Here is a 72,089-nt window from a genome sequence, read left to right as displayed (position 1 = left end):
ATTAGTAAGATACATCACAGAACAGGGTGGGCAGTCCCATCCTCCTGCCAGGAGTCCAGGCCTTTGGGCTACAAAACATGGGAGCTGGAGGACAAGGGACGCTGTACCTCCATGGGCGTTGTGGCCTTGCTGTCCATTCAAGGAGAGCTGCAGGTGGCCTGGTCTCACGATGGCCCTAAGACTGAAAACTGAGCCCCATGAATCCAGGGAGCCCCTTCCCTTCCTGAGCATCGGAAAGGTCTGGCTTTTTACCACACTGCAGACCCTTCGGCCCGTTTGAAATGGGGATTGTTCAGCCACTAGCCACCAAGTCACAGGCTGGCGGTCGAGTGCACACGGACACGAGACCTTGAGAGGGCCTAGGCCAGCATCCTCCTTTGCTTTCCCAGACAGCCTGAGACCTAGCCTGCTCCCCAGTGATAAGTGGGGGCTTCATCCTACTGGAAAAGGCTAGTCACCATGGGCCCATGAGGAGTGTCTACCCATTGGGGCCAACTCCAGCTCAAGCAGAACCAGAGATGGGAAGTACTATTGGAAACCAGCAGGCCTACGACAAGAGCTGAGTCCGGAGTGAGCAGGAGGCCACTCTCCTGAGCCGACAAGCTTCTGCCTCAGCCTCCACCCCCTGGACCTCTGGACCTCCTTGTCCTCACTATGTGGACTCTGCAGGTGTTAGGGACAATTTTTTTCCTTCCTTCCTTCCTTCCTTCCTTCCTTCCTTCCTTCCTTCCTTTCTTTTTTTGAGGCAGGGTCTCGCTATGTAGCCCTGGCTGTCCTTGAAGTTTTTGTTCTCTAAACCAGGCTGGCCTCGAACTCAGGAATCCTCCTGCTTCTGCCTCCTGAGTGCTGGGATTAAAGGTGTACACCACCACCACGACCACCCAGTTATCAGGGACTAATCTAAGGGCCCTGTTCATTTTCTTCTGCCTGGACTCCAGCCCCTTGAACCTTAGCTTTTCCTTGCCACCCCATTTCTCCTGGCCTACCATCAGGAGCTGACAACCAGGGGCCCTAGCCAGGGCCCCAAGTGAAAAAGGCCAACCTGCTCCCGCCCTCCTTGCACAGAAACCTCCTTTGGAACCCTGCCTAGAACTGGTGTCTGCTCTCTGTGTGTCCTCACAAGAGTACACACATAGTGAGCCCTTACCGTGTGCATGGCTAGCCTGGGTGTTTTAAGGCCACAGGCCATTACCTGTGTGGGCTGAGGCTCAGTGGGATCTGATGCTTTGGCGAAGTGCAAGGATTTGGTGCAAAGCTGGAGTTGGAGCCCGGTGTCCACCGCCAGAGCACACAAGCACGGCCACGGTGGAAAACGCCTTCCGACCACCCTCCACCTGTTACTCTGCGCGCTCGGCCATCCATCCGCCCTCTTTCTCTACTACCCTCCCTCCTTCTTTCCCCCCATTCCTTTGTCCACCCTTCTGTCCACAGTTCCACCCGTGAAGCTGCCATTCTCCATCTCTCCTGCTCCCTTCCTCCCCATCGCTCCTCCAACTTCCCCACCATTCTCTCCTCTCTCCTTCATTTATCCTTCCTTCCTTCCATAGCCCAGTCAACAGTCTCCGCTCCCCCTCCCATCCATTCCCTGTGCCATCCTCCTGCCCCCTCCTCCTAGAGTCTGCCAGCATCCAAGCTTTATTGAGCAGTTCCCTCCTCAGGCTGCCTCTCCTGTTTTGGCCTGGGGACCACACTTAGGAGACTTATCCTGACCTAGATCCACCTATGGGGGACCATGCTATACTGCCCCTTGCCAGGCACCAGTGTGGCTGCTGACAGGTGTCTTGCTGGGGCCCTGAGTTCGCCAGAGCAAGCTCTGCAGGGAGGAAACAGAGCCACCTCAGGGGCACACACACGGGATGCGCCTTAGGAGGCACAACTAATTTTAACAACAGCCTTAGGAAAAAGACAAATCTGTCCCTTTTTTCTCTCTTTGGGGGAAAACATGCCGTGTGTGTTTTAGGTAGGATGGAGAATCTCGGGAACCTGAAAGCCATGCTTTTGCCGTCACTGCCACAATACAAGGTCAGAAAGTGCCACCACAAGGCAGTGGCCCACACATATGCCTTGTAGCCGGGACCCCTGGTAGATCCAGAAGCCCAAAGCCCTGTGAGCCCTCACCTGTCTGCTGATGTGTGCCAGGGCTCTGTGAACTTCGACCCTACATTCTGCAGTGAGAGGAGGAAGCAAGCAGTCTTGCCCATCCTGACCAGGGCACTTGTGAACCAACGAACAACCTCAGCTGTGTGGGGTGGCTGCGGCAGGAGGCCATGATGGGGACACAGACTCTGCCTGCTCTCCAGGGATGGACTGAACCAATCCCAGTGGATGGCTAGGAGACAGATGAGGGCATGTGGCCATCACTCTCCATGGACATATCACAGAGTTGCAGTCCTGGGGGACCAGGAAGCCCTTGACACTTGTCTCTGTTCCCCCCTCCCCATCCCCAGCTCTCTTCCTTTCCAAGACAGAATTTGGCCTCCTGAAATTCTGTACACTAATAAAATTGTAACTAATTTACATAGGAGATGGGGAATGAGTGGCAGTGGTTGCCATGGAGACCATCTCCCAGGCCCTGCTGTCTCCGCCTCTCCTGAGCAGCTCAGACATCAAGAGATCCTCCCTGTAAGTGCAGCTGGGGCCAGGCCTCCTGCCTTGCAGCCACCCCGCTCTCCTCGAGCCAAGCCAGACCTGTGGGGAGGACGGCACAGGTTCCCCCATCGTGCTCCCACTGTGGACCGTACTGTTCTCCCTCACACCAGGTGGTGTTCCCTTCCCTCGGGTGCAGCCACTGATGCCTACATGGGAGACAGTTTCCAGGGGCAAGGCTCAGCAACAGAGCCCAGGGCTACCCCCATGCTGGTCCTCCTTGGAGAAGCCCCACCCTGGCTCCGAGGGCTCTGAGGTTGGAGAAGTGATCAGGCCAGCGGGCAGCCAGAGAGCCCTTCACAAGGGCTGCCTTATTTCAACCCCAAGGCTGCCCGCCCCACAAAGAAGGCAAGGTCAGTCCTCGTGTGTCCACAGTGAAAAGGTCCTAGGCTTCGTTATGAGGTACTGGAGGCAGAGCCAAGTCTCCAGCCCCTGATGCTGAACTGCCTCAGAAAAGCAGAACAAGCTATCCCAGCAAGGCAGAGGCAGTGAGCCAGTCAGTGAACATGGGGGTGGGCTAGGGTGCGGGGCAGGAGCTGTGCTCCTGGATTTTTTTTTTTTGACAAATTCTCACCATATAGCTTTGGCTGACCTGGAGCTCCCAGAAATCTACTTGCCCTCTACCTCCAGAGTGTTGGAATTAAAGGTGTGCACCACCATGCCCCACCCCTAAATTGGGTTTTGAGGGATGAACAAGAGTTCCTACCCAGAGATCAATTGAGGAAAGACTGTTCTGGGCAGAGGGCACAGACACTGAGTCACAGATGTGAGGCTCCTCCTACAAAGGTCTGAACCTACAGCCAGTGGCAAGGGCAGGAGCTCTCGGACAACTCCTGTTCAGAGCAGAGGAGGTATGTCCAGGGCTGAGACTGAGCAGGCCCATCCGTGTTTGTGGGTTCTGGGGCCTAGTCCCTTGCTCTGAGGAGGGAAGTGTGGAATGCAGATTCCTGGGCCCCAAGGTGGATCCAGGAAACCACTCTTTCTGGGTGGATTCTGTTCTAACCAAGCAGAGAAAGTTGCAGATTGCCCTGTGGGTGGTGGCCAGAGGCCAGGGCAGGACTCGGGAGGGGCACAGACACATGGGTTTTCTAGCCAGAATGGGCAGTAAGAAGGCCTGAGGTGCAGGCATGGCAGCGTGTCAGCCAGGACAGCAGAGGCCTCTGAATTCCCTAGAAGAAAGGGTTCACTCCCCACAGCCGCTTCAGCCAAGAACACACGACCAACCGCAGCAGAGCAGGGTCAGCTGTGGCCTGTCTCGACCCTCTCTATCTGGGTGGCTGACCTGAGCTTGGTGCCTTGTTTGTTCTTTACTACGTGACCTAAGCATGTAATTTTTATTTCTGTTTTTTTTTTGTTTTTTCAGTTTCTTTTCTCTTTCTTTCTTTCTTTCTTTCTTTCTTTCTTTCTTTCTTTCTTTCTTTCTTTCTTTCTTCATTTTTCAAGACAGGGCTTCTCTGTGTAGCCCTGGCTGTTCTGGAACTAGCTCTTGTAGACCAGGCTGGCCTCTGACTCACAGAGATCCGCCTGCCTCTGCCTCCCAAGTGCTGGAGTTAAAGGTGTGGGCCACCACCACCGGGCAGTATTTGTTTCTAAGCTTTTATTGTCTTACTGTCAACTGGTGTGTGTGTGTGTGTGTGTACGTGCCTCTGTGTGCCTGTGTGTGTGTGTACGTGCCTCTGTGTGCCTGTGTGTGTGTGTGCCTCTGTGTGCCCGTGTGTGTGTGTACGTGCCTCTGTGTGCCCGTGTGTGTGTGTACGTGCCTCTGTGTGCCCGTGTGTGTGTACGGGCCTCTGTGTGCCTGTGTGTGTGTGTACGGGCCTCTGTGTGCCTGTGTGTGTGTGTACGTGCCTCTGTGTGCCTGTGTGTGTGTGTACATGCCTCTGTGTGCCCGTGTGTGTGTGTGTACATGCCTCTGTGTGCCTGTGTGTGTGTGTGTACGTGCCTCTGTGTGCCCGTGTGTGTGTGTACTTGGGCTCCCGAGGCTGTGTATGTGTAGCGCATTCTATGGTGGCCAGAGGCTGATGCTGGATCCTCCTCACTCAGTCATGCCCTGACGGGCTGTTCCGTGAGTGCTGGGATTAAATTCAGGGCCTCGTGCTTAGGCAGCTAGCATTTTACAGACTTAACCGCCTCCCAGCCCCACTGTTCTTTCTTCTTTCCTCCTCCTCTTTGCCCCTCCTCCTTCTGAGACAAGGTCTCACTGTGCAGCCCTGGTTGTCCTGGAACTCACTATGTGGACCAGGCTGGCCTGCCTCTGCCTCTCTAGTGCTAGAATCAAAGGTGTGCACCACAATGTTTCACCTCAAGCCCTGACATTCTTGACCATTCTTAGCTAATGCCCTCCCCAGAGTCAAAAAGAAAACTCCTCCCTCCAGGAACGTATTGATCTATTTTAGGGTTTACGAGGTGAGGGTGGAGCACAACGTGGCTCTCAAACGCCCCTCGCAGCAGACTCTGGGAAGCTGAGGGGCAACTGCAGGAGAGTATTCCCTGCTGTACTCTCTCGTGTTTGACTCACCAGGCTCCTCCACGAGGGCGGAGCTGACTCACTGAGGACAGTCTGCTGTTTGTCTGCCTAAGGAAGCAGGCTACATTCAGAGAGTCATTTTTACACACAACCTGAGGCGGCTCAGGTGGAGGCGACTGGCTTTTTAAAAAATGCAATTTTCAAAAAAGATAACAGAGCTTGGGAGAAAGTTCGTCACGTAGAAAGGTGCAGCAGAAGACCTCTGGGGTTCACCGGCCAGCAGCCTACTGCAAGTCTACTGCAGTCAACTGCAAGCTCCAAGAGCACTGAGAGACGCTGTCTCAAAAGATAAGGTCTGGAGAGTGATGCGGAATTCGTGTGTGTCAATCCTGGCCTCCACATGCACACACGGACACGAGAACGCCACCGTCTTTCCTCTATAACACTGGACTCTGAGCTTCTGGAGTCCTTCCAGTCACCCAGGCAGTCTTTGCCCCTCCAGTGCCTTTATGCTTGTGACAAAGAGGTGCCATCTCCCACATGGAACGCAGCCCTTAAGGGCAGAGGCCAGTTGACTGACTTACAGCTCGGACTACCCAAGTGCGTCCTTGGAGCCCCCAGGTTCCATTCTTACAGCACGTGGGTGGGGCTTTGGCCAGCAGTCTCCAGGGAGTGGGGGGAGGGGGGCTGTGCATTGGCTCCGGCTAGCCAGTCCCGGCTGCTTACTAATGGGTGCAAATGCACTTAGTGCTGAGGCTGCAGCCGGTGCAGCCGGTGCTTGGGGGGTCTGCAGCTTAATGGCTTTCCTGCCAAAGAGGAAGAAGGATGACTCAATAGCTAGACACACAGCCCAGATGAGATGGACAGACAAGGGTTTGCCTCGTCTGGGACACCTCCCTCCCACAGACAACCCCCCTCAGCAGAGTTGGAATGGAGACAAGCTGGTCCCGGGGCTGGAATGGAGATTGCGTACAGATTACGCTAGGCTCCACAGCAGTGGCCAGGCAGTAGATGACATGCACAGATCCTGGGCCCTGTGTGTGCATCGCCCCCTAAACTCCCACAGTTCACTGTGTTGACCTCTCCCATCCGCTCCATTCTCTACAGCCTGGGTCTTACGTGTCACTGGGACACTGCGAGGCCCTGATCCTCTCTCCAGACCATTCTTCTAGTTGGTTCTGGCTCTGCTGTGTGACAAAACCTCCTGTGGAGACACAACATACATTTTTACCTTGCCCAGAGAGGAAACCTATCACAGACCAAAGTACGGATATCACCAAAGTCAACTTGGTGATCCAATGTGCTCACGTGGGGTTACTTACAGGAACTTACAGGGGTAGAAATGACTTCCAGACAGCTTTGTCGCCAGTTCCCACCCCAGCATGAGTGACAGCTCACAAAGATGGGAACCTGGAGCACACTGCCTGCAGACAGCTCAACAGGCTGGAGAGGGTCCCTTCTGGGCAATTCAGTTGTTCTAAACCTCTTCCAGGCAGCTAGCGTGGCTGGCCTTGGCCTCTTCCAGGCAGCTGCTCTGGTCTCAGAGTCTCCTTGGCAGGTTGGCCTGCCAGAGAGTGACTCTTAACAGCTTGACTTGCTTATATCTTGGCAAGAAGGAACTTTGAGAATCTAGTCAGTTTCAGGGACTTCCTGAAGTCATTTTGAATTTACCTTCCAGCTTAAGCAGCTTCCCTGCAGGACCAAAGGGGTACACAACAGCCCCCTGCTGGGAGACTTCCCTGAGTCTCTGTACAGGATGCCCAAGGACCTTTGAGACACCACCCTTGTCTTCCCTGGGCTCCAAAGCTGCTCCTGTGTCCAGGATGGTGCTGTTGGAGGAGGGTGGAGACCCAGCAGCCATTGCTGCTACCCTGAGCCTGAGAGAAGCCAAGCCAGTGCTCCACTGTCATTAGCTTCTGGACCACACAGTGCCTGAAGCCCACGCCTACCACTGAATTCTTCTGTGACAGGTACCTGTACTTCCTTCCTTTGTTAGATTTTCTGCCTTTTGTAAGTGAGAGTTCAAACAAATACCAGATGTCACCAGACAGTGGGGAGTTGCTGCTTTGTGTGGACACACAAAGAGGGAACTTCCGTTGTCCGATGTACAAGTTTTGTAGAATTTGTTTCACAGTGAGCCTGCTACAGATGAGTTGGCTATGAGCTTGAAGAACTGTGTGAGCCATGTGGCAGCAACAGAGAAGGTTGAAGTTTAAAAAATGGGGGGGCATTTTTGCATTTAAAAATGTTCTGGGTGTTAGCAAGATAGCTCAGTGGGGTGCAGATACATTCTGCACAAGCCTGATGATCTGAGTTCAATCCCTTGAACCCTACAGTGGAAGGATGAACTCCAGAGGGTGGTGCTCTGACACCCACATGCGCACAGTGGCGTGCCCGCCCACCCATCCCCATTTTAATTAGTCTATAAAGAAATAGGGTTTATCACAGGCATGGTAATGCATGCCTTTAATTCCAGCACTGGGGAGGCAAAGGCAGGCGGATCTCTGTGAGTTTGAGGCCAGCCTGGTCTACAGAGTAGGTTCCAGGACAGCCAAAACTACATAGTAGAGACCCTGTCTCAGAAGGAGAAGGAAGAGAAGGAGGAGGAGGAGGAGAGTTACTGTGTTGTGTAACTTTTCTGGGGAGACATAAACCCAGATGTATCACCCCAAAAAGAGAGTACTGATGACTCTGAGGTCTAGCTCACTGAGCTGAATGGGTTATTGGGGTGACCTATAGGAGCATGGGAGTACTGGTCAGCTTTCTGTCAACTTGACATAAGCTGGGGTCATCTGGGAAGAGGAAACCTCATCTGAGAAAATGCCTTCATCAGACTATCCTCTAGGCAAGTCTGTAGGACATTTTCTTTTCTTAAAAAGAATTGTTTTCTTTTATGTGCATGAGTGCTTTGTCCCCGTGCAGGTATGCATGCCACTTGCATGTCTGGTGCTCGTGGAGTCTAGACGGGGGAGTAGGATCCCTTCGAACCGGAATTACAGATGGCCATGAACCACTATGTGGGTGCTGGGAATCGTGGGTGGTGACCCCATCTCCCACCCTCCCCCGACAGACAGGCTTGTGCTGTAGAGGAAAGCAAGCTGAGCAAAGCCGGTGGAGCCAGGAGTTAGCACCTCCATGTTCCCTGCTTCAGGTCCTGTTTGAGCTCCTGCCTTGGGGCTCCTCAACATGGGTTGTGAGGCATAAGGTGAAACGAACCCTTTCCTCCCAAGTGCTTTTGCTCACAGTGTTTTATCACAGCAGCAGAAACCAAACTAGGACCCAGGTGAGGGGCTATTTATAGACCCCTGGGTGACTCCGGGTGGCTCCTGCAAGGTGAGCTGTTCTACCCCAGCATCGTGGCTGACTCCCAAAGCTCTGTCTTTATCCTTCTCTGCCCAACTTGCAGGCAGCTCCACCCGCAAGGGCCCCCTTACCCAGAAACCTTTTCAACTGCTTGAGTGACCTTTGGGAGGGGGCTCGTGGAACTTGTGACGTTCTGAGTTCCCTTTTATGTATTTGTTTTTATTATTTACTTTTCCATTTTGTGATTCAAAATTTTTTATTTATGAGAAGTTTTATTTATGCCCACACGCACGCCGCGTGGTTGTAGTACCCTCAAAGCCCAGAGGAGGGCATCAGATCTCCCAGGAACTGGAGTTAAAAGGGGGTGCTGGAAACTGACTCAGGTCCTCTGCAAGAGCAGTCAGCATGCTTAACCACTGAGCAGTTTTTTTTGGTAGATCTTTCTGGGACTTACGGATTGTCCTTCCCCCACCCGCCAGGAGAAAATGTTTCAACACAGCACACCCACCCTCCCTCTGCCTCTTACATTCCTTTTGTCCTCCTCTTCCAAGAAGGTTGTTCCCCGAGCACTGAGTGTGGTAAAAGAGACGGCTGGGTTTCTCCCGTTTGTATCTGGGTGTCATGTCTACGGTCAGTTATTCTCATCCACTTTACTGGTTATAATCCCCCGTAGTAACCACCTCCGACTTTAAAAAAGACGCTTTCCTCGTGGCCGACACTAATAGAAGCGGTATCCCATGGGCAGAAGCACAAATGCTCAGAAGGCAAACGCTATAGTTCCACCAGATTCACTTAACAAAGAAGTTGTAGCGCCTCCCTGCTGGAGTCAGGGGTCTCAGTTCCCGTCTGTGGAGCAGCCATAGATCCGCAGAAGGAAACTGGTTGCACCTTAACCGGTACCAGTGCTGCACCAGTGGGCACCTCTGCTTGGTTTAGCATGCTGCTCCGTAACAGAGCAGGACCCTTGGCAACAACTCTCCCCCACCAGTCTGCAGCGCCTCCCAGCCCTGCAAGAGCCCAGCCAGTGGAGAGGATGCTTCCATCTCTGTCCCATTTCAATTTCCCCATGTCTTGCCACCAAAACATTGACCATCTTTAGCAATAGGGACTCAGCGCCTGTTCTGACATGCAACCAACAGCAGAGGCAACAGCCTGTATAGTTTGGGGTCCCCTGGGGACTCACTAAAAAAGACTTGGAGCGATAACTCACCCCTGACCCTGGGGTTTTCACCCAATAAAAATATGGCTCTTAGGAAGTGCCCCTCCCAACTCTCTCAGGGTCCTTTGTTCTGGCTCTTAGCTGCCTCATAAAGATGGCATCCCACCTCAACACAACCAGTTAGGAGGAGGTCCACGCCTTTCTTAACTCCCTGTAAACATCAAACGCTGACTCTCTTATGCCTGATTTCCTGAATAACCCATGTCCTTCCTCTAGGGTCCTCCAGTCCTTGGCATCAAAGGGGACCTTAGCCAGTGAAAATTAGGTGTCCCTGACAGGATTTCCCTCCTGTTGCTATGGTGGGTCCAGTGGCCACATTTCCACGGCCCTCTGTCAGTCTCTATTAGGGTACTACTAATTGTACTCTGTCACTTTCCTTAGGGTGGGGGCACATGAACAAATGTCTAAGAGACCAAAGAAATGACTCCACCTGAGTGTAGCCTGGTGAGTTTATTTGAGTCACTAACAGGAGCCTGGGTGGCACAAAAACAGCTGCATCATCGGGGATGGAGAGATGGCTCAGTGGTTAAGAGCCCTGACTGCTCTTCCAGAGGACCTGGGTTCAATTCCCAGTACCCGCATGGCAGCTCACAACTGCCTGAACATCCAGTTTCAGGGAATCTGACACTTCACACCAATGCACATAAAAAAATAAAAGTTAAATAAACCATTAAAAATTAAAAAAAAACAAACAGACAAAAAACAAACAAACAACTCAGCTGCATCACCCAAAGGGCTCCCCCGCCAGGGTGTCTGTGTCCTGGGCATGGCAGACCTCCATGAGGCACTACTGTGGGGACTTTTGGGGCTGGTGCTCACCTTCAGTGAGGGGCTTCAAAGGCCTTGTGGCAAGGCTAGGGAGAGAGCTAACATGTCTTTCTTCCGCCTCTGGGGTCTTTGGTTATGGGGCCTAAGGTGCCTGTTACTGGAGCCGAGACTCAAGGCCACCTGCCAGCAGCAGAGTCCGTATTCTGTCCAGCTTCTGAGAGTGGTCTTTCCACCCTCCATCACACTGCTGCTAGAGCCCCTGGGATCCAAGCAACAAGCCCTCTGCCAGGCCCAATCCCATGCTCTCCCACCAAAGCTTTTTGCTGCTTAGAATGACAGCCATCTGCTGTCCTCCAGAGTCCTGAGGCGCAGGCCAGGCTGGGTTCTTTCTCCATCACCAAGAACGTTCAGACTCAGAGAGACAAAGCAGCTCGTTCACAGCCACGCAGCTGTGAAGAATTCTCAGACTCTGAACCCAGTTCCTATCTCCAGATCTGGTCTGTCTGTCTATCTATATCTATCTATCTATCTATCTATCTATCTATCTATCTATCTATCTATCTATCCATTATCTGTCTGTCTATCTATCTATTATCTATCTATCAATCTATTATCTATCTATCTATCATCTATCTATCTATCTATCTATCTATCTATCTATCTATCTATCTATCTCTGTGTAATAGTCCCGACTGTCCTGGAACTCACTCTGTAGACCAGGCTGGCCTCAAATTCACAGAGATCCTCCTGCCTCTGTCTCCTGACTGCTGGGATTAAAGGCGTGTCACCACTGCTGCCTGACCCCTCCCCTTTTTTGTTGTTATTGTTTTGTTTTTTAAGACAGCGTTTTTTTTGTTTAGCCCTGGCTATCCTGTAATTGCTCTGTAAACCAGGCTAGCCTCAAACTACCAGATCCATCTGCCTCTGCCTCCTGAGGGCTGGGATTAGAGGTGTGCGCCACCACTGCCATCCGGCATGACCTGGTCCTTTTCTATTTCCATTGGTTGGTTCTTACAGTGGGGGTTGGGACAGAGAACTAACTGTCTGGAATGAAGGTCATAGCCATGTGGAGGAGTAAGTGGGGGGACCCTGCTCTGCTCTAAGTGTGTGCTCAGCATTCTCACTGTCTTGGACCCCTCAGGAATCCTATTAGGAACCCATTGCAGTCATGAAAACTGAAGCTCAGAGAAGTTAGGCAATTTATCCAAAGCCACACAGTGAGAAATAGAGCCAGAACCTGCACAGAAGCCCCGAGGGGCACAGTATGGTATCTGGGGTATCTGGGCATGTCAAGACTGCTGCATCAGATTTAATCCCTTAAGCCACATTTGGGGCATCTGCAGATATGGGTTACTGTTCATCCTGCAAGGCTTTGTGAGCCATGGAGGGAGCGGGGTACACAAAGATCTGAGGAGCTACGTCTTATGGTAAATCAAGTTGTTTTAAAGATCGACAAAGGGAGAGAAGTGGGGGGGCACTTCTCTGGGGAAAGAAGTGGGGGGCACTTCTCTGGGGAGAGAAGTGTGGGGGCACTTCTCTGGGGAGAGCTCCATACCTGCTTCTGGCTGAGAGGAGCTGCAGGGTGGTGAGAAGCCTCAGCACAACCCAGGGAAACAGGATGTGCAAACTAGCAGCCTGTAGTGAGGGAAAGTGACAGTCACAGGCAAGGAAAGGAGGAAGACAGACAGGGAGGTGGTGGGGAGGGGCAGAGAGGAGAGAGGAAGATCAGAGGGAAGAGGAAGGGTCCCCACAAATCCCTAAACCCCTGTCCCTGATGGCTTCAGAGGTCCTGGCCACCTCTGCTTTTCCAAGCAGGCAGAGGCTCACACTGTAAGGCCCTCCATTTCAGCCATTTGTTAGCTGCAAAGTTTGGCCAGGCCCCAGCATCTTACAGAGCAGAGAGCTTTGTCTTCCTTCCTACCTGTGTCAAGACTCTACAGGGGCTGTGACACAGGCGGTCTTGGCAAGAGCCAGTCTCCAAGAGCAAGAACTTCCAAAGAGCAGTACCCTGGGCTGGGGAAGTTCCCATCATGCTACCCCAATCTTTCTGCTTCCCTTTGTGGACCTGCTTTGCAAGACTGCAGCCCAGGTTTTCTGCCTTGGGACTGGGGAGGGAGGATAGTGACCTTGGGCTACCCAACAGCACCCAGCATTCCACATCCAGAAACTCAGTTTAGGGGCAGAAGGCACAGACCCCAGAGGCTCTGCCTCCAAGCCCTGCAGAGAGACCAACAGCCTAATTAAAGTTAAAAAGAGTGGTGTCTATTCTCAGACCTCCCTTCACCCCAAAGATCACCAGACTGGGGGTGTGGTGCCATCGGGGTCACCCAGATGCCTGGAGCTTGGGTAAAGATAAATATATCAAGAGCTTTGACTACATGGAGCCAAATGGAGCCTCAGTGCCCTGTCCTCCCTTCCTCCCACATACTCCCATCCCGCCCTTTCCCCAGGTTCTTGTGCTGGGCTAGTCTTCCCTCGACCATGGTGATGAGAGCGGGCTAACAGATGTGTCCAGCGGTGGAGTGAATGGCATCCTTCATCCTGAAGATGACAGGGAGTGGCTGGGCATAGTTGAGACAGCTCCTTAGCAAAGGAGGGGCCTCTGATCTGAAGGTCAACAGGGGTCAGCCATAAAAAGACTCAGGCAGGCAGAGAGCCCACTGCCCTCTCTGGACCCCAGGCCACATAGCTGCCTACTCTGTGTGTTCCCAGCACTGACAGAACCTAAAAGCCCCAGAACAGGATTCCAACACAAGCACACACAAATACACACAACACAGCACACCACACACACACGTACCCCACATTCATATCACATCACACACACCCACTATATACACACACCACACACACACATATCCCACATACACACATCACGCACACCACACACACACCCCATATACACACCACACACACCACACACACATCCCACAGACACACCACACACATCCCACATACACACCACACACACCACACACACACCACTCACACACACACACCACACACCACACACACACACATATCCCACATACACACACCACATACACACATCACGCACACCACACACACACCCCATATACACACCACACACACCACACACACATCCCACAGACACACCACACACATCCCACATACACACCACACACACCCCACACACACCCCACATACACACTACACACCACACACACACACCACTCACACACACACACCACTCACACACACACACCACTCACACACACACACCACTCACACACACACATCACACATCACACACACACATATCCCACATACACACCACACTCACATATACCCTGCATATATACCACACACACTCACCACATACACCACACACACCCCATATACACACCCCATACCACGCACACACACACATCACACACACACACATACACAACCCCCCACACACACCCTCAGTTTCCCCATTTGAGCTCTGTGACATAAGCTATGTTGCTTCATAGTGGAGGCCAGGCCAGCCTTGTACCTCAGGCAAAGACGAGACCCTGTGGAGAGCTATCCTCAGCATCTGGCAGCCATGTTCCTTCACACAGCCTGCCAGTTCCTCAGCACCTGCCTCCTGCCACAGACAAACGCAGTCTTCATAGATACCCTTCCACCAAGACCGCCGTGAAGGGCACACCGCACCTACAGGCTGTCCTCGACACCCCCGTGCCTGTCAATCAAACGTCCACTTGTCCACCTCTTAGAGCGCAGCCAGCCCAGCTCCACCTCTGGCTCCAAGCAGGGCAGGGACAAGCGGGCAGCAGCCACCACCCCACTGAGGGCCTCTGTGCATTGAGCAGGGATGTTCTTTCCTTCCCTCAGGCTCTGCTCTGAAGAGTGGGAAAATCGATGGACGCAGAAGAAAGGCTGTGGGGAGTAGACCTGATTGGGGGGGGGGGTTGAGAGGTAGGGGGAAAAAGGGGGTAAGAGAGTGGCTTGCAGATACCAGGTCTCCTTTGCACCTCCCAGGACCAGTCCAGGAGTGGGCGGGGCCTGGCTAGGCACTGACTGTTTTTGTCTTTTCCTATTTTTGTTCGGATTACAAAAGCCGCAAGTGCAGAAAGGGATGCAGACCTCCGGGCCCGCACCCACAGTGGCCTCCCTGTTAACTCAGACAGTAAATCCTTGCAGCCCCCTTTCTCTGCACAGCCACACACCTTGCTTTTACAAAATTAGGACATGCTGGATTGCTGTTTTTCTCCTATGGCTGTGTGGCCACGCCCTCTGTGTTTGACCTGTCAGCCCCAGGATGCTGTCCACTGGCTGTGCGGTAAGCTGTCCTGCTGGATGGAGAAGCACAGCACCCAGCCTGGGGTCAAGCCCTCCACTCCTCAGCTATGGTGCCTGGTGCTGGTCGCCTGCACTGAGATCTCTCAGACTTCCCTCTGTGCTCCGAGTTCCCAGGCTGCCTCTCCCTGTTTGTGACCAGGATTTCAAGGGAAGGGCCCACCCACAGCGGTGAGGGCCGCATCACAGACCCCTCCGTCAACCCTGGCCATCATTATTTTTTTGTCTCTATCATTACAGTAGTAGCTTAGTAATGGTCTTCTCTGGGTAAACTGTCTGCTCAGCTTTCCTTAAAGAAGGTGGCAGCAAGCACCCACGCCAAGCAATCTTTCACAAATCCTCAGTTGTTCATCTCGAGAAAGTTCTGGAAGGAAAAAATATACACGTGCAAGCCTGGACTGCCAAATTCCCCTCAGAAACGCTCTCACGACACTCGTCCTGGCTTCCTGCCTCATCCCATGAATGTCTGTGGTGGGGATGCTTAGGACAACCGGAGTTTGCTTTCATAGTGCTGAGGGCAGAGTCCCCAGGCCGAGCTGCCATCGGGGCTCCGGATCCCTCTAGCTCCTGGGCCCTGGTCCTTCTTTAATTTTTCATAATCTCTCAGCAGTTGGTGGTTCCTGACTTGTGGCCATTTTTATCTCAGCCTTAGTGGTCACATGGTCTCCTCTTCCGTCTGTCTGTCCTCTGCTGGTGCATCTCTCATAAGGACAGTTGGTGCTGGGTATGGTGGTGCACACCTTTAGTCCCAGCACTCGAGAGGTGGAGGCACACAGAGTTCTGTAAGTTTAAAGCCAAACTGGTCTATGTAGCAAGTTTCAGGACAGGCCCTGTCTTAAAAAAAAATAAGTAGTGATATAACAAATCAAGCTCCCTTTAATCCCAGCACCAGGGAGTTGGAGACAGGAAGGGATACGGCTGGGCGGAGAGAGGACCATAAGGCGGGAGGAGACAGGAGCTCAGATGCAGTCTGGAGATGCAGTGTGAGGAGACAGTCCGAGGACAGGATCGCCCCTTTGGTCTGAACATCAGTAGAGGTAGGTTTCTCCAGTGGCTGCGCTGCTTCTCTGATCTCTCAACTTTCACCCCCCAATGTCTGACTCTGGGTTCTTATTTATTAAGACCAATTAGAATTCGTTTAAATTCGATTAAAGGCATGGGACTCCCAAGTACTGGGATTAAAGGTATGAGCTACCACCGCCTGGCCTCCAGTGACTTAGTTCTGCACTCTGATCCTCAGGCAAGCTTTATTTGTAAAAACATGAACAAAACATCACTACACAAAACAAACAAACAATAAAAGGACAGTTGGCACCACATTTATGGTCTAGTTGTACAGTCACAAACGACTCTATTTCAGACCTTGGCAGAGCATGGTAACACGGGAGGCTGATGCAGGAGGCCATCCTGAGTAAACTAGTGAGACTCTGTTTCAAAATTAAAAACTAGAGTTGGGCGGTGGTGGCGCACGCCTTTAATACCAGCACTTGGGAGGCAGAGGCAGGTGGATCTCTGTGAGTTCGAGGCCAGGCTGGTCTACAAGAGCTAGTTCTAAGACAGCTAGGACTGTTTTACAGAGAAATCCTGTCTTGAAACTGCCCCTCCCCCCAAAAAACCTGAAGAGCACAAACTGGAAGATGCATAATCCCAGCACTTGGGAGACGGAGGCAGAAGGATCGAGATTGTTTGGTCTGGTCTGGACTATGTGAAACCGTTTTTAAAAACGAACAAACAAACAAACAAACCACAATAAAACTTTAGAGTGCTAGGTGCCTGCCTAGCTAAGGGTAAGTCCTGGGTATCCCACCCCTAAACTTCTCATTGTCATACTGGTAGACTCTCCTTTTCCCTATGTGAGGTCACACTCAGGGACTGTGCATGCCAGCTCGCAGCATCTCTCACCGCCTACTAGGACCAAGGCCACAGGACCCTGCAGGGGCTCCATTCCCTGACCAAGCATCTGTGTCTCTGTGTGTGTGTGTGTGTGTGTGTGTGTGTGTGTATGATGTATGTGTGTTCCTCAAGCAAGTGTGCTTTGCTGCATATATGGAGGTCACATGACAACTTATATGTTGACCAAGGTTTCCTATCCCACCAAGTCTCACATCTGCTTAGTCCCAAAGAAACACACAGAGGTCTACATTAATTATAAACTGATTGGCCTATTAGCTCAGGCTTCTTGTTAACTCATAACTTATATTAGACCATAAATCTTTTCTGTGTTAGCCATGTGGCTTGGTACCTTTTTCTGCAAGGCAGTCACATCTTGCTTGCTCTGCAACTGGGTGACGACTGCAGGCTGACTCTTTCTCTTCCCAGAATTGTCGTTGCCCCGCCTCTACTTCCTGCCTGGCTACTGGCCAATCAGCGTTTATTTAAAATACAAGTGTCAAGGTATAAACCATTGTCCCACAGCACTTACAAGTCAGTTCTCTCTTCCACTATGTGAGTTCCACAGATTAAACTGGATTAAACCAGAGTTGATGACAGGTACCTTTACTGGCTGAGTCATCTTGCCACCGTCTTGTTTTAGGCCCAGGGTCTTAGATTGTAGTTAGGGAAGTGACCCACATAGGTTTATTGGTCATCCCTATTTCCTATTTTGTGAATTATGGATTCATTTATTTTCTCCCATTTTTCTAAGAAGTATTAATTCCCTCTAGGACATTTGCAAACACTGTGTAGACTGAGGATGCTGATCCCGCATAGTCAGCACTGTGCAGATTGAGGACACTGAGCCTGTATCATCAGCACTGTGCAGACTGAGGATACTGAGCCTGTATCATCAGCACTGTGCTGACTGAGGACACTGAGCCTGTATCGTCAGCACTGTGCAGACTGAGGATACTGAGCCTGTATCATCAGCACTGTGCTGACTGAGGACACTGAGCCTGTATCGTCAGCACTGTGCAGACTGAGGATACTGAGCCTGTATCATCAGCACTGTGCAGACTAAGGATACTGAGCCTTTATCATCAGCACTGTGCTGAATGAGGATACTGAGCCTGTATCATCAGCACTGTGCAGACTGAGGATACTGAGCCTGTATCATCAGCACTGTGCTGACTGAGGCTGCTGAGCCTGTATCATCAGCACTGTGCAGACTGAGGATACTGAGCCTGTACGTCAACACTGTGTAGACTGAGGACACTGAGCCTTTATCGTCTGCACTGTGCTGAATGAGGATACTGAGCCTGTATCGTCAGCACTGTGCTGACTGAGGATACTGAGCCTGTTTCATCAGCACAGTGTAGACTGAGGATACTGAGCCTGTTTCATCAGCACAGTGTAGACTGAGGATACTGAGCCTGTATCATCAGCACTGTGTAGACTGAGGATACTGAGCCTGTATCATCTCTCACAAATATTATCCTAACCACTCTCTCACTCCACAGGTCCCTTAGTTCTCCAGTGTTTAACTTTTAGCATTTTGAAGTCATGACTTCAGGTTGGTTGCAGTTTCCTGATTAAAAAGGCTGCTCCTGTCTCATCAGTCTCTGGTGCTCTTATATAATTCTACTTTTATATTTACATTTTTGTCTGCAAAATTCTAGTTGCAGGGCTTGCTGGTGCCAACAACCTGCTCCCCCACACCCAGTTATTGAACTGTTGTCTGAATACCACTTGATAAACAGACTTCTTTCCCTTCTGGCTCAGATGATGCCTTTGTAGCTATCTGAGCTGACATTGGGCTAGAGGAAAGTGGGCAGAATCTAACAGCAATACCACGGCTATTCATTTCCAGAGAAAAGGGAGAAAAGGCAGGAAACGCCCAGAAACTGACCCAGACCGCAAGGCCCTTCTGTAACCCAGGGACAATGACCCAGGACAATGCAGGAGGTGAATAAACAAGGTGAGAGCCACACCCACAAGCTCCCAAGCCACAGCCCAAAGCAGGGGACTACTGAATGCAAATGCTTTTAAAACTGTCAGCCATTACTAGACCTGGATGGAGGTGGGGGTTCCTTGGACTTCCCACAGGACAGGGAACCCTGATTGCTTTTCGGGCTGGGGGGAGACTTAATTGGGGGAGGGGGAGGGAAATGGGAGGCGGTGGCGGGGAAGAGACAGAAATCTTTAATAAATAAATAAATTAAAAAAAAGAAGAAAAAAAATGAGCACAAGGGAAAAAAAATAAATGGATACAAATGGCTGAAAGCAAAAATATAAAAAAAAAAAAAACTGTCAGCCAGAGCTCAGGGGAATCGATGGCTTGGTGAATAAAGCACTTGCTGCACAAACAGGAGAACCTGAGTTCAAATCCCTGGAACCATGCAAAGCCAGGTGAGGCGGTATACATCTTTAATCCCGGCACTCTGGGGATTGGGGACAGGAGGATCCATAGAAGGCTGCAGGAAAGCTAGCCTGTTGTAGGCAGCAACAAACAACAAAAGCACCCTACACACACACACACACACACACACACACACACACACACACACACAATTAGACGAAAGCCAGGGAACACCCAGTGTTGGCCTCTGGCCTCCACGCATGTGCCATGCACCTGCCTCTCGCTCACATCACGCGCACATGTCACATACAGAATAAATAAACACTTCTCAGAGCTAGACTTGGCTACGTTATGTAACCCAGGCTAACCTTGAACTTGGATCTTCCTGCTTCTACTTCCTGAGTGTTTGGATGCCAAGCGTCCCTGATCACGCCTGCTTTGCTTTAAATTATAAAGGAACCATAAGAAAGGGGGGAAAAAAACAAGAAAGAGGAAGAGGCAGGTGTGAAGGAAAACACACACATTCTAAAAAGGAAAACATCGTCGCTGGGGTTAAAATTTCAGTCAGTGGATGAAATGGCAGATGAGCCACAGATGAAGAAATTACCAATCACCTGGAGGACAGAGTTAAGGAAATGGCCCCGGCCACTGCCTGCAGAGCTCGTGACACAGGAAGTACAGAGAGGAGCAGGCCCAACATCTGTCAGGAAGAAGTTCCAGAAGGAGAAAGGGAATGCAGTAATGAGACGTTGCCTGAGAATATTCCAGAATTGGCAAAAAAAAAAAATGCCGCTTCTCAGATCTGTCTGTCTGTCTGTCTGTCTGTCTGTCTATCTATCTATCTATCTATCTATCTATCTATCTATCTATCTGTTTTTTTTTCAAGACAGGGTCTCATTATGGGAACATACTAAGTAGACCAGGCTGGCCCTGAACACACAGAGCTTCACCTCCCTCTGCCTCCCGTGTGCTGGGATTAAATGCGTGCCTTTAATCTATGCCTGACTCACTTCTCAGATTTATGAAGTGTGCTGGGCCCAGGACTGTGACTCCCTGGTAGAACTCTTGTCTGGCATGCTGGAGGCCCTGGGCTTCAGTCCTTAGATCAAACTAGGAAGCGGCAACTCCTTCCAAAAGACAATCAACAGTGAGTCAGGACCTGGTCGCCCCTGCTCACACGCACCTCAGGAGGAGAGAGGTGCGCCTAGCATGCGCCAGGAGGGCATCAGAGCGGCTTTCTGGTCTCCTCACTTAGAAAAATTTCTGTGTGCTTGCACACACACAGGTACCCCCAGAGACCGGGAGCAAGCGGCAGATCCCCGGGGCTGGAGTTCTCGAGAGTTGCCAGTCCAAGAAGATCCAAACTCTGGTCCTCATCAGGAACAAGCCCTCTAAACATTCAGCCCCTTCTCCATCTTGAAGATGGAAAGTGGTTTTAGTGTCTGTGAGCCTGTGTGTTCAGGAGTCTGAGGCTGTGCACATGGAGACCGGAAGTGGGCCTCAGATGAGAGCCCTCGGGAGCTGGGCTCTCTGGACCTGAGACTTACTGATTAGGCTAGGCTGGCCTGCGGGGATCTGCCTGACTCCACTGCCCCTGCACTGGGATTACAAGGAGTCATCATAGAAGGCTTTTTACAGAAGTGCTGGACTCGAACTCAGGTCCTTAGGTTTGCGTAGCAAGCAGTTTACCAACTCAGCCATCTCCCCAGCCCTGAGTTGAAAACCACATTTTCCACTTAGGGTTGCTTGGATATGGCGCATGGACAGTCCCAGTCTGCCCTGGCCACACCCTGTGTGCTCAGATTTGCTCTCTCTTTTGGAGGACTCTCTTGCAGCAGCACGAAAAAGGGCATCTTCCTGCGCTCTGGACCCTGCACTGGTCTTGACCAATCCCACGAAGCAGATGCTGGGAACCTTCCAGGCCCGGCCTTCCGGTGGCTTCTGCCTGAGCTGCCTTAAGATGCATGGTCTTATGTCCAGGAGCTGGGTGCAGGCAGGAGGGGAGGGGTTGGGGTGCCCACAAGGTAGCCAGGCCACAAGGCAGATGGAAGAGAAGTCATAGGCTTGCCCTCAGCTACAATGGGGGTGGACTTTGTCCCCCAGTCAGAGCTGTTAGTATGGCTCACTGGTAGAGGGCCTACGTTAGCATGCACACAAAATCTTAGTTTCCATACCCAGCAAGACACATACACACACATACACACACTTACTACACACACACTCACTCACATATATACACATACATATACACTTACACACATACACACACTTACCACACACACATACTCACTTACATATATACACATACATATACACTTACACACATACACACATATACACACACATACACACATACACTCACACACATATACACACTTACTACACACACATACTCACTTACATATATACACATACATATACACTTACACACATATACACACACATACTCACACACATACACTCACACACACATATACACAATAGACTCACACATACACTCACACACATATATACACTCACACACATACACACATTCTCACATACACACACACTCACACACATATACACACATAGGCACAATAGACTCACACATACACACATACACTCACACACATATATACACATACATATACACATATGCACACACACATATACACACACTCACACACATACACACACATATACACATACACACTCACACACATACACACAATAGACTCACACATACACACATACACTCACACACATATATACACACACATACACACATATGCACACACACATATACACACACACATACACACATACTCACACACACACTCACACATTCCTCTGTTCCCAAATGACTATGCAGAACTCTCAGTACTGCAGTGGACTTTATTCAGATTCAGGGCCTTGAAAGGACTAATTAAGATAAAATAAATTAACCTTAAGGTGGCAGGGCTAGTGTCTTCATAGGGAGAGAGTAAAACAGAGGGAGCCAGTAAGATGGCTAAGCCATTAAAGTCACTTGCCACCAAGCCCAATGACCTGCATTCAGTGGCATCTGGAGAGAACCAAGTCCCACAACTTACCCTCTAACCTCCACACATGCACAGTGAGACACATACAAACACACTACACACACACAAACACACACATAATAAAAAATAAAAAGGGGGACGAACAGAGATGGGCGCCATGGGAATGCTGGGAGAAGGCGGCATTGATACGCCAAGGAGAAAGGGCTTAGAAGCCAGTTCTGCCAACATCTCCGCTTAGGTTTCTGTCCTCTGGAACTAAGAGAAGGTATTTCTGTTTTGTAAGCCAGCCAGCCTGTGGTTCTTCGTTACTGCAGTTCTAGCCAACCCCAGGTGAGGGTAACCATGGCAACCAGCCCAGGCAACAGCAGCAGCAGCAGAATGCCCTTGAAGCACAGCTAGCAAAACTGAGGACAGTGGACAAACTAGGCACAAGGTTGCACATAACCAGGAGCAGGGCCAAGGTGTGGGCCGGCATCTTGGAGGACAGAACGCTTCCTCTAGCCACCCGCTCGCTACACAGCCCAGAGAGACCGCAAACCCATCAGCTGCAGGAAAGACTGGAGAACAATGCCGTAATGGCATCATCAAGGCAATTAAAGCAAACATTCATCAGTCTGAGCCCTCTTTCAGCTAAATTGCCTTTCGAGGGTGAGAGCAAGGCTGTGGAGAGATGGCTCAGTCAGCAAAGTGCCTGCTGCACATGGGAGCCTAAGTTCAGATCCCCCAAACCCACATAAAAACCAGCCCAGGCTGTGCAAACGTGACAGGAGGATCCCCAGGCTCCCTGGGAGCCAGTGCAGCCAATCAATGAGCTCCAGGTTCAGCGAGAGTCCCTGTCTGAAAAGATCAGATGAAGGTGCTAGGGAAATGGCGGAGGGGGTAAGAGCACTTACCTGTGCACACAAAAGGACCTGATTTCAAATCCCTGGCACCCACATAAAAAGCCTGGCATGGTTGTGCATCCCTGAAACCCTAGAATTGGGTAGCAAAGAAAGGTGGACTCCAGGAGTTCAATGGCTAGCCAGGATAGGCAAACGGGCGAGCTTCCAGTTCACTGAGACACTGTCTCAAGGCAATAAGACGGAGAGAGGCAGAAGAAGACATCCAGTGTTGACCTCTGGCTGTCACACGTGCACATGTGTGAGCACACACACACAAACACACACACACTCCAGACGGAAGGCAACCCGACAGACTGATGAAGAACTTCACCATTTGCGCACGTTGGTAGATAGAATGGGTGAAAGATGACAAAGGAACCCGAGCCCAGCATTGTGTGACAAGAGGCCATGAACAACGACAGCAAAGCATGACTCACATCTGAATATGCGTGGCGGCAGGAGTGACAGATGCTGGCCTAGAGCCGGTGAAAAATACAGACAGCGCAACACAGTCATGGAAGATGATGGATCTGGACTCACTCTCTCCAGTTCTATAGACTGTCTGGAGAGAAAGCAGAGTGTACTGGCTTAGATTACATGAAGCCAATCACATACGGAAAGCACTAGGAAGCGGTACCTAGGGCCACAGACATAGCTCAACCTTGCTTGGCTTGAGTCTCAGTATCACAAAACCCGGCATAGTGGTACGTGCCTGTAATTCCCGGACTGTGGCAGATCAGAGATCCAAGGCCATCCTTGGCTACATAGGAAGTCTGAGGCCAACCTGGACTATATCTTGTCTCCAATGATCATAATGATTTTTCTTTAATTTTATTTTTTATTGTTTTTAATTGAACTATACATTTCCCCACTCCCCTTCTGATGATGATATTTTTTAAAGATTTATTTTAACTTTTAGCTATGTGTCTGTGTGTGTGCCCATGAGTGCAGATGCCCCAGGAGCTCAGAAGGTGGCATGAGATCCTCTGGAGCTGGGTACAAAACCTGCAAATAAATATATATAATTTTCAAAGCAAGTGAGAAAAACGGGGATGGGTAAAGAAAACAGAAATTGAAAGCAAGATGGGAAGGAAGGAAATTCCTCCATGTTTGTTGTAGGACTGTCCCCAGGACTCTGCAATGCTTCTGTTGTTCCTTTTCTGTTCCCAGGTAGACAACCACAGTATTCACAAGGAAGGATAATTTTGTCTCCTCTTTAGCTGTTGTCCTTTCGTTTACATTTCATGACTTATTGCATGGTCCAGAACTCTGCAATGGAAAACCACAAAGGTTTTATTTACTGAGCATCCGTGTCATGTTCTGGATATCATGAAGAGTGGTTCCAGAATTTTAATGCTAGGCATCACAGCTGCCTCTCAGCTCCAGATAGGTCTTCTTGGTCAGTGAATTCATCTGGATACACAGTTGCAGTAGTTTGAATGCCCCAACCTTAGATATTTGAATACTTTGTTTCTAGTTGGGAAAGATTAGAAAGTATGGCTTTATTCCAGGTCTGTCACTGGGGTGGTGGGGGCAGGCTCAGAGGCTTAAAAAAAAAACCATGCAATTTCTAGCACTCTCTGCCTTGTGGTTGTGGATCAAGATGTGAGCTCTCAGCTGTTTTTTCCACTCTGCCATCATGGATTTTAACCCTCTGAAACCATAAGCCAAATTAAACACTTAAAAAACAATAAGTTGCCTTGGTCTTGGTGCTTTATCTCAGCAACAGAAAAGTAACTAAGACAGTAGGTATGGAGGTTTGAATATTGAGTGCTCCCTATAGGCTCAGGCAGCTGAGTAGTTGGTCCACTGGTGGCTGTTTGGGGAGGTTTTGCCTTGTTGGAGAAAGTGCGTCACTGGGGAGAGGGCAAGAGTTCTACAGCCTCAGCCCACTTCCTGTTGGCTTTCTGCTCTTGGCTCCTGCTCCTGCCATTTGTTGCCATGCTTTCTGCCACAATGGACTCTTGTCCCTCTGGACTGCAAGCCAAAATAGACTCCTTCTTCCATAGGCAGCTTTTGGTCATGGTGTTTTATCATAGAATAGAGGAGCCGCTAGCACAGACATGGGCACCAGAGAGTGGGCCATTGCTGCGATGCACCAGACCCTGCTGTGTCGGGGGAGGAGACGGTTATGGAAGCTTTGGGTTAGAGAAACCATCGAGTGCTTTGAGCTTAATGGGTAGTCGTGTGTGAGCTCGGAAGACAAGTCAGTTCCTGCCTCCAGGTTCCTGTTTGAGTTCCTGACCTGGCTTTCCTCAGGGGCATGCTGTAACTTGTACGCCAAACAAACCCTTTCCTCCGCAGGCTGCTTTTGGTCGTGGTGCTTATCACACCAAATTAGAACTGGGAACTGTGCTTCTGCAATCCATAGGGTCAAAATCTCTCGGCGTAAGACAAGTATAGTGACTGTCTTGCTGGAAAGATGCTGTGATTGGCTTGGCCTTTCATGTTGTAGCTTCTTCTCAGGCTGTGGTCAATACTCGGACAAAAGTGACATAGGGAGGAAGGCCCTCTTCAGGCTCAGCTCTGGGTACAGTCCATCACTGGGCGGAAGTCACAGAGGCAGAGCAGTCGAGAAGAGAGGGCTGAGTGGGTGCTTGGCTCACTTTCTCCATGTGTACAGTCAGAATCTCCTGGCCAGCCAATGGTCCCATCTGCAGTTAAGATGCCTCTTCCCACATCAGCCAACATGCTCAAGAGAACCCTCCATAGACATGCTCAGGAACACAGCTCCAGGAGAGTCCAGATTCTGTCAGGCCGGCAGTCAACACCACCAGTCACAGACTCAGACAGCTAGAAAATGCTTCTGCCTGGAAATTCCACCTATTACTTTGAGTCTGGCTTTATTGGAGACAGATAGTTAGACAGCCCCTCCTGAACCAGCTGCAAAGTGTGGTACCAGCTGGGAGGAAGGACTGGCCAGGTCACGAGAGTCATTGCTGTCCCCACTGCCACACTACGATGGAGTCACCTCATTGGCTAATCTTAGACTGGAGGTGTCCAAAGACACTCAGAGTTAAGCTGCAAAGTCCTGGAACTCAAGGTGTGCTGAGTGGCAGAGGACACTAGTCTCCAGAGGTGAGTCACGGCTACCTTGGTGGCTTATGCTGCCTGGCTGTGTGTCAACCTTTGCCAAATTCTAAGAACCCTCAAAGCAGAAGATATGGAGGGAATCTGCTTGCTGGCTCCCTCAGGCTCCAGATAGCTTTCCTGTATACCCCAGAAATTCCTGCCCAGGGATGGTGACGCCCACAGTGGGCTGGATCCTCCTGAATGAATTTATAATCAAAACAGGACAGTCTGGTCTAGGCAGTTCTTTGAGGCGTTTCTTCTCAAGTTGACCCTAGGCTGTGTTAAATGACAGTCAAGCAGAGCAAATAAAGCCAGGGCAGCCACCACACTAGGCTTTAACACTTCCTCCCCCTCCCCACATCCAAACAGGGTTTCTCTGTAGAGCCCTGGCTGTCCTGGAACTCTCTTTCTGCTGGAAGTCTGCCTAATTTATTAGACTTTCAGAAAACTATTATTTTTGTCTTTTCCCTTATTTATTAGATTCTGCACTTTATCTTTATCGATTTCCCCCTCCCTTCCCAGCTCTCTTTTGCTGTGTTCCCCCCCCCCCCACCCAGTCTTCAGCTGGAGCTTCATCTACTGACTCTTGTCCTTTTCCCTCAGACACGAATTCCTAGCCTGCATCTGTGGGTTCCCTGGTCCTACCACGGCAGTCATCTTCCTGTCCCATCCACACGTGGCATTTTGAAGAGTTACTTTTCCAAGCCGTTTGTCACGGGCTTTGTGCTTAGTTATTTACGAAAGTGGTTGTTAATTTTCAAATGGTTGGCTTTTTAATTTAAACCTTTCTTAATAATCGCTAACCCTGATTGCACTTTGGTCAGAGATGAGGTTTTTTCCTTGGTTGGCTTTTGGAATTCTATTGGATTTTTTTTCTTTATGGCTTAATATATGATCAATTTTCATAAATGTTTGATGGGCTCTGGCAAAGAAATGAGTCTTTTATTCGTAGGGTACAAAGTTCAATTATTAAATCAACCTTATTAATTATATTCCAATTCTATACAAACTGGGGAGGGTAGCTATTATTTAAATATGTCAAAGATAAGGGCTGTCAAGATGGCTCAGCGGATTAAAGCGCCTGTGGCCAAGCCTGAGGACGGGAGTTTGATCCCCAGGGTCTATGTAATAGGAGAGAATTGACTCTGTAAAGCTGTCCCTGAACCTGTGTGCGCACGCGCGCATACACACACACACACACACACACACACACACACAAGTGTGCATGCACACACATGCACAGTAGATAAATACATTATCAATAAAAGAAGTTCTTGGCTTTTGTTTGCTTGCTTGCTTTTGGGGTTTTGGTTTTTGTTTTACAGTTTTAGTTTTTCAAGACACGACAACATTTCTCTGTGTAACAGTCCTGATTGTCCTGGAACTTGCTTTGTAGACCAGGCTGGCTTCGAACTCACAGAGATCCACTTACCTCTGTCTCCTGAGCTGGGATTAAAGGCATGCACCACCATGCCAAGCTTTTCTATTTGTTTGGTTTTTTTGTTTGTTTTGTTTTGTTTAATCTTTTATATAGGGTCTCACTGCATAGCCCTGGCTGTCCTGAACTTGCTATGTAGACCAGGCTGTCCTCAAACTCCTAGAGATCCTCCTGCTTCTGCTTCTGAAATGCTGGGATTAAAGGCGTGTGCATCAATACCGCGCTTCTAGCTGGATTTGCATTTTAGTTTCTGTTTTACACAATCGAAGAACTTTTGCTGCTGTACCCCAAAATGTAACACATTTATGTAGTATTCCCCCCATGTAATATTTATCATCCATTACATTTTTAACAATGTCATCCACATATACAATGTATACTGACTCCCCCTATGCCCACCCTCACTCATCTCCCCACCAAAGTCTCCAACACATTCGTGTCTACTATTTGGTGACCCAGAGATTTTAACCAGGGCCATATGTGTGACCGTTTGGAGCCTGGTGGGCTCAGCAGCAGGGTTCACCACCAAAGCCAATGACTCCCCTTCTCCCAAGATCTACCAATGGCCAATGGTCCAGCAGATAGAGGTAGGCCCCTCCTGTGAGCTCCAGCAGCAACTGATGGGTGCCAGCCCAGTCTTGCACAGGCCCAGTGCAGGGACTGTAGTCGCTGGGAGTTCCAAGTTCAATGTCTGGAAGACATCTGGTTTTGGTGGCCCTCACCTTGGCTTATGGCTCTTACAATTTTAGCATCAAAGCAAGTATTAGCTGTTTCTTTCCGGAGGGAGCTGTCACTCTCTTCCTCCTGACCCCCTCTCTTGTCTCCGTCCCCCATCTTCCAGCATTCTGTTTCAGATGCTCCCTTAGTTGCTGGTCACTCTTGCATTGCAGGCCACTCGCATCAGCAGCTGTCTGGTCTGAAGAGAACTCTGTTCCGGGCTTCTAGTCCTCATCTACTTTAATATGATTTAAACCTTTAAATCAGGGCTGGAGCCATGGCTCAGTGGGGTAAGAGCACTCACTGCTCTTCCAGAGGACCACGGTGTAGTGATTTGGCGAGCAGGCCTGCTTTTTGTCCCGCCCAGCTCCCACATGGCTAGCTTAGCCCCGGAAATAATAACACAGAAACTGTATTCTTTTTTTTTTTTCATTTTTGAGACAGGGTTTCTCCCTAACTTTTGGTTCCTGTCCTGGAACTAGCTCTTCTAGACCAGGCTGGCCTCGAACTCACAGAGATCCACCTGCCTCTGCCTCCCAAGTGCTGGGATTAAAGGCGTGGGCCACCACTGCCCGGCGGAAACTGTATTCTTTTAAACACTGCCTGGCCTATTATATCTAGCCTCTTACTGGCTAACTCTCACATCTTGATTAACCCATTTCTAATAATCTGTGTACCACCATGAGGTGGTGGCTTACCAGGAAAGATTTAGCATGTCTGACCTGGCGGCTGGCCCCATGGCATCTGCCTCACTGCCTTCTTCCTCCCAGAATTCAGTTCTGTCTACTCTGCCTATCTAAGCTGCTGTCCTATCAAAAGCCAAGGCAGTTTCTTTATTAACCAATGAAACTAACACACAGACAGATGACCCACCTACATCACCACGGTTCAATTCCCAGCACCCATATAGCAGCTCACAACTGTAACTCCAGTTCTGGGGAATCCAACTCTCTCCCACAGACATGCATGCAGGCAAAATACCAATGCATGTAAAACAAAAATAAACAAACCTTTAACTCTAGATGGAAAAGCTCTTTTCATTTTATTTTGCTTTTGCTTCCTTGTGTTGTGTTTTGTGACAGAATCCCCACCCCGTCCCCCATGTCACCCAACCTTCCTCCAAGTCTTTGGTCAATTGACCCTCCTGTCTCAGCCTCCTGAGAGACTGGAATTTCAGACTGTGCCACCTTACCTGGCTAAATTCTTATATTTTGCATTTTATGCTAAAGACCATTTAAGAACATTTTGACATTTTATTCCCTCTGGAGATGTTGTTTGCCATCATTTATGCTTTGTGTTTTCATACTGGCTTGCTGCTGGTGCATTTTGGATCCACAGCTGATGGGAGCGTCCATTCCTCGGAGAGTGCCTGTGTTTTCCCCAGGCCTCACAAGCAGGGCTTCCTGCCACCGAGCCATCAGCGTGACACAATCTAACCAGCCTGGTGCCTATTCCCTCGCAGGCAAGCAGAGTTCTGTTGTTGTAACGAAACACTGGAGGAAACAGTGTAAAGAAGAAAGGTTTATCGGTGTTGGAGGTTAGTCCATGGTCACTCAGTTTTCTCTCTCCGATGCCTGGAGAGGCAAGGCATCCTGGCAAGGAGGATATGACAGAGCAGAATTGCTCACCATGGCAACCAGGAGGCAGGGGGTTAACAGAGATAGCATCCCCACTCTCTGTGGTCTGCTTCCTCCAGCCAGGCCCCACCCCCTGTCATTTCCTCCACCTGCTAACAGCCCATTAAGCTATGAACCCATCACTGAATTGATCCACCCATGAGGTCAGAGCCCTCAGGAGGCAGCCGCCCTCCTAGCCCCACCTGTGAACACTGCTGCCTGGGAACCAAGCCCTCCCGTGGGACCTTCAGGACACATTTAAGAGCTAAGCCCCAGCAACTCCTTTTCTAAGGTGCACGCAGCAGGCTCCTTGGTCACTTAATTCACGAGTTTCTGTTTTATCCAGGAACCAGGAACTTTCTGGCCTGCATACGCAGATCTTTTGGCTTTCATTCATTGTGTGAGAAATGACCTCTTTCTCTGGTCTTGGCGCACTCTGCCCCATGACTGACCTGCCTCGGCCACACCTTTACCACCAAGATTGCGGAAACCCTCCGGTCTGTGAGTCAGAGCCAGCGGCTTCTTTTCAGTTGCTTCCATCAGGAATGGAGGTCCCAGTGCCAGGGGTCATGAATTCCAGGGTGTAGTAAGGGATCACAGGCGTTGGCAGAATAACGCTGCTGAGTTTAGCTCTGGGGTGTCCCTAAAGTCCAGGCATCGAAGGTTTACTTCATGAGGTGGTCACAGCAAGAAGCGGTGGGACCCTTCAGAGTGGAGACTTAATAGGTCTCTATGCCATTGTGTGGGGGTAGGGCTGTTGGCCATGGGGTGAGGGCTGGACCTCACCCACCACTTCTCCCACTGTAATTCAATGCTGCCTCACCACAGGCCCAGAACGACAGAACCAACCAAGCTCTAAAACTTTACACCCAAGCCTTTTCTCTCTATAAGTAAATAGAGGACGTTCTGTTTTGATGACTGGGAAACTCAGAGGTGCATCTGTACTGTCCCCTTTCCTGGCTGCTTGTGATCACCAGGAATACCCAACGCCTTGGTCTACAGCCCAGAAGTCGCCTCTGCCTGTCTTCACAAGTGTTCTCCTCTTTTCCCTTGTGCCTTGCCTTTCCTCCTTCTTCCTTCCTTCCTTCCTTCCTTCCTTCCTTCCTTCCTTTCTTTCTTTCTTTCTTCTTTCTTTCTTTTTTTTTTTGATTTTCGAGACAGGGTTTCTCCGTAGCTTTTGGTTCCTGTCCTGGAACTAGCTCTTGTAGACCAGGCTGGCCTCGAACTCACAGAGATATGCCTGCCTCTGCCTCCTGAGTGCTGGGATTAAAGGCGTGCGCCACCACCGCCCGGCACCTTTCCTCTTTCTTATCAGGACACTTGTCATTGGCTTTTGGGCTTACCCAGGTAATGAGGTGACACCACTCCCTAAATCAGGTGTCCTGAGCTGAATAAAAGCAGAGAAATCAAGTCGGGTGAGGGCGGGCAAGCAAGTAAGCTTGAGTGTGTTCACCTCGCTGCTCTTGCCTGTGGACGTGAGGTGACCCACAGCTTGAAGTCCCCACTCTGACTCCTTTCTCCCTGAGTTGTGTTCTGTGAGGGTATATAAGCCCAGCTGCAGAAATAACCCCAGGACCCGTGTGCCTTTCCTTCTCACCGCCTCAGCCGATGGCTCACTCCGCGACTGGCTGTGTTCTGGCTGTACTTTCTGAAACTGCAACTGTGCAACCTTCTTCTCTGGGCACCTAAAATCAGGACAGAGCAGTCCCTGAGGATGAAGTCCACAGTACATGTGTGAGAAAGTCAGGGACTTGCCCTAATGTCCCTTCATTTCAGGGGCTCCCCCACTCCGCCCACCAAGGTGTCCTTCCCATGGTGGTAGCCTGGGTTTATCATGACTTCTGCTCATGGCTGAGTCTCCTGGATGGGAACCAAATGCCATTTGCTCAGGCGGCAGGGTCTGAGCCAGGCCCAGCTGGGTCTCCCATCTTTTATTTGCCCAATCCTGTTAATAATTAATGCACAATAATGAGACTTGCCTTTGATAGAATCCACACTGCCTTCTGCCTTCTGTCCCTCACCAAGGGTTTCCCTCAAAAGTGTCTGACTTACTCGACTGTGGTTCCTGCCACAGGCACCCGAGACAGGAAGGTCCCCTGCCCCGGTCCTTTTCAGCCTCCTCCTCTGACTGGAACTGAGCTCTTCTGTGGCCTCTCCCACCTCTTCCTTCTCCCTGAAGCCCCTCTCTGGGTTTCCTCCAGGTGGTCCTCATGGTGGGAAGAAGCTTGCACTCCCAGCCCAGCAATGTGCTCCATCATCCATCACTGGGCCACACTGGTCCTGCTGCTGAGGGATAGCAGACAGGAAGTTGCTGAGCCCCAAGCCTGGGATGGTTACAGCCCCACCCCCATCCCAAATTCTGGCATTCTGAAAAAAGCAGCAACATAAATTAAGGGCCAACCAGGCACAAGTAAAGGCAAAGGGCTAGCTAGCTAGGCTAGAGTTAGAGGGGTCTCAGAAAAATGACCCCTCACTTCAGCCTCCCAATGTCTTCTTCATCAGCCAAGAAGTTCTGAGAACAGTTGTGGGAACTCCACTGATGAAGCTCTTGCTGTCAGCTGCAGGAAAACACCAGCATGGAACCAGAATGTTCTCCAGGCTCAGCCACTGCTGAACCCCTGGGGTGCTGCTGTTGAACCGTCAGTAATCAGGATTGCCCTAAGTGTGACAACATCCACACAGCGGGGCACTCTGGGGCTCCTCACATTGCCCCATGTTTGAGAAGCCTGGAGGTAGGGGATTGTGTGTTTCAGGGGTGCTGGCAGGAGCACCCAGGTAGCAAGATGCAGGGGTGGTAGGCTCTCAGGATGGGCGAGTATGGGAGCTGCAGGACAGTAGGAACATCGTGCAGCAGAAATAAGAAGCCTAGCGGCCTTGGACAGCTGATGAAGTAGATTCTTGGAAGTTTTTCTTTAAGGGTCTGGGAGACGGTTGAGCAAGTAATGGTGCTTGCCTTGTGAACGTGATGATCCGAGTTCTAACCCTGAACTCACATAAAGGTGGAAGGAGAGAACTGACTACATAAAGCTGTCCTATGACCTCCACACATGAGTTCACACACACACACACACACACTATCCACACACAATAATAAAAATATATAATACAAAATAAAGTTTCTCTTTTGTTGATCTTAACTTCAGAAGTATCCACAATTAACCTGTATTATTTTTGCAAATGGAGGAAAACATTACTGTATTGACTTCACTGAGATGGGTAACATGCATCCCAGGCTAATCTGAGATTAAAGCATGCACCGCCATGCCTAGTTTATGCAGTGCTGGGGTTTGAACCCGGAGCCTCTTACTTGCTAGGTAATCACTTTACCAAAGGCTGCTACCTCACTGCATTTAGGAGGATGAGGCAGGATGACCGTTAAGAGCTGGAGGCTAGTCTGGGCTGCAGAGCGAGTTCTGAGTCAGCCCCCGTTAATGTTTTCCTTTCTCTAAAACACAGAGATGCCAGTGGGCCAGGCTGGCGAGTAGGAAACAGAGCTGTGAACACTGCTGCTACGATGCCCAGACCAGGCACGCTTCACCTGGCCCTTACAGCAGCCATGGGTGTGTCCCCGCTCTTCTAGTCAGCAGACAGGAGAGCTGAGGTTCAGAGGCAAGGGACACAGCTGGTGCAGACACAGGTTCGTGTGTTGTCAGGGTAGGTGTGCAGAGCACAGTGCCACACCACCGAGGGCCGATGATGAATGGCTCCTAGGGCAGCCGTGGTTCCAGAGGAGGAAGGACCAACCTGGGAATCGCGCCAAGCATACACCAGGTGCACCCATCCTTGTCCCCTGCCCCCAGACCTCCGTGCAAACTTGGGTATCACTCTTCATTCCAGCTGGATAAGTAACCCTGAGACTGTTCCCAGAGTGCTCAGGGGAGGCCCAAGTGGAGGGGAGCCTGGGCTGAGAATTCACCGAGCAGATAATCAGCTGATGTGGATGGGGAACATTCTGGGCCACGAAACAGCACACGCACAAGCCCAGCTGCCTGGAAAGGACCTAAGTTCAGCTGGAAATGGAGAGAGAAGGCTGTCAGGGTGAGCAGGAATCAAGGGTGATGAGGGCAGACTTGTTAGGGCTCCCTGCAGACCTGGGAAAGACTAGGTCTGAGATATGCCTGGAGAAGTGGAAGATGTGGTAGATAGAGAACCCTTGGCTGCAGACTATGGGAGGTGAGTGGAGAGGAAGCAGGTGGGAAAGGTACTGCGGTGCCAAGGTGGGCGGTGCCAGGGTGGGCGGTGTCAGGGGGCGGTGCCAGGGTGGGCGGTGCCAAGGTGGGCGGTGGCCACCACTCACAGCAGGAAGGCCTCTGCAGATGAGGGGCTTCCTAGAGCCCCGGGGCCCACTCTCGCCTCACAGTCCCACCAGGCCTCCTTCATCTCACCTGCTGCTTAGGCTCTGAACAGGCCCCGCTCTGGTGGTGCCAAACTCCCCGGCCTGCAGCTCTGCTCTCAAAAACCCCACTTCCCTGGTCCAGACTCCCACTCCTGGGACTTGCTCTCCCCTGTTCCAAGACAGTGGACATAGCACAACTTGGTGGGAGGAGGGGGGAGGGGAGCAGACTGCAGAGGGGCAGGGAGAGTCTGCCGCATGTTCCTGCTCTCTGGGGAAGGACTGTGCAGCCCACCCTTCAGTGTCCATGTAGGCAGCAGTGCCGCTTGGCCCTTTGCCCATTCAGCCACAGCCAGGGGGGCCTCGAGGCAGAGACCGCTGGACTGGAAGGCTTGGGTCTCCCCATCAAGAGCACTCACTATCCCCTGTGGAACCTGTCAGAACTTCATGCAACAGAAACTTACAGCATGCCTGTCTTACAGACAAAGAAACGGGGCCCAGAGAAAGTGGTACCCATGCAGGGAACTGGCTACCTTCAGATCTGCCTACCACAAGAAGTAGTTTAGTGGCTAGGCTGTGGTGATACACACTTTTAATCCCAGCACTCAGGAGGCAGAGGCAGGCGGATCTGTGAGTTTGAGGCCAGCCTGGTCTACAGAAAGAGTTCCGAGACAGAGAAAGCCACACAGACAAACCCTGTCTGGAAATAACCTCCGTAAGTGGCTTAGTGAAGGGCATCTTTCTGGAGAGGCAGCTTCATCATCCTATGTGGGGGAGCCGGACACACGTCCTTGGATGGAGACTGGGTGTGGTCGTGCAGCCAGGCAGCAAGCAGAGTGTCCTTGGTGTCAGCAGAGGAGATGCTAGTGGCTCAGGAAAGGCTAGAGCAGCCAATGAGCCAAGGCAGTCCCAAAGTGGTCTCACTAAGGGACATTGAGGACCACCATGTTTGAGAGGCTTGCCACCGCAGTAGGTGTTTGAGGTGGACTGCCCAGGTCCTTGCTGCCTTACTCCTTCGGGCAGAGCCTCCTGAACTTGGTTTCTAGAAGGTTTCCCCTTGGAGCCCCTCCCCTCCATCCCCCTTCCCTTCCTTTCCCTCTCTTCTGTTCTTTTCACAGTGACTCCTTATGTAACCCAGGCTAGCCTTGAACAAGCGCCCTCTGCCTCAGCCCCCTGAGTGTGTGTAACACAGGTACTACAGACAATAATGCTTATAGAGTCACTGTTCTCTCTTAAAATTTTAAAGGTGCTTAGGTAGGAGGGTCACAAGTTCAAGATCAGCCTGAGCTACACAATAGAATTCTGAGCCAACCTGGGCTATGTTGTGAGATTCCCCTGTCTCAACCAAAAAGGAAAAGACTCCTGTTGTTTACTTTTGGGTCTTTTATCTTGAGAGGTGATCTCGAGTGGGCCCTGAGCATGTTGTACTGGGAGAACAGGTATGTGTCACCCACAAGCCTCCCTGACCCCCAGCTCTTTTTGGCACAAGTGTTGGGTCCCAAACAGCTGAAGGCCAAGTGCTGCCATGCCACTTCAGGTCTAGGCAAGCAACCCAGGCATCCAAGTCGGACTTGGACCCCCAGCCCTGGAGGGCAAGGAGAGAGAAAGGAGGAATTGCCACCCCACCTCCCCCGACTCCCAGGGGAGAGTGTGGTATCCAAACGCAGGGCTCCCTCCTCAGAGAAGGCTATAATAGGTGAGCCCTGTCCTGAGTCTGTTGACCAACTGCTCCTCCAGCTCCCTGTGAGAGACACCCCTGGTGCCTCAGTTGGTCTCTCGAGCCTTCCTGAGTTCCCACTCCATCTGACGGTGGCTAGCTCCCTGGCCAAGGGGTACCATGCTACCTCCTCACAGGGTTCTTCCTCGGACCCTTCTTGGAAAGCCCACTCAGGTCGTGGGAATGACCTGCCCACTCAGGTCGTGGGAATGACTCACCCTCCCCAGCTCTTACGGCTGCTCAGTCAGTCCTTACAGATCCTGACCCAGACAGAAAGTGAGGTCTCTGGGATGCCTGAGGCTGAGAACCGCAAGGGTTAGGAACTGACAGGGAAGGGGACAAGGAGGGACATACACAAAGAAGGGTTCGCGGGAGCATGATGCCCGGAAGCACCGAGAAATGGGGGTTAGAGAAGAGGAGTTGGTGGTACACCCCCCCTAAATGGGGTGGGGTGGGCACAGTACCCCAAATGGGGTGAGGGTGGACATGTTAACTGGTCAGAGAGACCTGTGGAAAGAGGACAGAGTGTGAGAAAGGAGAAAGATAGGCAGAGATGGGGGCAGGGGAGGGCAGGCCCAGACCTGGAGGAAAGCCAGAGAAATTGAGGGGTAGGGAAGGGGACTGCCCCCTCCCCAACCGACAAGGGCTAGCAGGGGGATTAGGAGGGGGGAACTTGCGAAAATAAATATTTATAAATGCAGTTTCTAAATTCTTTTTGCATTTTCCTGGTAAATTATTCATCTGTGTGTCTCTCGCTCCCCTATCTGCTAGAGGAGCTGGGGGGTCTTTCCTGCGCGCCTCCTTTCCACCTGCCTCCGTGTGCTCCTCCCCATGCCTCTCATCCTCTTCCTCGCTTTCTCCATCCTCCCCTCCAGCTCCTCCTCCCCTTTCCAGCCTCCAGCTTCCGGTCTCCTCCGCAGGTCGGCAGACGAGGAGGGGCCGCCACCCCGAGGTGACCAGCTGCCACGCTCTGGATTTCTTCCCTGCCTTAAAGAAGAATAATCATAAGTCAGCGAGAAGAGGATTTAAAAAAACACTGCTGTCGTCGCGGCAGTCTGGCACCCCCAACCGGGACCGCGGGAATCTTCCTCTGGAGGCCAAGATGCTGGGGCCGGCGAGGCGAAGGCTGAGTGGCCGAGAGGAGTGAACTGGGGCCTGAGGCTCACAGTCAGCTCCCGGGCCACAACAGCCTCCCAGTTCACAAGCCTCAGTTTCCCCCTCGCTGGGAGCTGGGGCTCGGAGCTAACTCCTTGCTGTGTGTATCAGCAGAAAGCTGAGGCACTTCCCTGGCCTCTCTGACAATTATTTTATTGAGCACAAAAAAGAAACAGATCAGCCCCCCTTTTTTGGTGCTGGGGGGCTCAAACCGAAGACCCCTAAATTTTCAACTTTCATTTGGGTTTAACAAGGTTTTACTGTGTGGCACAGGCTGGCCAGGACCTCACCATCCTCCTGCCTCAGCTTCCTGAGTGCTGGAATCATAAGTGTGCTCTCATCATGCTCCAGGCGACAGGATGTCTTCACAATGTGTGTCCCAGGCTGGCTCTGGAAATCCCAACACTCAGGAATCTGAGGCAGGAGGATTGAGAGTTCGAGTCTAGCCTGGGCTGTAGCTAGAGTAAAGCCCTGTCTCAAGAAAGGGAGAGAGGGAGAAAGAGGGAGAGAGGGAAAAAGCAAGCCAGCCAGCCAGCTTTCTGGACTGGGGGTGTGGCTTAGCCAGCAAGCATTCAGGACTGGGGGTGTGGCTTCGCTGGCGGAGGGCTTTCCAGGCTTGTAGGAAGCCCTGGGTTTGATCCCCAGGTTGCAGAAAAACCAGGTGGTGGTACACAGCTGTAATCCCAGGACTGGGGAGCTAGAGGCAGGAGGATCAGAAGTTCAAGGTCATCCTCGGCAACACAGGGAGTTTGCTGCCAGCCTGTGTCCCTTTCTGAACGTGATCCTACCAGGGACATAGACCAGGACCACTACAGCACATTCTGCCCACCGTCAGTCTGTGGCCTCAAACCCTTCCACTCATGGAGGGCAACTGTCGCTCCCTCTGCACAGGGCTGTGTGCTCTCCATGGGGTACTCAGTCCAGCTCCATCCTCTACCCACACAGGACCCAAACCCGCTGGTTCCTCCCCACTCAGCCCTCGAAGGAGGTCCCCGCCCTCCAGAGCCTCTTCTGGCAAGCAGGGAGAGTCACATAGGCGCAGCACAGTGCTCCCTATCTCTGGGACCAGTCTGGCCCTGGCATCTGAATCGCTTTGGGTCCTTGCCACAGAAGTGGAGGGGGCTCTTCTAGCCTCACCCTCTCGCTGTTGGGTTCCAGGTCTTACTTAGGTTTGGACTTTGCTTTTTGGTTAGCCCCACTCGTCCTTTTCCCCTCCGGCTGGGACGGTCTCGGGGTTCCTTTTCCTCTCCGGCTGGGACAGTCTTGGGGTTCCTTTTCCCCTCCGGCTGGGACAGTCTCGGGGTTCCTTTTGCGTCCACCACCTTAGGAGAGGGTCGCAGCTGCAGGAGCAAGCTTGGGGCATCTCACCAGTCTGTGCCTTGCCCTGGGGACTGCTGCATGTTGAGGTTCACAGGTGATAATGCCTGCCTGGGCCCTCTCTTGAAGAAGTTGTGAGGTCATGACCATGGGCTCTTGCTTTCTTCCGTCTTGTTTTTGGTTTTGTAGGTTTTGTATGTACTATTGACATGTGTTCCTATGTGTGCATATATGTGGGGTGTATTGGTCAGGGTTCTCTAGAGCAGTGGTTCTCAACCTTCCTAATGCTTAAATACAGTTTCTCATGCTGAGGTGACCCCCCCAACCATAAAATTATTTTCATTGCTACTTCATAACTCTACTTTTGCTACTGTTATGAATTGTAATGCAAACAGTTTTGGAGACAGATGTTTGTCAAAGGGGTCTCAGCCCACAGGTTGAGAACCACTGCTCTAGAGGAGTAGACCTTAATAACTCACACATTTGTGTCCTTTGAATATCGATATCTAGAAAGATAGATGATAGGTAGATGACAGATGATAGACAGACAGATGATAGGTAGATAGATAGATAGATAGATAGATAGATAGATAGATAGATAGATAGATAAGGAATTTATTAGAACAGCTTACAGGCTGCTGTCCAGCTAGTCCAACAATGGCTGTCTACTAATGGAAGGTCCAATAATCCAGGCTGGATGTCTCAGCTGGTCTTCAGTGTACTCTGAAATCCCAGAGAAGTAGGCTCTGATGCCGGTGAAGAAATGGACTTGCCAGTGAGAGCAAGCAGGCAAAGAGAGCTTCTTCTTCCGTGTCCTTCCTATAGGCTGCCAGCAGCAGGCGTGGCCCGGATGAAAAGTGGGTCTTCCCACTTTAAAAGATCCTGGTTAAAAGTGCATTTTCCCAGTTCAAATGGTTTCATTAAGGGGGGGAAAATCTCACAGATGTACCCAGCCATGCGGGTTTAGGTTAATTTCAGATATAGTCAAGCTCACAACCAAGACTTGCTATCACACGGAAGTCCTGTGTGTGTGTATCTGCCCACATGTGAAGGCAGGAAGCAGGCACCGGGTGTCCTTCCTAATCACTCCCTACCTTATTTTTTTGAGGCAGCGTCTCTCATTGACTGTGGTGCTCAATGTTGGCCAAAGCTGACTGGCCAGCAAGCCCCAGTGTCCTTCTGTCTCCAACTGCTCGGTGCTGTGTGTCACTAAAGCTTCCTGGTTTGCACAGGCTTCTGGGAACCCAGACTCCATCCCATGCTTGCAGGCCAGCCCTTGAGAGACTGAGCCATGGCTCCAGTCTCCCCAGTTCCTACCTCTTCCTGCTCTTGATCACTCCAGGTTTGCTCTGGTTTTTCTAGACAGGATTTAATGTAACCAAAAGTAGCCTCAGACTCACTATGCAGCTAAGGATGACCTTGAACTTCTGACCCTCCTACCTCCACCTCCAAGTGCTGGGATTATAGGGTTGCACCACCAAGTCTGGGTTTTTGGAGTGCTAGGGATCAACCCCAGGGCTGTGTGCATGCTAGGCAAGCACTCTACCAACTCAGTCACACTTCCCACTCTCTAAGGGTTTCTTTGGGTACCAATGGTGACTAGAACATGCCAGGAGCCAGGTCTACCGCTCCTTGATGGCGAGTCTCCAAAGCGGCAAAGCAGGACTGCAGGAGTCCCCTGAGCCTGGCTCCACACAGCTTCTTCCTCACACCTCTGTCAGACTGATTCTCATCTGTCTGCCTCCCTGAGCCAATTCCTCCAGGAAGCCCATGAGGTCGGAGGGGTGGAGACCCAGGCTGAGGCTGTAGGTGGGCCTGGGTCTGCCCTGGAGCCCCTCCTCCACCCGAGGAAGTCAGGGTGGACATGGAAAGTGAGCAGACCACTGTGTCCTCTGCCACAAACTGAGAAGAGGAGTGAATCCTGGTGACAGAGATGGAAAATTCTAAATCTTTACAGCCAGGAAATCATGGGGTGAGGGCTGCAGCAGTGAAATCCCCCAGCCCTCTACCAGGGTAAAGGGTAGGGGCTGCGCTTCTGCTGCAGCAGAGGGAGAAGCCCTTGGAAGGGATACTTGCTTGCCCCACCCCCAGCAGGAAATGGGCTCATCCCATCCTCCTTTACTTTGTGGGACTTGGAGTTCAAATCTACGGGAGGATTCTGGAAGTCTTTGCCAGAAAAGTCTCTGGGAGAACAGGACGTTTGTGTGCTTGTGTGCATGTATGTGTGAGAGTATGTATGTGCACGTGTGTGTCACACGTGTTTGCACCTGTGTGCATGTGTCTCTCTGCATGTGTGTGCATGTTTCTGTGTAGATGTATGTGTATGCATATGTGTATGTTTCTATATCTATACATGTCTATATGTGTGTGCATGTTTCTGTGTGTGTATATGCAAGGGCGTATTGTGTGTCACACGTGTGTGTACCTGTCTGTGTACCTGTCTGTGTGTACATTTGCATGTGTGTGCATGTTTCTGTGTAGATGTATGTGTATGCATATGTATATGTTTGTATATATACATCTCTACATGTGTGTGCATGTTTCTGTGTTTGTATATGCAAGAATGTATGTGTGTGCACGTTTGCACCTGTGTGCATATGTCTCTGTTGTATATTTGCATGTGTGCGCATGTTTCTGTGTAGATGTATGTGTATGCATATGTGTATGTTTCTATATCTATACATGTCTATATGTGTGTGCATGTTTCTGTGTGTATATGCATGAGCGTGTGTGTGTGTGCTTGTTTATATATCTATGCATGTCTATGTGTGTGTTGTGTGAGTATGGGTGTATGCATTTGTACTTGTGTGTTGTGCATGTCTGTTTCTCTGTAAGTCTGACTCTGTATTTGGACTTATGTCTTTGTGTTTATCTGTCTATGTCTGTGTGTATCTGTATTTGTCTGTGTCTTTGTGTACTTTCTTTTTCTTTTTTCTGGTCTTTCGAGACAGGGTTTCTTTGTGTGGCTCCGGCTGTCCTGGAACTTGCTCTATAACCAGGCTGGCCTCGACCTCACAGAGCTCCGCCGGCCTCTGCCTCCCAAGTGCTGGGATTGAAGGTGTGCACCACCACCGCCCGGCTTGTGTACTTTCTTGCCTGTTGTTTTCAGTGTCAGTGTTGGACTGATGACTTCACAGTCAGTGTGTGGTTTCCTCAAAATCAATTAGTACAATGACTCCCTTAGCATAGGAAAAAAGAAAGACAGAAGATTTGGGTCACTGAGTTAAGACTGTGGAAGGGTGGTCCACAAAGACCACGTTGAGGGGAGAGAACTCAAGGGCACTGACTCAACCTGAGCAGCTGTAGAGTTTTTGGAAGGTGCTGTGGGTTTCAGAACAACTACAGAAAGAAAGCTCTGGAAAGAGTGCCTTGAGCTGATGTAAGAAGACCCAGGCCTGAGGAAGCTGGATCTCAAAGGTCACATAGACATGGGAAGCATCTGGTCCTCTCATCCTCAACTTGGCTCCTGTGCCCCAGGACTAGAGTAACAGGATCCCTGCCTTCAGTCCTAGAGGGGGCTCCAGGCCTGTTTCTCCTCTTCCCTGAGTGGAGAGCTCACCTGCTTACGGAACTCTGGTCTCATCCACCTAAAACACTTAGAGGTTTCTGTTCTAGTACCTGGGAGGCAGCGCTTTTGGGACTCCAGTGCCCAGGCCCGAGAGGCAGCGCCTTAGGGGCTCCAGTGTCCAGGCCCGGGAGGCTACGCTGTCAGAGCGCCAGTGCCCAAGGCCTGGGGAGCTCCATCAGGACACAGCTCTGTTGGACATCAGAGGATGTCACGGACTTTCACAGTGGCCCCAGGAGAAAGGACCCATCATTGTCTCCATCACCTACAAGGAAACTAAGGCACAGTGAGGGAAGGTCCCTTACCTGAGAATTCCACCCACAGTCTCCTTTTTTCTGGTAAAGTGAGCCATTGCCTCACAAGAAGCCTCCAAACAGTCCATCCACAGGACTCTTGCAACATGGAAACTGTCCCCAGCCCCTGGTGGCCTCCGTCTAGTTTTTTGAGATGATCTCCCCATATAGCACTGATGGGACCAGAACTCACTGTGTAGACCAGGCTAGCACCAAACTTGCAACAACGATCCTGCCCCACACCAGAGTGCTGGGATTACAGGCATGCACCACCACACCCAGCTTCAGAATTTGTCCTCTGATTCCTGAAGCTTTCTTGAGCAGAATTGGGGTTACAGCATACGCCGTGCACCAGGCTTTCTTTTTATAAATGGATACCATCCCAGCACGAGTGTACGCTCATTTGTTCTTGCAGTGGAGGGCACCATGTCACTTCCGTCTTTGGTTCCTGTGAGTGATGTGGCTGGGGTAACGAGTGTGCGAGTGTCCTTGGAGCCCCTGTTTTGGTTTTTGGAGGCAGACATCCAGAAGTGGATCAAGCATACAGTAGTTCTTTTCTTTTATTTCTTTTGGGGGAACCAGTATCCTGTTTCCATAGTAACTGCACCACCGGGTCAGTGCTTCATCTTGTTTCCATAGCGACTGAACCATTGATTCAAAGCACCCTCTTCACATCCTCGCCAACACTTGTTATTCTCTTTCTCCTGACTGTGGCCATCCTGACACGTGGGAACTGATGACAATTTAGTGTGTGTGTGTGTGTGTGTGTGTGTGTGTGTGTGTGGTGTGTGTGTGTGAGTGTGTGTGAGTGTGTTTGAGTGTGTGTGTGAGTGTGTGTGTGAGTGTGTGTGTGTGTGAGTGTGTGTGAGTGTGTGAGTGTGTGTGTGTGAGTGTGTGAGTGTGTGTGTGTGTGAGTGTGTGTGAGTGTGAGTGTGTGAGTGTGTGTGTGTGTGTGTTGGATATGTGCACACCTGCCACTGTATGTATGTGGAGGTCAGAGAACAACTTTGTGAAGTTATTTCTGCCCTTTCACCTTTTCGTGGGTTCCAGGGATCAAATGTTTTCATCTGCTCAGCCATCTTCCTGACCTCTTGGCTTGTTTTTGTTTGTTTTGAGACAAGTCTCGTGTGGTCCAGGCTAGTCATGAACTCTTTCTCTATAGCTTAGGCTGGCCTTGAATTTGAGAGCAAGGCCACATCTACATCCACTCCTGAGGGCTCTCGGTAAAACTGTGTGTTGAGCCATCAGGCCTGCAGGAAAAATGGACTAGCCCCAGACGCGGGACTTGTGGTCACTAACGCTGGATGGGATTTGTGAGTCGGTGAATCTAAGATGAAGGATGGTATCCGCAGAGCCCACAGGCATGCCAAGAGTCCTCCACAAGCCTGGGCGGGGCTTTGGGTCCAGGTCACCCAGGGGATGCTCCTGATAGCCGCGGCTGTGCTGAAGGAGGTAGAAAGGTGTCTGCGTGACTGGGAGAAGCATCCAGCACAGAATTCCCCAGGCAGGTAGCTGGCTACACCCAGTCCCTTAATACACGGTTTCCTCTTTGAGAGCCGTGTGTCTCCTTGTGTGCCTGGCTCAGCTGTCATCCCCTGGCTCTATAGAGCAGGCTTTCCCTCAGCGAGTCTGAATCAGAGGAGGCAGGACCCTCATGGGACAGGGAGACAAATTCCCAGCTGCTGCCATGTCCACATGGATACTGCTTGACCCACGTGTGTGTACTAAAACAGGGGCACAAAGCACAAGGGCGCCAGGGCCATATGCTAACCAAGCTCTCCTCATCCACAGAAGCACACAGAACACGTTCATAACCTGTCAGGATGGCCACAGCCGAGAGATAGAGAATAAAAGACAGAACCACGGCGCACACACACCACACACACATATACTACACACACACACCACACACACATATACTACACACACACACACACACACATCCTGCATATTCACACACCACCCTGACACAAGGGTGCACATGGACGTGCTCACAACCCCTTCATCCAGCTGCACATAGGCACACAGAAGCACACTCACAACACGTCATCACAGGTACACCACACACATGCACACCCTGGGCATGCTCACACACGCATGTATACCTGTGAGGTCAAAGACATGATACACAGAGTCACTACTCCCCACCCACTTGCTTCAGTGAAGAGCTCCCTCTGGGTGGGCCTCAGTTTCCTCATCTGCACAATGGGTGGGATCCAGGCCCACCTCACAGGTTAGCATGGACTAGCTGATGCTATCCCCACACAACCGGAGCACTGGAAGCCTGGGAGGAGGTGCATCTTCATTGCTGAGAGGCATCTGCTCACCCAGGCTCACATAGTCCTGCAACCTCCACCCTGGCTTCCCCTGGGGAACCGGACTTCTACCTCCCAGTGTGGTTCTGGTCTCCACTGGGCCCCAAACCCAGCAAACAATTTTGCATATATTTAAATCTCCTCTGTGGGCTCCCAGGCTCCACCCCCCCAAAGGAGAGAACGAAATGACAAAGGCGTCATTTGTCTCCGTCGAGCACCCCATCTATCAGGGTCGCCGAGCCCGTCGCCTCGAATGAGGCGCGCACCCGGGAAGGCCGCTTTAATGGGCTCCGCGTGTGACTGCAGCCGGGCGGTGCAGGGCCGGCATTTGCATACATATTAAAGGGAGCAGTAAAAAATGCAGACATGCAAACCATTTGGACGGCTCCTCGGCTCCTCGCACACAGCCTGCCAGGAAATCAATCTCTGGATTTCTTAAAGGAAACCTGCTCCAGGGAAGGTGGGAGTGCCGCGCAGCCCACGGTCCCGGTCCCGGGAGGGGAGAGGGGAGGGAATGCTGGTCAGAGAGGTCTGTGCTGTGTCCACCCAGGCCTACCCAATCACAGGGAATCAGGGGCAGTGAAGGGAACCCTGTGTGTCCTGCTGTATGCCCTCTCACGGGAGGCTCTGCCTCTGAACCCTGTCATTGAGGGATGGGAGTGCTCCCCCATCTTTGTGTCTGGGGTGGGGGTGGTGTGCTGGGCCACAAACCCAAGACTACCCAAGCACTGGGGTCTCTGGAAGCTCTCCTCTTCTCCAGCTGTGTGACCTTAGGAGAGTCATTAACCTTTCTGTTTTCTAACACCCCCCCCCCCCCCCCGCTTGGTTTTTTGTTGGTTTGTTTGTTCTGAGACAGGGTTTCTCTGTGTAGCCCTGGCTGTCCTGGAACTTGCTCTGTAGACCAGACTGCCCTCAATCAGAGATCTGCCTGCCTCTGCCTCCCGAATGCTGGGATTAAAGGCCTCTCCCTCTCTGTGAGTTCAAGGCCAGCCTGATCTACAGAGTGAGTTCCAGGACAGCCAGAGCTGTTACACAGACAAACCCTGTCTTGAGAAACAAACAACAAAACAACAACAACAACAAAACCCAAAGCCTACAACACCACTGTCCCCACTGTCCAGACGACCCTTTTGTTTTCTGAACAAGCGTCCAGTGGGATGTTTGATGACTGTAGATCAGGCTTGGAAAACACTAGCACTCGGCTGGAGGCCGTGAACCTTTAATCCCAGCACTAATGAGGCAGAGGCAGGTGGATCTCTGTGAGTTCTAGGCCAGCCAGGGCTATATAGTGAGACCCTGCCTCGAGAAACAAGCAAGCGCTGTGGCAGAGGAAATGTAAGGAGCCGCCTCCATGGTGTGTGTGTGTGTGTGTGTGTGTGTGTGTGTGTGTGTGTGTGTGTGTGTCTGCATCGTCAAGTCACTCTTCCCCGCCTCCTGTCCTACACAGTGCAGTGACAGGACTCTCGTGGGACCATCCCGCTCCACACTAGAGGGCATGTGACCCAAAAGATGTGTCAAAAGATCGTGTCATCTGTGCCAGCAGGGATGGCGCACCTGAGCGGAAGACTCAAGCAAGTCAGTGACCTAGAATTTTCTGGCAAAGCCTGCCCCCAACCCTCTGAAGTCCACTCTGCAGATGAGGAAACTCCAATGGGCTGGAGGTGCCGAAGCAACTGAGCTTCAAGGTGCTGGAGATGGAGTTGGGCTGTTGGCCCCTCCCCCAGTGTGTAGGAGGCGACTCTCCCACTAGAAATGCCGTGCAACTGGGAGGAGAAAGAAATGGGCTTGAAGCTCATTGGCCTGTGGCTGAATATTTGGTACCTCACTCTAGGGAATGCAAGGCGCAGGGTGGTCAGCGTTTGTACCTGCAGGGCCACCCTGGGGGTGCTTGGCTCAGCGGGAGCCCCCCTGCACCTGAGAGCCTAGGGCTAAGGTGAGATTATCCTATTGGGGCTCTGAGCATGCTGGCAGGTGCCAGTAACCTTTGCAGTCCTGTGTGGGTTGCAGCCTGGAGAAAATGGAACCAACAAGGTCCCGCCTACCATTGTGGCCCCCAAGATATAGGACAGGCTGTGGCCGCTGGGCTTGAGTGGTGGGCTTGCTTCTCTGCCTTCCCGGGAATCCAAACTCTAGAGCCTCAGTTTCTCCACCTCCCTCAAGAGCCAGAAGTGGAGGGTTGGTGGGGGCTGGGTGAGAGAGTCGAAGTTACTGGACCTCGGGGGTGATTGCTCAACCTGGGGGAGCCTAGCTGTAGGGCCCGGGGGCCCCCACTCTACTGCCTCCCCACCACTCCCGGTCCTCCCTCCCTTCGGCCCCGCATAACAAACATTCCTCGCCAACCAACCCCAGCAGCAGCAGCAGCAGCAGCAGCCTGGGAAGGGGGAACTACCGCAGACAGCAGGCAGCCGCCAGAAATGCTTAACCCATTCGCTCCCAGACGTTGGGGCCCAAGACCCCGTTGGGGAGGGAAGTCATGGAGTTCTTCTCAGGCTGTGGTGACCAGGTCAGGTGATTGACCTGGATCAACAAGTCATCAATCTGTCTATCAGAAACTCACTCAGAAGTTTCCAGAGCTCGCTCTGGGCCAGGCCAAGACCCTAGGGTGTGGAATGGAGGCGCTAAGGGGGACCCACCGCACTTTCCTAGGTCCCTCAATCCAGTGGAGGTAGCTCCCACTAAGAACAGAGGGTCTCCTGGTCTCTGGGACAGAGCTGAGGGCAGAATAAGGTTGATACTTCCTGTGGGGATCCCGCAGGTGGAGAGCACCCTCCCCACCCGGCACCTTAGGAAGTGAAGGCAGAGGACTGACCAGGGTACAACATACTCACAGTTCTCCAGGAAAGAATAATTCGTGGCCTAGAAGAGTCTTAGCCCACAAAACCTTTGCCACAATGTGAGGACCTCAGTTGGATCCAGTCCCTAACACCCACATCAGAAACCCAGGCCTGACAGCATTTGATTGCAATCCTTGTGCTGGAGTGGGAGAAAGGCAGGAGGACCCTTGGGGTCCGCTGGCCTGCCTGATAGCCCATTAGTGATCTTCAGGTCCCAGGGAGAGATTTAGGTGGGAGACAGGGAGGGCCGGAGGACCAGACTGGCCTCTGGCTTCCGCGTGTGTGCATAAATACACACAAAACAACAATCTAGTGGAGGGGGATTCACGAACAAACCGATTGATATACCTGAATTCCAGCACACCTGAACACACGGAAGTGCCACCAACAGGACATGCTACACATGGCATCCTGCATATACTGTCCTGTAGCCAGTGCAGCCCGCCCAGCTCCAGACCGGCTGGTCCTCTGGGGGAGGTCGGCACACCTGCGTAAACCTGGAGCCCCCAGAATGCCTCAAGCAGACGGAATGTTGGCCTTAGGGAGTGCTTAGAGATGCTGGGACCCACAGCCTCCTGGAGTTTCGAAGGAAGCTGAGATCAAGCAGCTGACCCAGGCCCCCACCATGGGGCAGCCTACTCAGGAAGGAAGTTAGCAGGCCAGCCTCAGTGTTGGTAGCCACAGGCACTTGGAACCCCTCCCCCGCCCCCTATCATTCCCCATCCCACTCCCATCCAGTCGCTGACTCCCCTACCTGTCCTGGGTCTCAGGCCTCCTTAGAGAAGCAGATTTAATGCCCAGAAAACCAGAAGTCACTTGGAAAGGATAGCTAACCCATGCAGTTTTCTGTGCGTGCGTGCGTGCGTGTGCGTGTGTGTGTGTGTGTGTGTGTGTGTGTCCTTCACTTCCTAAGGCATGAAGATCGTGAGAGGAAAGATTGGTGGGAATCTCTAGATTGCAATGTGTTTACTACGGAGAGTCTCCCTCCTGTTTCTTTGAGACAGGATGACTTCAAACTCCCTCCATAACTGGATTCTCCTGCTTCCACCCACCCTGCCCCCCAGAAAGGGGGGTGACAGCTGTGTGCCACAACTGGTTTGTGCAACACTGGAGAAGCAAACTCAGGGCTCTGTCTAGGCCTGCCGTTCTACCAGCTGAGCCACACTCCCAGCCTCGACATTCCCTCCTCCTGATGAACTAGGAGTACTCAGCGTGTAGCCGCACCACAGAGAGCTTTTCTGATGGCATTGTCCCACTTCATGCACGCCCATGCGGTCTCTGGGTACCCCTGGCCAGCCCAAACTCCCAGGACCGGTGGAGAACCAAAAGGCAAATTCAATCTATGGTTCTGTGTATGTGGAAACTCAGGCCCAGAGAGACACTTGCCCAGAGTCGCACAGCTCCCAAATAGGCGCAACACAAAGCAAGTGCCTTGACCCTTCCCTCCAGGTCCTTCTGTTTCCAAACATCCTTCCAGCCCAGTCCAGGTTTCAGGACCCAGTGTCTGTAGCCAGTGCTGTCTCTTCCTAGTTTGTGTGTTGGGAGAGCAAAGCTAGACCAGCATGAAATCTGTGTGTGGAGTCTTCTCCGGGAAACGCCAAGGATGTTTCTCCAGTGGAGAATTGTGCTGTGCCCAGACCAGCTGGCTAGAGCTGGCAGACCTGTGCCTGCACACATCCCCAGCACAAGGCAGGCTCAATTCTTTCACATGGGCTTCTTTAGACAGGCCATGGACTGAACCCCTCCAGTCAATAGGACTTCTGTGCAGATTCCTCAAACTCACTACTTCAGTGTCCTGGGGAAGCTACCCTAAGTCTTCAGGCTGGGTCCACACCCTGTCTCTGAATCTGAATCACAATGGGGGAAGGCAGGAAAGTCAGTATCACCCATTATATAGATGGGAAACTGAGGACCATGAATTCATCAGCCTGAGATACACAGCCAATGGTCAGTGAGGCTTAACCTAGGATACTGCAGTGGTGGGCACCCAGAGGCACCCACTGACCACTAGTCCTCCCAGCCTGGGACCTGTGTGACTCTTGGTCACAGCAAGCGGACTCTGGCTTGACACTAAGTGCCCCAACTCTTCATCCTAACCTCCCCACACGCTTTTGTTTGATTTGGGTTTTTTTTTTTTTTTTTTTTTTATGAGACAGGGTTTCTCTGTGCACTCCTAGCGGTCCTAGAACTCACTCTGTAGACCAGGCTGGCCTCAGACTCAGAGATCTGCCTGCCTCTGCCTGCCGAGTGCTGGGATTAAACGCTTGCACCACCACTGCCCAGCTCAATCAATGAATACTTTATCCCATCTATATATTTATTTTTACCCCTGGCTTGGGTCCATCCTAAGCTCTTCTGTCCCAAGCTCCTATTGTGACTATAGCTGTACACATGCACACATGGGCACACACGCACACACACACACACACACACACACACACGCTCACCTCATGCACTGTTTACAAATGAATTGTCTAAGCTGGGAATATGGGTGGAACAAGCTGCCTAGGAGTGAGGGTTGCTGGTGTCATGGCACCCATGACCTGACAGAGTACGGCTGGAGAGCAGGGGCTGTGCAATGGTCACTGCCGTCATCCCCTGAGCTCAGTTGTGCTCTTCCGTTTCCTTCCCATCCCAGATTAACACCCCAGCCGCTGGTGTCCACTAAATGGTAAGAAACCAACAAACTGCACCAGGAAAGATACCTCTTTTTGTGCTGAAGTGATGGTTGCCATGGTCACCAACCTCCAAGATGGTCTCCAAATGATCCCTGCCTTCAGGCATTTACAGGCTGTATTGTCCCCTTCCACAGTGAAGAGGGCTGGTTGGGGCAGCCAGTGCGGTATGAGGAAATGAGTGTCCAAGGCACGGTCATAAAGGTCTTTCATGTTGCCCAATCTGGTGGAAGCCAGCTGCCATCTTGGAAGGACATTCAAGCAGCCTCGGAGTTCATGGGACAAATCTGTAGGAAGCACACACCCCATGCTCAGTGAAGCCTTTCCCACATCCTCAGCCACAGTGACCTCAGGCTGGGGACAGCGGGGGGGGGGGGGGCTGAAGTTGAATGCCTGATCTCTGAAACTGAGATTAAAAAGTCCTTGTTGTTTTAAGTGTGGGGCAGTTTGTTACACAACTGTTGGTGACTAACACAGAAACGGAGAGGACTATCATCCACAGACCTCCCAAATCCATTCCCAGGCATACTGACCCCATGACATGCTCTGGAAACTACTCTTAGTGAACGCAGGCAGACCATGGCCAGCTTCCTGGTCCAGATTCCCAAAGCTGTGGCTTGTTTGAGCAGACCCTTCTGGCCAGGGGAGCTGCTCCTCTAACCCTGCAGTTCTCGGAAGCTCTGGGCTTCTGCCATCAGAATCCTCTGGGACATAGGACCAAACTGTCACATGAGCTCCTGAGGTCTTGCCTCTGTGAACCCTTAGGGAGGAAGGTGTTTCCTGGTACCCCACCATGCTCCCTTGATGAGGCTCCTCGTCCCTGTGTGAGCTAGCTGCTTCCAAAACACTCGGGGACATTTCTCTGAGGGAATACAGCCATGGCCTTAAAACACGACCTGCTGGAAAATGGCATTGGATCTAGAAAAATTCATTTCGCACACAACTTTTTCAGGCTGAATCCACCCCCTTCAGGGAGGCAAGGCAGCCTTCAGCAAACCACATTCTTTCGGGTCTCTGGGGCCTTGTGGGGGTGGGAACGGAGCTCTGTGTGCGCACTAGAAGGCAGAGATCTTTCTTTTCTGTTACAGGCAGAATTCTCCCCTGGAGCTGCTCCGTCCCTCCTCACACAGCATCCTGGGGTTCTCCAGCCCCCCAGCCTTCACTTGCAGACCTTAAAGGTTGGCCACAGCCCCCCATGGGCTTGTGGCAGCAGCAGATGAGAGGTGAGGAGACTACAAATATTGAACCCTTACTGCTCAACAAGACACAACCAGCCCAGCTTTTGTCGTCCCTCCGCCCTCCGGAGTCTCCCACCCAGTCCTATGACCCTTGCAGGCCAGTTGCTGATGAATCTGGGCAGGAGCCCCGGCTGATCTAAGGCATATAAAAAGGTTGGGGAGAGCTGCGATGAACCCTGAAAAGGCTGGATCAAGGTGCCCCTCATCCTGATGCCTCAAGCTCCCCCCCCCAGGTTCTGTGTCCTGGCTTAGCCTCTCACAGGGGCACCTGGCTGAAATTCCCGAGAGCCCACACCATGCCTCTGCTTTTCCTCTGCCTCCTGCACTCATTGTGGAAAGCCACAGAAGGATCCTGGGTAAGGCAGGGAGAGAAAGGGAGAGGCTCAAAGTAGAGGTGCAGTAACACTGCTGCCCTACCTGAGTGTGGGAACTCTCAGCATCTGGGAGGTAGAGGCAGGAGGATCAGGAGCTCAGTGACAAGCTGCAAGGTGAGGCTCAGCTGCACTGCGAGCCAGAGGCTGGGCTATGAAGACCCTGTCCAAAGCAGGAGGAGGAGGGGGAGAGGAGAGAAGAGGACGAGGAGGAAGAGGAGCAGGAGGAGGGAGAGGAGGAGGAAGGGGGAGGAAGAGATAGGGATGCCAGCCCTTTTACAGGGCACCTGAAACCCAGGAAAGAGATAAAGGGATTCAGAGAGGGCAAGTCATGTATCAGGGTCCACACAGCAGCAAGCAGCATTCAGAAAGACCCTGTAGGGTCTCCCTGCACCCTGCCAAGGGAAGATGTCCAAGTTGGGTGGCAGAGACAAGCCACAGGGTCTGTCAAGGAGCTGTGCCTCCCTCCAGTCAGCGGCTTAGTACCTGCTCTAGGGCTATTGGGATCTCCGGTGGCTTTCTGGAAAGAGCTCGCTCTGTGCAGGTCACATCCTCTCAGAGTCCCTGAGGGCTGGCCCACATGGACATCATATAATGTGCTTTGGTTTTTCTTGCATTGGTAGCAACGGTGTGTGCCTTCCCTAGGGGGAGCTGAGCTGGGAATGCCAAGCACCGCCACTCAGCCCCTGACTCACCCCAAGCAGTAAGCCAGCTTGCTTGGGGCTGCTGGGGGCCAACCACAGCTGGACAGAATCTCAGCAATGGAGAGAGGGACCAGCTAAGAATCTGCGCTCACATGTGCGCGGAGGCACTGCCACCGAAGTCTCTCAGACCAGCTGGGTCGGCAGTGCCAGATATGGGGTGCAGGGCGGGGTGGGAGTCAAGGTTTCCCCACCCCTACCTCATCCCACCAACCATGGAAGTAGCCAAGACATTGGAGAGGACAGGGCTGAGGGCCGCAGCTCACTGAGAGGTACAGCAAGGGACAGATTTGCACACAGGCCCTGGGTCTGGACCAGACCCTTGCCTGTATTCTCCACCCTGGCAATCCTTTGGGAGGGTGTGGGGACCCCATCTGCAGCTTGGCAGGAGAGGCCAGTAGGCCTGGCCTAGGCACACATGGCACAAGACAGGAATCAGACAGCCAGGGAGCGTTACATGGTTACAGAGAACTCTGCTCTCCTCAACCTCACCTCACAACATATGGAGTTCCAAGCCTTGGATACCCTGCCAGAAGAGTTCAGAGGTCATAAGTGGGCTCAGAAGTATGTTGGACATGGGGCATCTGCCACCGACTGTCAACTGTCTTCTCTCCCAGTTCTCAACCTGTATCTCCTCTACCTATGACAGAGTTCTCCAGACCTCACCATCCTGAGGAAGTCACCTCTGAGCACCCCAGAAGCCACTAGGGAGAAGGGCACAGCAGCTTCTTAAGACCGATTCTCAGGGGCAGGCAAGGTGGATCAGTGGGTAGAGGAACTTGCTACCAAGCCTGATGACCTAAGTTCAATTCCTGGAACCCACACGGTGGAAGGAGAGAACTGACCCCAGCAAGTTGTCCTCTGACCTCTGCATGCTTGCTGTGACACAAGCACATAAAATACAGGCAAATAAATAAGCAAATGTAATTTAAAAAGATAACTGGCTGGCGAGAGATTCAATGGAGCGCTTGCCACACAAGTCTAAAGAACTGAGTGGAATCCTTTGGATCCACGTTAAAAAAAATTCAAGTGCAGCAGAATACACATCTATGATCTCAGTTCTGGGAAGGCTGAGGCAGGAGGATACCTGGTTGGCTGGTCAGCCAATCTGGCTAATCGGTAGCTCCAGGTTCAGTGAGAGACCCTGTCTCAAAAAATAGGGTAAAGGATGGGCAGAGTGGCACTCACCTTTAATCCTAGCTCTCTGGAGGCAGAAGCAGGTGGACCTTTGTGAGTTCCAGGCCAGCCAGGGCTAAACACAAACAAACACACACAGACACACATACACAGATACACACACAGACTCAAACAGACATACACACATATATACATACATGCACACATATAAACATACATGCAAACACACACAGACACAAACACACACACAGACTTAAACAGACATACACACATGCAAACACACACAGATACACAGACTCAAACAGACATACACACATGCAAACACACACAGACACAAACACACACACAGACTTAAACAGACGTACACACACATACAATACACACATACTCACACAGTCAAGGTGAAGACTGATGAAGGAAGATACCCAGTGTTGACCTTTAACCTCCTTATGCATGCATACACAGGTGCACACACACAGGTATACACATGCACTAACAACACACACACATACACACAGATTCTCATATGCTCTGGTCTAGGGACCACAGGAAAGGTGAGTCACCTGCACCCTTTGGATTCACTTTGGGAATAAATGACAATAGTCCATCTGCTGTAACACAAGATCTGGGAAATGCTGGTGTGCCAGACTGGACTTTTTTTTTAAGAAGGTCTCACTATGTATCCCTGGATGTCCTGGAACTTGCTATGTAGTCCAGGTTGGCCTTGAACTCGAAGGTTTGCCTGCCTCTGCCTCCTGAGTGCTAGGGTTACAGGCATGTGCCACCATGTCCTGTCCAGATTGATTTTTTTACTTTTTGTGTGTATGCGTGGGGTCACATGAGTTCATGTGTCCCACGTGCACGCAGGTGCTTGTGGAAGCCAGAGGGTGTCAGATCCTCTCTAATCCACAGCTGCCAGCTGTGGGTGCTGGGAACCGAACCCAAATACTTCAGAGCAGTGCAGTCTCTAGGTCACCGAGCCCTCCTCCAGCTAGGGGGCTGCTTACGAGCAAGGTCTATAAGCAACTCCAGTGTGTGCAATATTCTGCCTCACTCCCAACCCCACTGCCTTCACAGGTCCGCTCCTCTTCTAGGGCAGAGACATGCCTAGTTTGCACCCAAAACCTTGCCTAGCACCCACTGCTGGAATTCAAACCCCAGTGTCGCCTTCCCTGCCAAGCTCAAGGCTCTGGTCTGACCCGGAACAGGCCCTGAGGCCCAGCGGCACCTCACACCAGGGACCTTTAGTGCTAGTCCTCCCAGCCTAGAACACGGCGTCTCCATCACCACACTCCCCAGAGACACTGAGACCAAACTAGGCAGGTATGGGCTTTGGCCTCTGGGATAGTTAACATGAATAGTCAACTTGGAAGATTCCAGAGTCACCCAGGAGATAGGCCTCTAAGCTTGCTGGTGGGGGTGTGGTGTGAGGACCCACCCACTGTGGGTAGCACCTTTCCTTGGTTGGGATCTTGGACTATAGAGTGGAGAAAGGGAACTGAGGCGCACTGTGCATCCATGGCCCTCTGCTTCCTTCCTGACTGCGGATTTGATGTGGCCGGCTGCTGTGTCTGTCTGTCCTTCCTTAAGTGGCTTTTGTCAGTGTATTCTATCACAGCAACGGAAAAATAACTGAGACAGAACCTTCACCTGCCCACAGTGTGGGCCACCCTGTCTGGCCTTATTGGGGCCAGGGACACCTCTGGGTATAAAGCAAGTATCCAGACTCTGGGTGGGTTTTAGAAAGGTTTTTGAAAAAAGAATTTGAGTCAGGCTTAATGGCACATGCCTGTTATCTAACACTGGGGATGACAGCAGCAGGGGGTGATGGCTTCAAGACCAGGCTGGGCTACACGGTGAAGCCTGTCTCAAAACACTCACCACCACCACCTCCACCACCACCACCACCATCACCACTACCTCCACCACCATCATCACCACCATCACCATCACCACCACCATCACCACCACCACAACCACCATCACCACCACCACAACCACCATCACCACCACCACAACCACCATCACCACCACCACCATCATCATCATCACCACCATCACCACCACCACCATCATCATCACACCAACACCATCATCACCACCATCACCATCATCATCACCACCACCATCACCATCACCACCATCACCACCATCATCATCACCACCACCACCACCACCATCATCATCACACCAACACCATCATCACCACCATCACCACCACCACCACCATCATCACCACCACCACCACCACCACTATCATCCCCACCATCGTCACACCACCACCACACCTGCACAGCCACCTCTTCTTGACAAGCGTCAGGGTAAGGACCATGCCGAGGTGAACATGACTACTTTGGAGACTGACATCTTCCTAACCCCTTCTTCCCAAGCGAGACTACAGTGTCCAGCTCAGCACTGGGACAGAGAGACTACAGTGTCCAGCTCAGCACTGGGACAGAGAGACTACAGTGTCCAGCTCAGCGCTGGGACAGAGAGAAAGGAGGGGAATGACAGCCAAAGTCCCCACCCTGCCCCAGCCCAGAATTCTGGAAGCCAGACCCCAGCAGCCCACCTCCAACAGCCCTGCCCACTGTTCATACCATTGCCTAGAACAAAGGACAACCTGCAAAAGCTACAGTCCAGGAGGGCTGGTCCCTGGCAGCAGGGCCATCGTTGGTCAGCTGCACGCCACGCTGAGGGTCTTGGTTGGCAATGGATCACACCGCTTCTCAGTGAGGGCATAGCTGTCCTAGTTCACGCGTGCGCCTCGGGAGGTTCCTCAGTGACACACCTAACTAAGGCTTTAGAACCTTCCCCTGTCCCCAGGTACTGTGTATATGAGCATGGCTGACAAACCAGGCAGCCAGCGCAACACTTTCGGGGGAATTCAGCTCAACTCTCAGCAGCCTGTCTCCATGCGGAAAAACAAGAAGCCAGGACTCCGAGAGGTGAGGAGAGGCTCCAAGGTCACTCTGTGGCCTCCTCCAGCTCTCACCCACTCCAGAACTGGAGACCCTTCAGAGACAAGCCACAGCAATAGCTTGTCCGTGTGAATGACCCTGGCCAGTCATCATACAGCAAGGCCACACACTGCCAACATTTCTGTAAATGGGAATCACGGCGACAAAGATAGAATTTAAATCGGGTCACACAAAAAAGGCAGGGCTGGGGAGATGGCTCAGTGGGCAAGGTGTTTGCTGTTCAACCATGAGTTTGGATTCCCCAGCACCCACACAGAAGCCAGGAGGGGCAGCGTTTGTCAATAGCTCCAGTGCCGTGGAGGTGACACTCACGCAGATCCCCTGAGACAGTGAGTTTCAGGGTCAGAGCCCTTGTCTGAAAAGAGGAGGCAGGACACCTCTACTGTGGTGTGAACACATGTGCGCATGCATGCTCAAACACACGTGCATACACATATATCACGTACACGTGTCCACGCTCAAACACACGTGCATACATATATCACACACATGTGCATGCTCAAACACATGTGCACACATATATATCACATACACGTGTGCACGCTCAAACACGTGCACACACATATATCACACACACATGTGCATGCTCAAACACATGTGCACACACATATATCACATACACATGCGCACGCTCAAACACATGTGCAAATACACATATATCACATACACGTTCATGCTCAAACACACGTGCAAATACACATATATCACATACACATATGCACGCTCAAACACATGTGTACACACATATATCACATACACATGCGCATGCTCAAACACATGTGCAAACACACATATATCACATACACATGTGCACACTCAAACACATGTGCACACACACATATCACATGCAAATGCGCACGCTCAAACACATGCACACACATATATCACATACACATGTGCACGCTCAAACACACGTGCAAACACACATATATCACATACACACGTGCACGCTCAAACACATGTGTACACACATGTATCACATACACATGTGCATGCTCAAACACGTGCACACACATATATCACATACACATGTGCACGCTCAAACACATGTGCAAATACACATATATCACATGCAAATGCGCACGCTCAAACACATGCACACACATATATCACATACACATGCGTACGCTCAAACACATGCACATGCACACGCACACACACATATATCACATCCACACACACATGCACTGGTCAACTTCCATCCAATTCCCAGGTAAGCAAGGAACCACTTGGGGCATGGGAGGGGTGGTCCCACGCAGCTGTGCCACACAGCTGTCAGAAGTGGGGCTCTCCAGACAGAAAGTCTAGGGCTGCACTCTGGCAAGGTGGGCTACCTCCGTCTTTTCGTCTGCAAGGAACTTTGTTGGCTGGCAGGGCTGGGGCTGGAGCTGACATGGAGCAGTAGTGAATGACAGAGTTGAGGGTGGTCTCTGGGGCTGGTGACAACAGCTCAGGGTGACTTTCCAAGTCAAACATGAAGCCAGCACTGGGTGCCCAGCTGTCACCGCTGTTTAGATCCTCCTCATCAGGGTAAGAAGCACAGTTACAGGACCGTGTCACAAGTGATGACACTGGAAATCACCAAGAAACTGTTTAAAGCAAGACCCCCTGGCTCACTAGGCCTGGAAGGTCTTAGGGCAGCTGTTCCAGAACCTTCTCTATCCCTCGGCCTCCCTTTCATCTTCACCGCAGCCAGGAGCTGCAGAGACGGCCAAGGGAGGCAAGGCCTGGGCTGCCTCCTGTCTCAGAACTCACTGTCCTTGCTCAGCTCCAGGCTCAGTTCTGGCATCTGTAGAATGTAGAACAGCAACTTCCTAGGGGCTGCTGCAGGCACTGCAGGGGTCCCTGTGGGACATCACAGCCAGGCCACTCCTTCCTCCCTCATCCCAAACACTTCACACATTTCCAGTCCAAGGAAGGCACCTCCTAGGTGTCAGGAGAATCAGTGGCCCTAGGAGTGCTGAGGATAGATGGTTGCCTAGACATTGAGGCCGCTGCTAGCTTTAGACCTGTGGCTGCCTGAGACCCTTGTCTCTGCCTGGCCTCTTAGGTCACAGAGTAAGGGAAATGACATTTCCTTTTGAGGGGTATGGGCCAAACTGCTGGCTTTGTGGTTCCTGCCCTCCTCAGGACCACAGTCTAACTGTGAGGAGAAAACGGGATGGCTGGGGCTTGAGGGGCTTCAAGAAGCTCAGAGGAAGGGCAGGCAAGAGAGAAGGTACCAGGAGCTGCTGGGAGCTCCTCCCACCACCCCCAAGAAGTGCAGGGGCTCACTGGGTCCCCAAGATCACCCTGGGGGCAGGGCAGGTCCTTACTTCCAGCTCACACTTGGGGAGACCAGGTCCCTGGATTGGGGTGGATAGTCAAAGGGAACCATTGGGTGCAAAATTCCCTGGTACCCGTGAGGCAACCAGCGGGGTTTTTACCATTGCCACCCCCATTTTACATATGAACAAACTGAGGTTCAGGGAGGGGCTGCAACACCCCTCTGGTCTATCTCTGGGGAAATCTGGGACAAGCCTAAGTGTGCTCTGGCCAGGTCGGGAAGAAGACTGGGTGAGGAGGAGCTGAAGAGGTTGGCAGTGAAAACAAATCAAAACCCTACTAGTACCAGGCAGAGAGACCGAGGAATGTGCGTGGGGCTGGGGTCAGTCGGGGAGAGGCCTAGGACCCCCCAGAGCACCGGGTACTTCCCCCTCCCTCCCAGGTGCGACCCTCCCCCCAACTTCCCGGAAGACAACACCCCCAGCTGGGCGGGAAGAAGGCCCACCGCCCCCGAGCCACCCAATCAGAGGCACTCCCAGTCTGATGGCGGAGGCGCGGGTTGAGGGTTCCCCGGGCCTTCGGGCGAGCCCGGGGACCTGACCCCGACTCGGTGCCCCCGGCCCCCGCCCCCCAGCCTCATTAGCACCGACGCCCGTCGTCTCCCCTAGCTTTCCGGTGGCTCCAGAATTTAAAGGTTAAATCCTAACCTCATCTCAGCAGTTTCTCCGGGCTTTGCCTACCCAGCGCCAGTTGCTGGTAATTATATGCATCTCCGAGCAGCCAATCAGCTGTCAGACTGACAGATACTGATCTTTTCGTTTTATTTTTAGCTCTGTGCTTCCCCCTCTAGTTGCAAAAAAAAAATTCTGTTTGTTCTGCGAGCCGCTGCCTGCAGCCCTGCAGCCTGCTCTCATCTCTCCTCCAGCAAAGCGCGAGCAGGCGGCCACCGAGGACGGAGCCTCCATCCCTGACCCAAAGCGAGGACAAAACGGCCTCTGTCCCCAGCTGAGGACCGTAGCGTCCGGCCAGGAGGAGGTCCTGGCTGCTGCACAGGGCCGAGGAGTCCCTGGACGCACAACTAAGGGAAAGAAGATGGCCTTGGCCTGAGGAGGCTGTGGCACAGAAGGGAAGCAAATCCTGTCGGTGGCGCCCGGGGGCTAGGAGACAGGCAAAGACAAACGGACTGAAGGACAGGGGGTTACACAAACCAGAGGCCCCAGGAAAGCAGTCACCCCCACAAACTGAAAGAAAGGCACCCAGAGGCTACTACCAGCCTGAGGGCTCAGGAGGGTCTCCAGCCCATGTCTGCCGGGCCAGGTCAGGCACGCTGGACCTCCTAGGTTAGTGCCTCACCTGCCTTGGGGAAGGGCCAGTGATGTGCCCCCTGGAGTCCTCTTATGGATCATTCTAGGTTCTACAGGCCTCCCTGGAACCCCCGTTCGTTCAGCAGATTTTGTAGAGGCCAGCACTCTACAGTTTATAAACATTCTCCTTGTAGCGACACACTCTGTCCCATGCCCATGCTTGACCACAACATAGAGAGAAGTAGGGTCAGCAAGGGCAAGACGAGGATCCCATTATTTCTGACCCTTTCTAGAGGCAGACGGGCAATGTAGCTTCCGGGTTTAGGATCCCAGGCACAGAGGCCTGGATTTAAGCCCCCAGTTCACCCTTTACCAGCTCTGGAACCCTTAACCACCACAAGCTCTCAGGGTCACAATGTCCCAGTCCAGAAAGTAGGTTTCAGTTCAGCCTTCACCTCTTGGAGTGGCTCTGGGGAGTAAGTGGCCACCCTTGGCGCCAGCACCCTGGAGCCTAACACCGGCAGTATCATTAGGCCCTTTGTCTGGTGGATGGGGAAACTGAGGTTCATTTGACTCTTAATTGGCAGAACTAGGGCTAGAACCCTCCCCTCCCGTTTTGGCTTCCTATTCTCTGACACCACAGATGGCTGAGAAGAAACCCGAGGAAAAGAAAAGCCAGAAGGGAATTAGGAGACCCAGCGAGATGGAGGGAGGCAGGCGCACCCTGATCAATTACTTGGGCTATAAATTCTGCTGTTTTGCAAAGTGAGCACACAGCCTGGAGAAGCAGGGATCCGACAGGGATGGGAGAGACTCGGCGGAGATGAGCCTGCAGCCTTGCAAGCTGCCTCTACCTTCTGTGCTGGGAACCAGAGATGGACGAGCTGCAGGTTGGGGTGCTGTGGAGGTCAAGGGCCCACAGAGGGAAGGAGAGGAGAGAGCCCATGAGCTCTCAGAAGAGCCAGCCTTCCTGCCCCTCCCTAGCAGCTCTTTCCTCCAGGTGGTAAACCCAGGTTTTTACTGCTGCTCCTGGGGTCCGCTCAGACGAGGCCATTGGGCCTCAACATGCCCATCCTTAGAATGGGGCCTTGAGAACACCTCTTTCTGGGGCCAGTGAGTGAAGTCTAGGGTGTGGTCAGTTTGAGTGGGGCCCTGCGCACACAGCAAGCACAGTTGCTGCTGTTATGGTTATTACTAGGAAGATAGCCGTGGACTGGGGGATTGGGAACAGACAGATGGGAGGCCAATTTAGCTATTTAAAGGAGGGAGGTGCTGGGGGGAGTGCGGCTCAGTCCCTAACATGCACGAGGCCTGGGGTTGATCCTTAGAGCCAAATAAACCAGGTGTGGTGACACACACCTGGCATCCAAGCACCTGGGCGGTGGAGGCAGGAGGATCAGTGGTTCAAGGCCAAGGCCACCCTGGTTTACTTAGTAAATTTGCTACATAAGAACCCGCTTCAAAGAGAAAGTGGTCTTCCCGGGAGAAGCAGTGCTGCCAGAGTGCCCACAGTCGTGAGAGGGTTTCCCCGCTTGTCGGATGTAACGGGCAGAGACCCACCTCCATCCTCAGTTCATGCCCATAGCTGCTACTTACCATGTCTGGGACCCCGAACGAACAGCTCAAGCCTTTTAGGGCCCCAGTGTCCCCATCTAGAAAGTGGCTCTCAATGCCGAAGCCGCTGTTCTGAGGTTGGGTACCCACTTTGCAAAATAACAGAAATTTACAGTCCAAATAATTGCCAGCTGTAAAACAGGGTACAGAGGTAGGCGGACCACCTCCATGGATGGCCTCCATGACCCTGGAGCCTCCTGCAGCTCCAGGAAGGGAAAGGCAGAGGCCAGCCTCTCCCGCTGGAATCCAGGTGTCCCAGGAGAACAGCCCTGCTGGAGCCTTCTATAGGATTTCATAGGCTGGTCACTCAGAGGCAGTCCCTAGACACCTCCAACAGCAGGGCAGGAGGACTCGGGAGAGAGCCACCCCCAGGCTGGCAATCCCTTATCGGGAAGGAAAAACGGTCCTATCTCCGGCCCCTGAATACCAGTCTTTCGGTCCCAGTCAACAACCAAATAAATGAGAGATTGCAGGATGGCCAAAGACAGCTAGAAGCGACCGCATATCACAGTGCAAAAAGCTGGAGCGTAGGGATGAGGGCAAGGGGCGAAGTCCAGCTCGTGAGACTTGGAGCCCTGGAGAATGTGAAGGCCAGGACCAGAGAGGGACCCTCTGGCTTCAGGTCTCCAGGATGAAGGCAGGGAGAACAGTCTGCTAGCTTCCAGGAAACATAAAATGGGATCCTTCTGCAGAAAAAGAACCCTCCTTGGATAGAGACAGTGAAGACAGGTACCTTGCTAGTGGCAGTGGCTATAACAACCCTGTAATGGTTAGGGCTCATTGCCAACCACTGGGCATGGTTGATTATCCCAACTCTATCCCTTCCTTGAGGACGAACGCCCTCCCTGAGATCCTGGACTGTATGAGATGAGAAAGGGAGTTTGCGAATCAGCTGTGTTCCCAGCTCTCCGTCTCCTGACTGGAGCGCCTCCTGCTTCAACTAGCCCATGCCGTGACGGACTGGACCTGCAACTCCGGTCACTTTCATCAGAGAGAACTTTTTTTTTTCTTAATTCTTAGTCGGTTTCATATACGTATAACATGAATTTCAATCTTTTTCACCCCCATTACCCTCCCCTCCGCATTTTCCTGAAGAAAAATTTCTCTCCAACAAGTCCCCGTCCAACATTCATGTCGCGTGTACGCATGTGTGCGCATGCGTGTGAGAGAGAGCGAGGTCCTATTTAGGGCCAGTCATGAGTCTCAATAATGTCATCTACTGCAAGAAGCTTTGCTGAGGAAGGCAGTTTGATGTCATGTCCATTTTGAACAGCGTAGACGTCTCACCGAGGCCTATAAACTCCCGGTTACAGGTCCTTGGCCAGGCTTAGAGTACCGGGCATACGTTCACGTTCCCTCTATCAGTTTCTTTTATTGCAGCAATAGGAAAGGGAGTTAAGACAGACCCCAAACAAAAGCACATCTATTGCTCCTGTCACAGGCAGCTGTGAGCTGACAGAGCTAGGGGCAAAGCCTTGTGCCTGTGACCGTGCCACTCCTAGGGACTTGTCTGCAACAGCTGGATAGAAGGGAAAGAGACTGTGGAGGATAGCATGGAAGGATGTTTATCTCCAGGAAAAGGGAGAGGGATGGGACACTTCCCTCCCTGACCAAGTCCATTGGCCAGAGCTCAGACGTGTGGGCATGCCTAAATGCAAAGGATTCTGGGAAATGTAGTCCACTAAAGCCATGACCCAACGCTTGGGGAACAAACACACTGTGATCTCTATTATAGATACTGTCCTCTAGGGGTGGATGAGCTGAAATGGGTTAATGCTAATGAAACACACCAGGGTGTGGAAACTGTGGAGACCAGTGACCATTCCAGACACCTGGTGGCCTTGGTGTGGGCAAAGTCAGGCAAAAGCTGTTTTTTAGCCCTCTACCTTGTAAATGGCATGTGTGTATTGTGAGGTGAAGGAGAGATAGGAAGATGTATTTAGGTCTGAATAAACATCCAAAACTTGCCCGGCGGTGGTGGCGCACGCCTTTAATCCCAGCACTCGGGAGGCAGCGGCAGGCGGATCTCTATGAGTTCGAGACCAGCCTGGTCTACTAGTGCCAGGACAGGCTCCAAAACTACAGAGAAACCCTGTCTCGAAAAACTAAAAAAAAAAAAAAAAAAAAAAAACCATCCAAAACTTTTAATAAAATTATAAAACATAGCCAGGCTTGGTTATAACCCCAGCTTCACAATTTCAAGGCCTGTGTGGGTTATACGGAGAGTTCAAGGCCAATCTGGGCAACTTAGAGCCTGTCTAGAAGGCTTTCATCTAACCAAGTGGCCCATGGATAATGGTTCTGGCTGCCAAGCTTGAGTTCAATTCCCAGGACCCAGCTGGTGGAAGGAGAGAGCGGACTACCCTGGGTTGTCCTGTAACCTCTGTACTTGAGTGGGACACACACACACTCTCTGATACACACACGCGTGAATACTCACATACACACAAACACACTAAATAAATAAATAAGAAAAAATAAATGTAAAAAAAAAAATCAAAGAAAAGGGAAAAAGAGCTCGGGTGTAACCTAGCTGTGGAGCGCTTGCTTGTCCAGTACGCTCAAGGCCCTGGCTTCCAACACGAGTCCTGCAAAGAAAAATAAAAAGTCAACAAATATGAGGTCCACTGGCTTCTAGAGGAGACCACAGCTGTGCTGGCCTCAGGCAGGCTGAGGGACAGTATTCTGATCCCCGTGACACCGGCGCGGGACAGGAAATCACTGAGGTGCTCTCTGCTGTTCTCATCCACTGACCACACCACACAGACCTCTGGGGTCAAGGAAGAAAGGCCCTGGGCAGTGAGCATTCCTGCCTAAGTGGCCTCAGTGGTCAAAGCAGGCACGGGCTATAAGCAGAGCCAATGAGGCAGCATGGGCACGAGATCCAGGCACCGTCCATCAAGATGAAGATGCTCCTGAATGCCCAGGCAAGGGCTGGTGACCGAGCATAGCTATAGCCTAGTCCCTCAGCAAGGAAGGCCGGAGCATCTGGATAGGCAGGACCCCTCCTAGGCTGTCCACACTGCGGAGTTTCCCATGGGGTAAGCAGGGGGCTTTTGCCAGGAAGGGGAGGTATGGGTGCTGGGCTGGCCTCAACAACAGCTGTCTGCTCTGGCCTCCTGCACAGGGTTGTGCAATCAAAGCCAAAGAACCATGGGCTGCTTTCCCGCTGTGGCCTGAGCTAAGCAGAGAATCCACCCAAGAAGCCCAGCCAGGGATGCGGGGAGAGAGGACCGTGGCTAATGTCCCCTGAGAACCTGGAACCCAGGTTCTGGGCACTGCAACTGCTCGGGAAGCTCTGTGCTCCCAGAGACCACAAGGCAGGATGGCCACCTCAGCCGACGCTGGGTTTGTATTGCGCTATCCAGGTCAGTTCACAGTGTCACAGGCCAGAGATACACAGCTGGAGGAGGCTCTGAGCCAAGAGCTGAGGGTCCTGGCGAGAGTTCCTGCTGGAAAGCAGGGGGCTGGGAGTGAGCAAACACAGTGGGGCCTGGGAACTGGGAGCTTCTCCAAAGCCTGCAAGGGCAAAGGGACAAGACTGACTCCATATGTCCAGGGAGGAGGAGCGGGTCAGTCTCCTGTGGCAACCTGGGGCGGCTACAGCACCCAGTTCTCCAGCCAGCCCCTAGCCTCCATGTTGTTCTGATGGCCCTTTGTAGATGTGATTAAAATCCACATAAGTGGGGTTCTACGTACCTGAGGTTGAAGGTCACTCTGGACAACCTGTGTGGGCCAGACTGGGTTGGGTGTGAGGCCAGGGGAAGGGTGTGAGCTTCCCTGCTGGTGGACAGCAGCCAGCTGGATACCCAGGCTGTCATTTCCTCCTTCAGAGGCTAAACTTGCCTACCCAGCCCCTTCCCAAGAGTCCCAAGTACAGGCCAGTCTCTGGGAGAGGAGGGAGTGCAGGGATGTGATGGAAGAAGGTTTGAAGCCTTGGGAAGAGGAACCTTTACAGATGCTCTGGCCAGGTCAAACACGTGTGTGCTTATGCAACTGGGATGCAAGGACTTCGCCACCCAGGGAAGTTAGTTCAGAGCTCTAGGGCAGGACTTCCCCTACCTCATCCACGTGACCCCTGCTGCCATTGTAGCAGCGGGTACATCTGTGGAGTTGTGGCCTGCAATATTGCTTGCTCTCTCTCTCTTTTCTTAAAAATTATATATATACACACGTGTGTGTGTGTGTGTGTGTGTGTGTGTGTGTGTGTGTGTGTATTTTAATTTTCAGACAGAGTTTTCACTAAATAGCCCTGGCAGTCCTGGAACTCACAGAGATCCACCTGCCTCTGCCTCCCTGTGAGAGCCAAAGTTACATTTTAAGTTTTAATAACTATGCCTGAGAGACCCAGGCTCTGATCTGCAAGCCCCTTGCCTGAGGACAGAGAGTTCCTGAAATGCTGGAGGCTGCTGTTTATGGAAGATAACAAACCACATGTTTTCACTCCCCTAAACAAGTTTGTTGGGCCCATCTGCACAAGATGTGTGTGACCACATGTGGGCGGGAGGTACATAGGCAGGAAATAGGAGGCTATATGCTTGCCCCTGATTGGACCTAATTGAACATGCAATGGGTTTCTTTTTTTCTTCCTTCCTTCCTTCCTTCCTTCCTTCCTTCCTTCCTTCCTTCCTCCCTCCCTCCCTCCCTCCCTCCCTTCCTTTTTTCTTTCTTTTGTTCTTTTTTTATTTTCTTTTTCCCTGAGACAGGGTTTTTCTGTAGCTTTGGAGCCTGTCCTGGAACTAGCTCTTGTAGACCAGGCTGGCCTCAAACTCACAGAGATCCACCTGCCTCTGCCTTCTGAGTGCTGGGATTAAAGTCATGCACCACCACCACCTGACTTCCTTAATCAGCTGCAAAACATGATTCTGAGCCATTTCCAGGGAATCTGGGTATGGACCTGACCAGAGCCCATCTGCCTGGCCAGTATTTAATTAAAACTTGCTTCACATTTGACTTTAAACTGTGATAGTGGCCTTATTCTCGATCGGTGGGATTAACACCCAAGTGCCAGGATTAAATTGTGCCATCACCGTGCCTCCAGCTAGAGACTTTGACTCTACAGAACCTGGGCAGGGGTATTGCTCCCTCACTTTGGATGAATGAGGGGACTGGATTGCTTACCGCTCTATAGTGTGAGCAGAGGCTCCAGTGCCCATGGGGCTGTCAGAATCCTGACTTCAGCCATGGATCTGAGGTAATCAGATACAAGGTGGCTTTAGCTTGCTTCCAGGGAAGGAACCTGATGGACATGGGCCCATTGCTTTCAACCTCTCTCCTTCATCACCAAGGATCTCCTACAGTCTCTTCCCCATGCTGACTAGAAGCCAGTCAACCTCTCTCCTCCATCACCAAGGGTCTCCTACAGTCTCTTCCCCATGTTGACTAGAAGCCAGCCCAGCTCGCAGGAGCCCCAGGCAGAGCTGCAGGAGTACTCTGTCTACCTGAGCGTCCCCACAAGTCAAGGTCAGATACGCTCAGAATCTTCTCCATGGGGACAAAAGAACAAGGCACAGGAGCTGAGATATGGGTGTGGTCAAAGCGTTAAAGAAGCCACCTGCGGTCTCCAGTCACACATGGATGGGCAGGATGGTCCACCAGGACAGGGTGGGACCGTCCTGCTGACCTACTGACCGTGTGAATAGAGTCTGCTCAGCATCATTCTCTGCTCTGAGAGCTGATGGCTCCTTTGGGGACCAGGTAACTGGTTTTGACCTCGCCACATCACTGTACAGAGCAGGAGACCGAGGCAAGGAAGGTGTAACTCTTGGTATGAAAAGCCTATGACATGACCAACAGCTTCCCGTGGAGACAGAGGATTTTTCTTTCTTTTTATTTATTTATTAAAGATTTCTGCCTCCTCCCCGCCACTGCCTCCCATTTCCCTCCCCCTCCCCCCGATCAAGTTCCCCTCCCTCATCAGCTCGAAGAGCAATCAGGTTTTCCTGCCCTGTGGGAAGTCCAAGGACCACCCACCTCCATCAAGGTCTAGTAAGGTGAGCATCCAAACTGCCTAGGCTCCCACAAAGCCAGTACGTGCAGTAGGGCCAAAAACCCATTGCCATTGTTCTTGACTTCTCAGCAGTCCTCATTGTCCGCTATGTTCAGCGAGTCCGGTTTTATCCCATGCTTTTTCAGACCCAGGCCAGCTGGCCTTGGTGAGTCCCCGATAGAACATCCCCATTGTCTCAGTGTGTGGGTGCACCCCTCGTGGTCCTGAGTTCCTTTCTCGTGCTCTCTCTCCTTCTGCTCCTGATTTGGACCTTGAGATTTTAGTCCGGTGTGAGACAGAGGATTTTTCGTGCTGTCTGGCCTCACCCTCTCAAGGGATTTTTCAACCACATCCTCCCTTTCCCTGTTCTGGCTTAGCCCACTGCTCAGTCCCACTCTTCTGTCATCTTCCCTGAGGCCTGGAAACAATCCTGCCATACTCCAGAGTCAGACACGAACACCACATTGCCCCCTCCCCCCCCACAGCACCAGGGCCCTGTGCTCAACCTTCTGGCGGCTGAGTCTTTAGACTCCTTAGACACCCCCACCCCACATTATGCAAAGTTTGGAAGGCATAAGGCCCTCATACATCTGCACCCATACAGTGTCCCCCCCCCCACTGTGGGCCACAGGGTGGACAGCCCAGAGCAGGCTGAGACCATGCCTCACCGTCCACCACAGGCTGTCCTTTGGAGATGCCAGCTCTGTTCTGTGCCTGACCAAGCACCCACTCTCCATTCTCTCCAGTCACTGGCCAGCCCCACCAAACTGAGGCTCAGGGAAGCCCAGGGTGCACAGAGGCCTGTCCAAGGTTCCAAGCCTGCTGTGTGTCGTTGGTCAGTTGGTGCCCATGCCCAATGCAACAGCACTCTGTCTGATCCCTTGGTGTGGAGAGGTTGCATGGAGCAGCATTCTCTGGGCACAGGGGACAGTGGTTGGTGTCACCCAGCACACAGAGGTGACCTTGAGGTTGGAGTGCTGTTTGTAATCAGAGAGGTCCACACACCAGCTTAAAGCTGTCTGCGGTGCAGGACTGTCCTCTGGGCCAGGCAACCACTAGCTGTTCACAGCTGGATGCTTGACTACCGGTGCCTCTCACAGAGGCAGGGTAGACCGCAGGAACCTGTCCTGAGTGCTTAGCCACTCCTCTCAACCGGTTGTGCGAAATTCTGCCTTAGTTACCTGTCACCTTGGGGCCTCTTGAAAGGGCTAGAGTACATAATTCAGGCAGGGCTAGGGGAGGGGGCTCTGTCTGTGCAGCCATGAGAGGCCATCATCCATGCTCGATGGAGGCTTTGATGTGGCTGCTCTGGGGTCCCACGTGCTCTAGTAAGCAACGCTGCCTCACCCATGTTCTGTAAATTGAGCCTGATAAACTCATTGGCACCCCAGGGGGAACTTGGGTAGGACTGAACCTTAGATTGCCATCGGGGGCCTTAGAAGGAAGGAGGTAGACACTGCCTAGTTTCCCCTCCAGGGAGAAAATTCTTGCGACACTAGGGAAGTGGATTGACAAAGCCTGTTTCCATGGAGCTCAGACTGTGAGAATTTCTGGCTAGGGTATGGATTAGTTGGTAGAGTGCCTGCCTAGCATTTGATCCCCAGTACCACATGAACTGGGTGTGGTTGCCCACCTGTAGTCCCAGCGCGCAGAAGGAGGATGCGACATTCAAGGTCATCCTTGGATACAGAGCAACTTTTAGTCTACAATGCATGAGACCTGGTCTCCAAAAGATCCTTGGAGGCTCAAGTTAAGTTAAAAGTGCACACGGCTTTGCAGAAGACCCAAGCTTGGTTCCTAGCGCCATGTGGAGTGGATCGCAATCACCTGTAACTCCTACTCGGTGGGGGTTTGAGGCTTCTGGCCTCTCTGATGACACTTGTGTCTATGCACACACAAACACACACACACACCTAGCTGCATGCACACATGCATACATGCACACACACAAATAAATCTTTTTATTATTTATTTGTTTGTTTGTTTGTTTTTCTGAGCCCTTGGCCACTAAATAAAAGAGCACGTTCCCAGGCCGCCGACACTCTGTTGCGCTCACTGGCACTGGCCGCCCTACTCAGGATGCTGCTGTTGGTATTTTGTTACAGCAATGGAGTTGTGTCATGCCCAGCTTGCACTGAGGTGTCCGGTGTTTAGTGTTGTTGTTATTTGTGACGAAGCCAGGATCAGCCACATATCCAACCCCCACCAGCTTCTCAGAGGCAGGAAGGAGGAGCCAGGCTCTCAGAGGATGACCTTCAGAGGTGAGGTGAAGGCAGGCGACCGAGGTGCCCTGCAGCCCCATGGGCTGTTTTGTTTCTGAAGTACAGGTGGGGATCTTGGGCACTCAGGTTTCTATGGGAAGCTCTGCAAACAGACATGGCACCTTTATAGATACAGACACTCAGCCCTGATAGCCAGCCTGGTGATAGCCAGATACCCATCTGGCTCTCTAGACCAGACTCTTTGAGAACCTTTGTTCTCCTGCATCAGTTTCTCCATCTTGGAGATGGGATTTTCCTGCATACAAACACTGCCCCCTTTTAATTCAGTGAGAATCCACACAAAAAGCAAGAAGTCCCCTGGCTGTGTTCCTGGCTCCTATCCACTAGCTCTAGACTCTCCTAAGATTATCCAGGCCCTGTTGTGATATGCCCAAGGGGACTGTCATTCCATGGCCACTTGTCCCTGAAGTGACTCAGGGTCTGCACTTATTGCCTTTGGCACACTGAGGGGTTTACGCTTTTGTGTCTTAGTCTATGTTCTGTTGCTGTGGAGAGATACTATAACCATAGCGACTCTTATAAAGGAAAGCATTTAGTGGGGTTGGCTCACAGTTTCAGAGTTTAGTCCATTATTGTCATGGTGGGAAGCATGGCAGTGTACAGGCAGACATGGTACTGCAGAAGAGTTCTGCATCCAGAGTCGCAGGCAACACGAAGAGAGAGACACTGGGCCAGGCTTGGGTTTTCAAAACCTCAAAGCCCACCCCGAGTGACGACACACTTCCTCCAACAAGGACATACCAACCTCAACAAGGTCACACCTCCTAATCCTTCTCAAGTAGTACAACTCCCTGGAGACTAAGAATTCGAATAGATGAGCCACTGGGGAGCATCTTATTCAAACCACCACAGCAAGGAGTGGGTTAGGCTGTCTCAGCTTTTCACTAACAGCGGGACACAAACTCTGGAGGCTCCTTGGTGAACCAGTGTCCTCTCCAGCCCCCAAATGTCACTCACATTCCTCACAGCTCCTCCCACAAACACATCTGCCTCACCTCTGTTTCTGTACCCCTAATCTTGCCTCCCTTTGTGAAGGACCAGTGAGCTCACATGGGGCTCACACAGGAAACCCTACAATATCTGCCAGCTCAGAGCCCTTAGGTAGACCACATAGAGCTGCCGAATCCTTCTGCGACCTACGCTAACAAACTCACAGCTCCAAGGACTAGACAGAGGGCACCTTTGGAAAGAGGCAGGTTTTCAGTCTCTAGACTCTTGCATTCGGTGCCCCCAGGCAAGGGTTTATCCAGGCAGGGCCTGGTGCACAGTAGAGATTCCATAAACTCTTAGTGGTTCATGAAGTTGGGGACGAACATGACCCTGACTTCATAGACTCCCTCAAGAATTCTGTACTCAAGGGGCAGAGGCAGATGAATCTGTGAGTTCAAAGCCAGCCTGAACTATCCAGAAGTTCCAGGATAGCCAGGGCTATGCAGACAAATCATGTCTCAAAAAAAAAAAACATTAAAAAAGAACTTAGGGCCACATCCCTGTACTCTTTGAGGAGAGCAGTCTGAGGCTTCTCACCGACTGGGCCCGAAAGTCCCCAGGGAGGGGAACCAAGACAGAACAATTTTCTTGGTTCAGTTGAAGGTAGCCCTGTGATGATACATTAGTTACAGGAGACATGCAGAGAGCCACGTGACCATCACAGGAGCCAAGGAGAGCTGCTGACTAGCTATTGGGTACCCGAGCAATGGGTGACCCTGCAGGGGACCTTCCACTTCTGGGATGAAGAGAGCTCTGTCCTGTGTGCTGCAAGTGTGTGGTCAGGGTGACAAAGGGCTCTGTCCAGACAGAGATGCAGGATGGCCAAGCCAAGAAGGAGCCAACTTGGGGATCTCTGCAGAGCTGGGTTCTGATCCAGCCATGAGGCAGGAGACCTAAGCACCAGTCTCTCTCTCTCTCTCTCTCTCTCTCTCTCTCTCTCTCTCTCTCTCTCTGTCTCTCTCTCTCTGTCTCTTCTCTCTGTCTCTCTGTCTCTCTCTCTCTGTCTCTCTCTCTCTGTCTCTCTCTCTCTCTCTCTCTCTCTCTCTCTCTCTCTCTGCAGAGGCCAGAAAAGGGTGTAGGATCCCCTGCAACTAGAGTACCAGTGGTGAGCTGCCTGGTGGGTGCTGGGACTCAAACCTGGGTCCTCTGGAAGAACAGTCAGTGTTCCTAATCACTGAGCCATCTCTCCAGTTTCTGGTGTTTGGGTTTTGTTTTTGTTTTAGCCAAAAGACTTGTGCAAAGGCAATTAAAAAAATGCACCAGTTTCGTGGGTACTTTATTTTTTTAAGTCTTATGAGTGGCTTGCTCTGCCACTCATAGAGTG

At 51.8% G+C, this 72,089-nt stretch overlaps 1 long non-coding RNA gene across 1 annotated transcript; it reads right to left on the bottom strand.

The window, feature by feature from the left end:
* Positions 1–42,040: 42,040 nt before the first annotated feature.
* On the bottom strand, positions 42,041–59,348 carry LOC142856807 (uncharacterized). Its single transcript, XR_012911727.1, has 3 exons — positions 59,294–59,348; positions 49,924–50,180; positions 42,041–43,512 (listed from the first exon to the last, which is right to left on the bottom strand). It is a non-coding gene; the product is annotated as an uncharacterized LOC142856807 (long non-coding RNA).
* Between the last annotated feature and the right edge of the window lie 12,741 nt (positions 59,349–72,089).

This window comes from Microtus pennsylvanicus, chromosome 9, assembly GCF_037038515.1.
Source record: "Microtus pennsylvanicus isolate mMicPen1 chromosome 9, mMicPen1.hap1, whole genome shotgun sequence".
Taxonomy (NCBI): domain Eukaryota; kingdom Metazoa; phylum Chordata; class Mammalia; order Rodentia; family Cricetidae; genus Microtus; species Microtus pennsylvanicus.
This window is presented reverse-complemented; position numbering and strand designations above follow the sequence as displayed.